Source organism: Epinephelus lanceolatus, chromosome 20 (assembly GCF_041903045.1).
Source record: "Epinephelus lanceolatus isolate andai-2023 chromosome 20, ASM4190304v1, whole genome shotgun sequence".
Classification (NCBI taxonomy): Eukaryota; Metazoa; Chordata; class Actinopteri; order Perciformes; family Serranidae; genus Epinephelus; species Epinephelus lanceolatus.
Window position 1 is genome coordinate 14,782,248 of NC_135753.1, and position 71,818 is coordinate 14,854,065.

Genomic DNA, 71,818 nt, shown 5'->3' on the forward strand with positions numbered 1-71,818 from the left:
GAGCATAGCATTAGTTCAGACAGGACATGATGTCAAGCTCAGCTCACATCCCAGCTACATCAGCTGATCTCAAACAGCCCAATCAACTGATAGAGCAGCTGATTGATGGAAGGGAGTCAGCTGATAGATCACATGATTCCTTTCTATGCAACCAATTGGCGAATCTCATTCAGGGCGCTCTATTTAAACTGCTCTGGCCTGCCTACTGTTGCTGCTTCCTCTACAAGCCACTTTGCAACCTGCCTCCACCCCAGCTCCTCCTTTTCACGTTGTGTCTGACTTATCAACGTCATATCTGTTTGTCATTGATGCTGCTCTGTTCTGTTCCCGGGGGGTCTTTACTGCTGCTTTTTCTGCCTTAGGCTTTCCATGTAGGCGCATGGAAGGGCAGAGAGGTGTGCTCTCCAGGCATGGAAGAGGTTTTCTGCATAGGCCCAAGAAAAGGCAGAGGGGCCCCAGAACAGAGCCATACTGCCAAATATAATACTGCAAATGGAAATAAAGTTTTCTTTGACTAAGGTGTTCCTGACTGAAATTATGTTATTGGTACATTTTTTATTTTCTTATGTTCTATGCCTGTCTGCCAACTCATTGCTGGTCAGGCAGCATCTCTCATATGGGACAGTTTGTATTTTTCATGGCCATTATCATACAATATCGGCTGGTTAAACATGACAACAATCAGTGTTTCCTCCACACATAGTCCTTTGCTGTTGGTTGAGGCTGCGACTTTACAGGCCAAAGTTCACCAAAGTTGAAGTCCAGGCAATGTGAAGATGCAAATTTGCTTTGTCAGCAGAAGTGAATGTCTTATTCAGCCCTTCGCTCACACTGAATGAAAGTGAATGATGTTAATTCAAAATGTTAATTTTAGCAATGTGTGACCATGCTCTCAGGCCTCAAGTAATGTGTTTGTGTCAGCCAATCAGCATCCTGTGAGGAGCTAATGTCAACTACAGGTGTGATTTAGGTGTGTGTGTGTGATGACAAGGAGGAGGAAGCGACTGTTAATTTGCCTTTTCTGGCCCGTTATAGACAATGATAAAAAGTTGGTTCATCCAGTCACCTGCAAAGTATGTTTTGAAAGCGCCTTCCCATTTCCAAACAGTTTATAATGACAGCTTTTCAGATGGTTCTGTGTAATAACCAATCAGGTGCGTCAGGTTACATTTCACCCTCTGTAATTTAAAATAAATTAGCATAATCTACTGGACAGTAAAGCAAAAGCTTATGGCTTCAGAAGCAGATACATTTTGCACTCTGAGAGGCTGTGCTCTAATCTGCTAATGAAATGGCATCAATGAAAAGTATAGACTATCAAGAAAAGACTCTGCTTTAATTCAGGAAATGTTTTGAGCAGCAATTTTAATTTTATCCAACTTCAAATGACAATATCAGAACACATGCTGAATCTGTGGGTGATTCAGTTAAATGTGAGGCTCTTTCTGTGTGAGGTTTTTGTTTGCACATGTTTGGCAGGAGGACTGTTCAGGGTTCTGGATACACTGAAGGATCATCAGGGTCCTGTGGACAAATATTAGATATGTTACTCCAGGGCACGTTCATCAGGAAGTTCAATCATGAATCCAGAAACAACATCTGTATCTGTATCACATCTTGTCTATCTCTCTGTCCGTTTAAATCAGAACAGCAAACGCTTCTATGGTTTGTTCAACCCCCCCAAAAAAAATGTTCCTATCATACATTTTTGCAAACCATAGATGTGTTATATTTGTACATTATTTTTAGCAGATACGTTGTAACTTAACCTTTCTCAACAACGCTATGGTAAAGGTATGCTTCTTTGTTTTTTGTTTTTTTTTTTGGCTTAAAACGCTAAGGTTTGGTGGCACAAAGGCCGCTGGGAAAGGGTGCGATCTGTGGGTATAAAACACCCAGGTTCAATGCCATAAACACTGCCACAGAGGGTAGCCAAAAACAACCAGTGTTGTTGGTTTTTAATAGTGTTCTGGAGCTTAGCAGGCATCTTACTTAGGTTACATGCCATCATTCATCCCCTCCACCTCCCATTGTCAACTATCAGCTATGTATTACATCGCTTTAGAAACGCTGATATGATTCATGTGAAAAGTTGAAATGTAACATATTTGTGGTTTGTAGAAATGTGTAACGCCAACATTTTCTTGGGATTTTGTCATTTAGTTTAAAAGACTTGTTGGATGTCACTTACTGGTCGTTGTCTGTGCAGGTCCAGCGGAAACCTCTGGACTGGAGGATCTGGATCAGGTCCATAATAGATCCTTCACTGCATGATTCTCTGCAAAAGAGGAACACAAAGGGAATTATTCCATCTTCTGATAAATAAGCTGTAACTAATGGCAATATCAATGGTTGATAATAATGCTTTATAGATCTTATAAACCATTAATGAGAATAGGGGAAAAGTACTGTATGGGGAGCAGATCAGTGCAAAATTACTGTATATTAAGCATTCAATAGGTGAAGAATTGAGGTGACATTTGGGGGACAGTGGAGCTCAGACTATGAGTGCTATATAGAGGAAGAGCACCCATTCAGTCTGGCAAGAATTGGCCTTGAATCAGAGCATGACAAATTATCACAGAGTACTCCAAAACCCAGAGATGTATTAGAGCCAAGAGCTAGCAATATTTCACATTCAAACCTTGAGGATGCAGTGACCCCAATCCCTGAAGACGCAGTGACCTTTCAGTCTTATGACATAACAACTCCGAAATCAAATGAATCAGTAATGCCAGAACTGCTGTCAAAAAAAAAGAAAGAAGCTATACTACGTCTGAAAAAATGAGAAAATATTTCCACCTCAAAACCTAACAGATAATGTGACTCACAGAGTAATTACCTTTAGGGATGATACAGTTGTTGATTTTTGGGATTCTGTATTGTGTGACTGGAGATACTATTATTTGGGGGGTGTAACAACAAAGTAACCTGAAGAATATGATGTGGACATGTATGCAATAGGCATGTGGATTTTTAGAAATAAACACAGCAGTGATAAACAAAGAATATGACCCTGAGTTTATAAGTGTAACCAAGACAGGAAGAAGTACAAGAACTTCAATACCCTGGAGCGCTCTTAAAACAGTGGATGACAATAATGTCTTTGAATTTGAAATTTAAGAAATAACTAGGACCATTGTTACAGACACTAACATACTTCACGTAAATACAGCCATCACAAGCCCAACCCTTATAAGCAAGGACAGCATAGTAATTCCATGCATAATTAGCAACAGTGCATTCATTTTCAAAGCAGACAACTCCAGGGATTTAGAGATAACTTCCAGGAACTGTTCAAAGCACAGTTCTGCCTACAGACAGGAGGAGCTTCAAAACCATACAAGACAGTGACTGGGAGCCAGCCAATCAGAATGGGTGGTATAATGGCTGTGGTATACTGTAAAAGAGATGATACCTAATATAGTCTGTGTGGGAGCCCCAACTACATTGCCAACGGTCATCCCAAAAAAAACCTCATTTTGAAGTTTGCCAAAGTGCAGCAAAGGGAGTGCAAAGAAAAAATCTCACTCCCATATCAGGGGGATTCAGAATTTTTACCAACATGTGGCACACAATGTAGACTGCTCTATGGCTCGCAAAGAAGTCATAATTTGCTAAAACCATTTTATATGTTTCATGACTTATGTGCTGAATTCTAGATTTCAACATCCTAAAAAGAGCAAAAAGCAAGTAATGAAATGAAGGCTGGTATATACAGTAGTCCATGTTTCTTTGGGTAACAGCAAACAAAAAATGTTGCTTGGATTAACAGATTACATTCCAGTGGTTCATTAACTATCCTAATGAAGCCCTTAGAGTGCTGGGAGAACAGAAATAAGTAGGGTGGCTTGGCAAAACACACAAGCCTTAGACTGGATGTTAGCTTAATAGAGGTGGGTTATGTCAAATGTTTGAAGAAAAATGTTGCACTTCTATAACCCATAACACTGCACCTGATGGAACCTTCTCTATAGTCATGTCCAAACTTATAGATCTGAAGTGGTAAAAGGCAAAGATGGATCATGATTGGATTGGTTGGAATTGAAACTCGGACAGTGGAGAGCAAGTTTGGCAAAGATAAGAATAACCGCACTAATAGTCCTAGTTCTAATAGAATCCTAGTTCTAGTTATTTCTAGCTGCATCATACCCAATCTTAGAAATGTTTGCAGTATGAATGAAAGATGAATGTTGTGACAACCACTAAAATGGCAGAGTTTCAACTCACTGACATGGTAATTGGACAGTCAGATTTGTTCCCTATTCCGGATTATATGGAAGATATAGAAAACAGCTCAGCAGAGTCAGGAGTGGTGAGTTTTGAACCCTGAAATTCAGGTGAACTTAGAAATGTTTTAAAGAGGATATGATTGAAATCGCCATGCTTCAAAGTTCTGGAATCTCTCACCATGGTGATGGCTCAGAATATGTTAAACAATACATGGAGCTTCAGAAAGGTGACCAATGAGGATGACGGTTATGGCAGTGTGCAAGGATGGCAAGTATGATTGCCCATGAATTCTCTACCTCTTGTAAATGAATTTAATACAATGTAATATGATATGATAAGGGATTATATTCTGTATGACATTTCATTGTGGGTTTCTGGTGTCATCATTTGATCAGTTAGCGCAAAATAACAAGCATTCCTTATAACCATGTACCATGAAGTATCTACTGATTTCCTGTACAGCAGTTGTGGTGTTTTATGTATCCAATCAATTTTCAACCCTAACTGTAACCCAATTACCCAACAACCACACAGATGTTAACTGAAGAGGGTGACAGACTGTTGGGTTTTTGCCTGCACTTGCATTAACTGATGTTTTAATTTTAATTTTTTTTTTAATTGTTTAAATGACTGTTTAATTGATAGGTGGGGGAGGAATATGTCGCGCAGATGACCTGAAGTGACTTTGACCAAAACTGGGTGTGTAAGGAGACGCAAATGTTCCCAGAACTGATTATCTAGATAACAGTAAGCAGCAGCTTAAGTGACAGGAAGCCCCTCTAGGAGGAGTGTAGGAGTGTTTCATATTTGTGAGCTAATATTGCTTGTTTGTTAGATACTATAAATTGTCATGATGTATCAATGCTGCGGCTTTCTTGCGAGTAAAGCCTCATATGCCCAGTCCTATGTGTTTTGAGCCTCTTTATTCCACAACACCAGAAGAACATGTTGGCATTTTAAGTTTCTGCAAACTATGGATATGTTACATTAATATGTTTCATACATATCTTTTAACTTTTCTATATGATGTAGTATATGAGATGACTTTGACTTTGTTTGAGAGCTGGAGGGGATAGTGGATAGTGTGACATTGAAGTAAAATGTTCCCAAGCTGCACTTCAGACCACTGTTTGAGACCAACAAATAACAAAACTGGTTCAATCTTTGCGCATCATCTGTACAATTTCAGCTGCATTTTAGCCACCAAACCTGGGTGTTTAATAGGAACCAATCGCTTTGTTTTGTAGAAGAGGGAGTCTTTTGACAAAGGATCAATCTTGCAGCCTTTACAGGGTTTTACTGAAGACACAAATACAAACTTCACATACAGCAAACTTCACATGCAGCAACAACGTAGTCTCTATATACAGACTCTACATTCAGTGTATGTAGAGTCTGTAGATCTTGCCTCCGGAAGAAGAGCGGAAGAGACCTGGTTTCCGGTTGTAGGCTGTTTGTAGTCCGCATGATGTTGACTAATCACGTTTGAGTCGGCTGCAGTTGTTGCCAGGTTAAACGGTCCATGCGGTGAACCAATGAGGTGGAACATAATTGGCGTGACTGCAAATTATGAATCCATCGCAATGATTCAGCATATTTACTTATATATCAACGGAAGTTGGAAACGGAAATTCGCCTCCTCCGCCCAAATCAAACCGGAATGCCAAAAAATCGGGGGTCTGCCCCCAGAGGCTGTATCGCCGTCTACCGGAAGTCAGACGCCGAATACAGCCGATGGGTTCTGAGAATGGCAACAATGAGACAGCCCCGTAGAGCAGCTCACCGAACATTCCTATACTCCTCCTCAGATAAACATCATACCTAACTTTCCGTGTGTGTATGTGTGTGTGGGTGTGATTTTCTGACATTTCCAGAACTCGGGCATATCTTCATCTTACTTGGCATTCTACCACACTTTGTTCTGCCAACGACATCTATTTCCCCACCACAATGTTTCTCCATCACAATGTTTGCCAGGCCACTCTGTTCAGTGGGAATAGTGCCATGAAACGCAGCTGAAATTTATCAAAACATCACTGCATTTCCTGCCAGAATGGTGGCACCAACAGCAGGTTCAATGTATCGGCTACGTAATGTATAACTATAACATATCCATGGTTTGCAGAACACACAATGCCAACATTTATTCTGCCGATTGAGTTGCTTGTTCACTGCTTAAAATTGATCCATAAAGCACTGGCATGAAATGATAGATAACACGTTAGTTACCACTTAAAAAAAACATACTTGACGTGTGACTTATTGGAAAGAGGTACTGTTTTTGTGTGAAAGTAACATTTTACTAAATCAAAGAATGAGCTGTTTTTATTCTCACATAGAAGGTCCCTCCAGGTTGGTCACCACCTTTATGTTGACATAATTCACTCTGCGTGGGTTCAGACCGTCCAGTTCAACACTTCCAAACATGCTGTGAGATAAAAAAAGAAAAGATTATTTTATACATATCTAACAAACACCACTGCTAAAATCTTTCATCAGTTCCTTTTTACCTTCTCCTATTGAAGGCGTTGACAATAGACCCATTCAGTAACACAGTGATGTTGCCACATGCCATTTCTGCAAACTAACAAAGAGGTGAGGAAAATCACGCGAGAATAATTATTCCACTGCTGGTCTTGGAGCAGTATGTTGCATTTAGATGACAGCTGTGTGTGTTGGACATTAAACTCACATTTTGTGAGGCTTGCCTCCACAAAGAATGCACTGGATGATTCCTACAGGCCGACCACTCCGGACAAGAACTGAAATCAAAACCTGTGTGTTAAATTCAGAGCAATTAGTTAAAAGAAGTGTCACCACCTTGATATTGTTCACATTAGACATATAGTGAGAAGAGCAAGTTAAGGTGTTGTGATAACATGCAGCGACATTACTACTGTAATAAATGAAAAGAAAAACCTGCAGGCACACAGAAACATTTGGGAGAACAGCTGCAGCTGCCTGAGCAATGATGTTGTGATCTGTTCTACATGTTTCTCATTGTAAAAACATGAATGAAAGAAAAATGTGTTCATCATTGGATACACTTCCTTTTAAGATTGTAAAGATGCTGTGAAGAGGCCTTAACTGATTTCATTTTGGCCAAAAACCACCAAGACTTTTTCTTCATTACACAACCAGCTGTTGGATTACTAAACAGGCCTACTGAGCACAGGCCCGAGGGTACAAACTGTTAGACCCCTCGGGCCTATGTGAAATGTCATACAAATTAACACTTACTGACCAAGGAGATATTTAAAATGACCACAAAGAGACACAAAAAGACCACAAAGAGATAAAAGGAACTGCAAAGAGACACAAAATAACTACTATAAGGGACAAAATGACCAAAAAATACCCACCCCAAAGTCTGTGAAATAGAGGTGATGGGGCCTTTTGCATATCTGTACCCAAGGGCCCATTATGAAATAATCCACCCGTGAGCAGAGATGGATTATTTATTTGGAGTTATGTTTCTATCCACTATAGTGCAAATAAGTCTTCACTCTCTTGTGAAAGTTTTATTTTTTTGCTCTGTTTTTGGTCTCTACCAACTCCTGAGGGAAATGCGTGGCTCGTTAGCTGCTAAATCCCTCACTGTGTTCCAGCTAGTTGCTACCTTTGTCTGTGTGCTGTTTGGTGCTGGACAGGTAGCGTATAGTGTCAATGTTTTAAGCTTTTTAACTGGAAATATCTGCCTGCTGCTGCTGCTGTTGATAACAACAGTAAATTTGCAAGCTGTAAAACCAAAAGAATATGCTAAAAGACGCTAAAATGCTCTGTAGAGCTGAGTGGAGCAGTCTGTCCTTATGACTGACCTCTTTCATGTCACAGGGGTCATTTGATCCATTGTCAATATAGAAATATTGATTAGCTTTAAAGAGATAGTTAGCATTTTTGAAGCAGGGTTGTATGAAGTACTATTATATGGTCAGTGTATTACCCACAGTAGATGGTGGTCAGCATGCCCCCAGTTTGGAGAAGCAGGCAGGAGTACCACCATGGAAGCTAGGGAATGCACTGCTGTGGACGGGATCAACAGCAAAATGTATTTTAGCCACCTATAGAAATCAATCTTAATCAAAGTCTACACCATATTTAGGATATTTTTACCACTTCACCCTGCTGTCAGACAGCCATTATGTAACACAGAAATGAAGCCATGATATTGCTCTCTTAAAACCAGACTCTATTGAGAAAGAGTAATTGTCTAACACAGCTGAACACAGATGCTGCTGATTGACTGCAGCCTCAATCAGTCACTTTGTTTGTGTTAGTGTGTGACTCTGGCATTTCAAAGTGGTAATTTCAGATACACAAAAGTCCACAACACAAACAAACTAACCGATTGAGGCAGTGGTTGGCCAGCAGCCCCACAAAAACTGTTATTTAAGCTTGTTGAACAAGCTTAAATAACAGTTTTTGTATATGAGGTCAGGCGGCTTTAAAGAGTGCGTAGATGGGGAACTGAAGCTGTTAATGGTTTCTCTGTCAAAACAGGATGTCTGATGGCAAGGTAAATAGGTGAAAAATTACACTTACAAAATATATATTACATGATAACTGTTAGCGAAGGTTGTCAGTGATATTTTAAAGGAGCCGAAAATAACAAATTAAAATTGAATTGAATTAAAATTCTATTAAATTGGAATTAAATGTTGTTTAGTTTCATGTATTTTATCCCAATAACTACATGCGATTGTATCCTTTTTGGTACTTCATGTCATTAAACAACAAACTGAGTTCCAGGAAATGTTATATCATGATTGGGTCACTGAAGTGCTTCCCAGCCTGAGGGTCAGGACCACTTCAACTGCTCAAATGATAAATGGGAGGCTTTGTGTGGCAATTAATTGCACAGGAAAGACGATAATTGTTGCTCAGACTTTGTGTTCAGACTGTCCAGACGTTTTTCTAATCTTTGCTTGCTTTCTTGTGAATGTTTTTGAGGAACGAGACTCTCTTTGGTGAAGCTGCTCCCAGACTATAGATAAATTGAACCTGTGATGAGGGGTCACAAGGAGTTGCTTTCCTCAGCTAGTACAAGCATATACGTTTTAGTCATCTGGGTCGTGATAAACCAGAAAACATCTACCAGAGTCTTCGTCTTGTCCACACCAGATGAGGTCGTTGAACATGTAGCCAACCAGCGTGTCCTCCAGGGTCCAGAGGTGACGTAAAACAGCTGCGTAGCTGTGCATCAGCGTCCTGGTTTTACTCCAGAAGAGGAACTAAACAGACGGAAAGGGAAATATAAAGCAGCTTACCTCAAAAGATTTTCCCTCCAATGAATAATGATGAATGTGTATCTAATTCCAGAGCTCTTCCTCACCCTATCACAGGGCCAGGTTTGTGGCATTGCATAAAACATGTGATAATAATCCTCCACTGTCACATTACAAGAGGACTGATGGACAACCGCCTCCTCAAACTGTCTCCAGATCTCCTCACAGTCGTACCTGCACAGGAAGATTAGTCAATAATGACAGAAAATTATCCTGCAACATTTCTGATAATTGATTAACTGTTACACACAAAAATGGCTTCTCAAATGTGAAGATTTTCTGTGTCTCTGATTTTGTTTCTATCAGAATAAATAGAATATCTTTGAGTTTTTAGGTGCTGGTCGGCTAAAAACAAGCCAATCCATCCATCCATCCATTTCTCTCTGCTTATTTGGGTGCTCCTTCGTGTCTAAAGGGGTCAGTTGAGGTAGTTCGGGCATCTGATCTGGATGCTTCCTGGGCACCTCCTTTTAGAGGTGTTCTGGGCACGCCCCACTGGTAGGAGGCTTTGCTTCGGACATCCGGAGGGAGCTCCGAGTAGAGCCAGTGCTCCTTCGCATCTAAAGGGGTTAGTTGCCTGCAGCAGGTGAAGCAAAGTGCCCCAGACGTCCCTCTCCCCAGCAACACTTTCCAGCTCCTCCTGGGGGACCCCAAGGCGTTCCCAGGCCAGATGAGATATGTAATCCCTCCAGTGTTCGGGGTCTACCCCGGGGCCTCCTACCAGTTGGATGTGCCCGGAACACCTCCAACGCGAGGCGCCCAGAAGGCATCCTGATCAGATGCCTGAACCACCTCAAATGACCCCTTTCGACATGAAGGAGCAGCAGCTCTACTCTGAGCTCTATCCAGATGTCCAAACTCCTTACCCTATGTCTAAGGCTGAGCTCAGCCACCACACAGAGGAAACTCATTTCAGTTGCTTGTATCCGTGATCTCATTCTTTTGGTCACTACCCAAAGCTCATGACCGTAGGTGAGGTTTGGGACGTAGACAATTGCAACAAGCCAATCACCAGAGGAAATACTGGCATTGTACGTTCCTGCAAACCACGGATACTTTACATTTGCACAATATTATGTAGCAAATGCACTAAAACTTTACTTTTCAACACTACTGTGGTTAAGGTGTGGTTAGATTTAGACATCATTAGGAAAACGTGCTTTGGCCTAAAATATCCAGTTTGTGGGGGCATGATCCTCGCTGGAAAAGCAGAGATGTCTCCGTAAAAAAAAAATCTTTTTTTCATACCACTATCCTTGCTGAAATAAAAGTCAACGGGTTGTTAAAAAACGCAAGGTTGGAGGTAGCAAAGCTGCTGGGAGCACAGCATGACAGATTTTCGAAGTGATGTCTAACTAAAAAATGGTTGCTTTTTGTGGCACAAACAGCAACAAGTCGCTAAAACACAGACATTTTGTGTCCAAAAAGCCACTGTAAATAGCAATTACTTGCTGAAAAACAACCAAGTTTGCTGTTTGTTGGTGTTGAACAGTGGTCTGCAGCTTGGCATCTCGCCTATAGGTGGCGCACCATCCACTATCCCCTCCACCTCCTGATGACAAAGTTAGCTCATATACTATGTCACTACAGAAACATTGATATGAGACCTATGAAGCGAGCAAATGTATCCTCAAGTTTACTCTTTGTCACTGTGTAACAAGCTGTGAGTGCTTTACTTGATGTCCAGTGACATGACTAAATAAGTTGGCCCAAACTGCTTTGTCACCCCCTCTGGTGATGCTAGTTAAAGATCCCTGACCTCAACAGCTGTCAGTGAGTATTAGTATTTGACATCTCATGTGTTCAGGGCTCACTCTTTGCACTCAGCTCATTCTTGACTGTTTGTTTTGAGTTAATCTGCGGACCCTGAGTTGAACTTACAGAAAGACAAGTTTCTGACTTGATGTGTTTTGTCCAGTAGAAAATGCCACCACAATATATATATCTGTAAGACGAGGACAGGATATATTGGACTGTTGGTGTGACAAAACAAGACACTGAAAGTCATTGCCTTGGGCTCTGGGATAGACATTTTTCAAAACCAGGAAATTAATCCATGGATTAATCAATGATGAAAATAATCCTTGGTCATTTGCCCTAGTGTTTCTGCTACATGTGTGCCAGAGGGCTGGTGCTGGATATAATTCCCACTTCAAGCAAATGGTACCAAACTTAACATTTATAAATAGAGTTGTGTAAACATGCAGACAGAATTTACCATGAAATTAAACTCTTTTTATATAAAAGCGTATCACTACATGCCCTCTTTCCACAGTTCCCACATCTGTCTCAGTTTCTATCTTTCGACAGAAGCACAGAGAAGAAAAAACTCATTCAACGTCACATCATAACAAGCCATGCCCTTCATGTGGGCTACAGCACTGCCCTGATGATTTGCTCTGCGGCTGCCAAAATTCGTCCTCTCTGGGAGGAAATCAAGTCTTTTAAGTTTTGAGGCTCAAGTCATGGGTGCTAAAGCTCATGGAATTTAAGTCCTGCTCAAGATTGGACATGTTATAACAGGAGTAAAAGTCACTCAGTGAGTTACCTTAAGCTGGGGTTAACCAGTGTGATGTAACTGTAACACCTTCCAACCACAATGTGTTTAATGTTGGGGGTAGTCCCCAGCTGTGCTCTCAGTTGACGGGGGCAGAACAGGAAGATAATAAACCCTTTGAAAATGGACACAAAGACGGAAGAAAGAATACATTGTCTATCACATTTGGGAGGGACGCATCAAAAGAAAGAGGGAGAAAGAAAGATGTGGGAAAGATACTTACATATTGTCACGCTGATCAGCACAAAGGACACAGATGTTTTATGGAAGCTCATGATAGTTGGACCCCGGATTGCCTTGTGTTTGTACACGCCTTACTGTAAATAAGCAACAAAACATCTTCCTGGGAACTCACAAGGTGCATGATTGACTAATATTAAATTCTGGAATTACATGAGCAAACTTCATCCCACGTTTTGCTTTAATATTTTCCTGGGAACTTTCCTGGGAACTCACAAGGTGCGTGATTGACTAATATTAAATTCTAGAATGAATGAGCAAAACTTCCTCCCACGTTTTGCTTTCAGGCTAGAGGTCTCAAACCTGGCAGCTTTTCACACACCCTGCAGGAGAGCTTAACACATAATGATGGCTGACCTTTAGGACACAATAAACCTCCCAGCATATCATGGAAATACAAAAACATTTTTTATTTAAATTACAGTGGTTAGCACATGCAGTAATAAAATATCATGTGAATAAACAGGTGCCCTGTTCTGCAATCCAGTGAGAAACCATAGAAGTAAAAGCTCACCTTTTGTCCATGCAGAAGGATTTAAGCGCAATAAATGGCTTCAGGGTTGTGATGTTTTTGCTCGAGTCAGACTTCTGATCAAAATTGAGTCCGGTTGTGGTGTGCTGTCGCTCCTCTTTGGAATAATGGCTGACATGCTCGAGAGCCTCGTCTTTATAGGTTGACAAACTCCTCATCGGCGCACAGAGACGTTCTATAAGGACCGAAGACATGCTTTTTTTCACCAGCGTCCTGTTGCAAAGAGTGAATCCGCATGACTCCCATTATGGTACTAAATAGAATCTCGCCACACAAAGTGTTTGCTGTTCTCCGGGACATGGTGTGGCCTGGGCCCATTTGTTGTTGTTTGCATCATTAGACGCACTGAGTTATGAAATGACGTGAAATGAAGTAATTTGTGCAGTATGACAGTGATAAGCAGTAGTTCGGTTTTGGTTTTACTGGAAAACATTTAATGAGATCATGAGATTGTTGATTTAGGGTCATGTAAAATTAAGAGTCCTTCATTCCCCACAGCTTGTACTACTACTTGCAATGCTTAAGTGCTGAGTATTGTTCCACTGTGGTGCTGATTTGTATACTTTTCTCCCTTTTCCAGCAATGGAAGTTGTTAAGTAACAAATCTAACCCTCCCTTAAATGATGAAGTAGGCCTAACTTTACCTTCTTGGCTTGGTTTTGTATCAGAATTTTGTTCCTTCTATTAAATTTGTAAGCAGACTTTGTGTTCTCCTTTATTACTTTATTCTTTTGTGCATCTGCTGCAGTGTGTCTTATGACTTGGGCAGCCCAGTCGCCAGAAGGAAATGTTGGCGGTGTACATTTCTGCAAACCACAAATCTGTACGTTTCATTTGTACATTTCATCATAGCACTACTTCTAAAATGACACATTACATGAGGTGACATTGTCATGGGGCGGTTGGAAGGCATGGTGAATGCCATGACACCTATAGTGGAGACATCTGCCAAATGTTTTTCCAGTGACTTTTCAGTCCCCTATTGCAGGTGTTTTCAAGGCAGTGGTTCCCAACTGGTCCAGCCACGGAATCCAGATTTCTCCTCAGTCATTAGCTCAAGGGCCACACAGTTTAATACATTCAGCATCACACTTGCGTTCAGCCATGTCGTCGAGCTAGTTTGCTGTCTCTGTCAAGTAGCTGTTCATTAGTCACTCACTCTGCAGCAGGAAACAGCACTTCAAGATAAAAGCTCTGTGGTGGAAGTTCACTGTACTTAAAAATAAAGTGTGTTTTTACAAACTTGTTCGCAAGTCACTCATGGACTATTCAGAATGGTCCCGTGACCCACTTTTGGACAACAACCCACCTGTTGGGAACCACTGTTTTAAGGGACCCATGGCTGTTTTTCCAGCAGCTTTTTAGCCGCCCAAATGTGGATGCTCAGTAGGGGGCCCATGGTTGTTTTTCCAATAGGTTTTTAGCCCCAGTCACAGGCATTTTCTAGGCACCCATGGCTTTTCAGCCCTCAAACATGTATGTTTCTGAGGGACCCATAGCTGTGTTTTCTGCAGCTATTCAGCTCCCTAATGTGGGTGTTTTTTTTAGCAAACCACATACAGTGAGTATTACAGCCGGGATAATGCCACAAAAATGACACTTTTTTTTTTTTAAACTGAGACATCTCTGTGTTTTCTGCCAGGATAGTGCCACAAAAAGTGGTTTGTTTCACAGAAATATTGCCACTTACGCTCCCAAACCAGGTATTTCCGAAACCTGATAATTTCCTATCCATGACCAAATGGTTTTCATGCCTAAAACTACCTACAGATTAACCAAAACATATCCACTGCATAATAATGTGCTAATGTAACGTATCTGCCAATGCCAATTCTTTTTTCTGGCAAATGGGTTGACTTGGGAGGATGAATGCATCTACAGGTTGTCCACCACTTTGCTCTAAACTGAAACATTGTTACAAACACTGGATATATTGGCGTAAAATTTGGCACGGATGTTTATGATCACCAGAGGATAATATTGATCCACTGACTTTTCATGTTGCGCCATCACCAAGTCAACATTACAGCTTGTCCAATACTTGCAAATGACAAGACCCTAGGAAGAATAGCTGCTGCAATGCAAAAGCTAATGAGATCCTAATAAACAAACAAACAAACGAACATTGTCATCATCCTCAGCTGCACTTCGTGTTTAGCGCCATCTGGCAAATGTTAGCCTGCTGACACAAATAAAATGTTAAACATTACACATGACAACATTAGCATGTTAGCATTGTCATTGTGAGCATGTTAGCATGCAGATGCAGCTCAAAACCTCACTGTGCCTGTTAGTGTAGCCTCACTGAGAAACTAAACTGTGGAGCTACTTATCAGGTTGTTACAGGAAATGAGGAAAGAAGCATTTCATCACTAACGTCTAACGTTTTCGAAATACCACAGATGTGGCCAACAGGCATGTTGCAGTTAACTGTCACAATCTGTGGTGGACTGTTACTAAGCACTTTCACTTGACCACTGTATGTAAGTACAGTTTTGAGCTGTGTTTCACTTGAGTATTTCCAGTTTATGCACCATCATACTTCTACTCCACTACATTTAGTTACTTTACAAATTCAGATTAATAATGCAAAATATAAATCAACAAAAATAATCATATATTCTTATAAACATAACTACCCAGTGGTATATAACGTAATTAAAATGAGCTCCATCTTTACCAACTGCAACATTAAAGTGACTTTAATGCATTAATAATTATAATCCATTGTATATTCCTCTGAAATGGGCCAAACTACATAATGAATACTTTAGTTTTTGTACTTCAAGCATATATTTTGATGCTGACACTTGATGATGTGCTTTTACTTAAGTAAAATATTGAATGCAGGAGTTTTACTTATAAGTATTTTTAAACTGTAGTACTGATACTTTTACTCAAGTCAAATATGGACATAATAACTCTTGTGCATATCGTACTCTTATTGTTACTCTATTAAGTACTGGTTTTTGCTTTTGCTCCTTGACAACACGTCTGATCTTGTATATTTTGCCAGATATTTGATACTTTATCGTTTCTAAAACTGGGCCCAGTGAGTGACCCTGGCCCCTGGAACCCACTGGTTGTTACTGGTTGTGAATGTTAAATTGTGATTACTATACTTATTGTTACTGTAATTTGAAGCACTCTCTGGCACAGGAATTTCCTTAGATGACATACAATATATGGCTGTGAGGGGCCTGCTTCCTGCATCTGATACCTTCATTTTTTTCTGCCAGGACACTATTGTAATCCTAGGTATTCTTCTTCTTCTTCATCTTCGTCTTCTTCTTCTTCTTCTTCTTTCTTCTTTCTTCTTCAGAGGAAATCATACTTCCCATGGGTGAAAACTCACCAAACTTTGCACAAAGGTCCAGTCTCATGCCAGATATCCTCAGCTGTAAACTCAAGCCAATAGTCCTGATGGTGGCGCTACAGCAAGCGTCTAAAGTTCAAAACTTTGAAAATTCATAACAAATCAACCATACATGCTACAACTTCACAACTTTCATCAAACTGTAGCCCCAATACTGAAGAAACTTAACACTTAAAATTATGAAGTTCATCAGTTTTCAAAAACTGTAAAACTTCTTAAACCTATCTCCTCCCACAATTTTTGCTCAACTGACACCAAACTTGCTACAGAGCATCTTCAGACTAGTTATTTACAGAGACACACGTGAAGTGGAGGAAGTAATTAGAATTGTCCCACGTATCATGATACTGCCACTGTCTATGTTTCCTGTTAAGACACAAAGACCAGTTGCTGTTGATACCATATCTCCTTTTTACCTTTCAATGTCAGTTTTGTACTGTCTTGATTCAAAGGGCTTTTATATCAGTTCTACACAGGAGATGTAGTCTAAAACTATTAAACAAGGGAAACCAATCAGCTTTGAGGCAGAGAGGAACCAACAAGTTGACATAAAGCACAATCAAAATGGCGATCTGTTGACTCTGTAAACTGTGCAACTACGCAAGGTGCTGAAGTCCCATTTGCTCTGTGCTGCATTGTTCTCAGACCTGAAAGGGGACCTATTATACAGCTTCTTATTTTCTGTCATATATATATCATGTTACAGTGTCAGGTGTTCATATTAAATGTGGCCAAAGTTTCAAATAATGAGGTGAACGTTTGTAAAAAATAATCCCATGTGAGCAAAAACCTCAGGTTTCAGACTGTTATAAAAACCCTTTTCCTAATGTTTTTTTCTACAGGTTGTGGTGGATTTCTCTACATGGTCATCTGCTCCTGGTACAGTACTGCTACATGTAGCTCATGGGTGTCAAACATATGGCCCGTGGGTCAGAACTGGCCAGCGTAAGGGTCCAATCCAGCCCACCGGACACTTAATATTGATGCACTGGCTAAGAGGTGTAAGTTTTCAGGAGCAACTTGAGCAGTGATTAGCTTACTTTATGTAAAATGCTGCTTCCAGGGCTTTTCCACCCTTTACAGAATATAGTTCTCTGGAAAAAACAAGGAGTACATGTGTTGTTAGTCAGCTGCTTCAGTACAAAAGAATCGTTATCAGACTTCTATCTTAAAACAATATTGTTGCAATACGATTGCTAAGTCACTGCCAAAACTTCAGATTTGTAAATGGTTTGTAAGGCCGCAGATAACTTCATCTGCTTCCTCAGTGGTTTCCACTTCAGTTTGGTGTGGTGATGACAGCATTACTGCACAGGAGTGGAAATTTATTGGAAAATGGACATGTAATGATGAGTAGTAGCTGACTGACTGTGTAACTGAGATGTATTATTGAAATTGCACAGGATGTTCCTGTATGTCTTCACACTATAGGAGAGATTTAAAAAAAATTGGAGGTGTTGTTATGTATAGGATATTAAGCAATGGTTTTACTGGTCCGGCCCACTTCGGATTAAATTGGGCTGTATGGGGCCCATGAACCGAAAATGATTTTGACACCAGTGATGTAGCTACATGCTGACGTCAGGGAAACGTGTAATCTTGGTTGCTGTAGTTGTTAATTTCCCCCTGATTTTGGATAATATTTCTGTTGGAACACATCCGGTTGTGAAGATTTTGTTTTAGAAGCTTTTATTTTTTTTTTATTATTCAAGTTTTTATTTCTTTTATCTTTGGTGTTTGACAGGACAACATTTTACATTGTGAGATATTTCTTGTTATACACACTACATGTACCATCGGTGGCATAGAAAAACAAAAATGAAATAAATGTGTTTCCCCATTCTTTCAGTTCAGGGGGTTTGTGTGTGTTCCACAGTTTAAGTATTGTCCTGGCAGCCGTTGTAATCCCTGCCATGATTACAGAGAATTCTCCGCTTGATATGTTGTGTATTTGGCTTCTGTCCCATAATCTGGGAGATAATGGTATATCACTTCTCAGCCAGTTGCTCAAATTGCCCACAACTGTCTTCCAGAAAGGTTGAATGACAGGGCACTCCCAGATGCAGTGTAACAGAGTACATATGTCTTTCTGACATTTCCAACACAGGTTATTATTTGTTAAACCTGCTCTGTTGAGTCTTTGTGGTATCCAGTAATACCTGTGTGTTATTTTGTATTGTGTAAATTTCCCTTTAGCTTCCCTAATGTATGTCCCATTATTAGATATAATTCTCAGCCATTCCTCGTCACTCATCAGGCATCCCAGGTCTTTCTCCCATATTGTTTTCAGGCTCTGACAGCCATTGCTGAGTAGTTGGTTGGTTGTTCTATAAAATATAGAGGCTTGGTGGCACTCAGCAGGTAACGTGAGATAGTCCATGATGTGGTTTCCATCCTTGTACTGAATCCTGGAGGTAATACAGTCCGTGATCTGCAGATATTTCCAAAAATGTTCCTTTCCCTCAAGATTGTATTTTCTTTTTATGTCAGACAATGACATGAAGACCCCTTCTTCATATAAGTCAGCAATATGACATAATCCATTAAGGAGCCATTCCTTCCAATATACTGATGTATTTCCAATGTTGATCATGGGGTTATGCCACAGAGAAGAATATTTGTTTACAATGTGATAATTTATGCATTTTATGTATTTTGGTCCAGATCTCTTTGGAGTGAGACATAATAGGATTCAATACATTATGTGAGGACTGGGACAATCTATCAATAGGAGTAAAAGAAGATGACATCTTATTTTCAATAGTAACCCACTCTAGCTGGTTATCTTTATTCCAGTGTTTGGCTAGTTTGGCCATTTCAAAGGAGACATAGTATAATCTCAGGTCTGGCAACTCCAGACCTCCTTTGTCCCTAGGAGAGCACATTTTACTGAATTTAATTCTGGGTCTTTTCCTGTCCCATAAAAATCCTTTAATTATTGTATCATACTGTTTAAAGATCTGAGGAGAACTGGCAACATCATGAGCACATAATTAAATTGCGGTGCAACCACCATTTTTATCATATTGATCTTCCCCCATAATGTAAGCTTATGTTTCCCCCATTTATCCAAATTAGTTTTAATTTTTTGCAGCAATGGTTCTAAATTTACTTGGTAAATGGTTCTACTTTACTTACTACTTAGTTTGATTCCCAAGTATGTTATCCCTTTTGATATCCATTTAAAGCTGAAATTTGTCAGTGAATTTGAATTGCATAATCCAGATATAGGCATAGCTTCCAACTTTGTCCAGTTAATTTTGTATCCTGATAGTTTGGAGTAAGATTGTATTGTGTTCATCAGGTGCGGTATCGAATTTAATGGGTCTTTTATCAGCATCAAAATATCGTCCGCATATAATAATAATTTGTGCTCTTTCCCTCCTCCTTCCACCCCCCTAATAGCTGCATTTGCTCTGATGGCAATAGCCAGTGGTTCCAGTACAATATTAAAAAGTAATGGCGACAGAGCGCAGCCCTGTCGAGTAGCTCTGGTGAGGTAAACAACAAGTATGAACCTGAAAAACAGCATAATAGGTCCTCTTTAATTAACTGAAATTCCCATCAGCCACAGAGCTGAAATACAGGAAAGCAAATGTTTTGGATTTTGTTTAACTGCTTTGAATTTGCGTATTAGGTTTTTTCAGGTCAATGGGAACAAGTTTGACATGGAATTCACCTTTAAATGTCAAATCAGTATCAAAACACCTGAAGTCGCCTGCAGCACTTAAAGTCTACACACATCATGTTTGACATTTAGTTACACGGCTGTGAGTTATCATTACATACAGTGTATCTGCTGCCACCTTCTGGCCTAAAGAGGGTTTGTACGTTTGTTATATCTATACTGGTAGTTCAGAAACTTTTAAAACCAAGGCATCCCATTTTATATCATCCCCTCTCACACAACAGACACATACATGCAAATTTTTAAAGCTGACATTAACACCATGGATAGAGTTTTAAAGCCTTAAAAACACAAGCAAGGTTGATGCAGAGTATGCGTCATACATGAACTTGCATAAAGTGGAATCTTGAGCAGTTTTAAGTGATGTTGCTGTGTGATTTGCAGATACATATTCACCTAAAGTAAACAATCAATAAAAAATAAGTATGCTAAATAGCTGTATTTGCTTGGTCATCTTAAACAGTGGTAAGATGTATCATCATTTCTTTTAGTTGTATTTACAATGGAAAATCTTTCCACAGTCAATATTTCTGAGAGTTGTACACCAGAAAAGTCTCCTGCTGGAGAAAAAAGATGAGCAAATTCTGTCTAAGAAACCTGTATTAAAGCCATTGATCATGTCTGATTTTTCAGATGACAAAGTTTAACATGGTCTCCATAATTATAAAATTCAAAGCCTGGGTAGAGAGGCTCTGTGAAGGTGGTCTGGACTCTGTGAATGAGAACTTCTGAGTCAGCGATGTTGTAAAAGGACAGAGTCCCTTCCTCATGGTCTAGGAATACTCCTATCCTCCACGATGGAGGTGCTTTTATGTCAGTACGTTCATTATTGTGCCAGAAAGAAAAACCAGAGTCAAAACAGTCCAAGCTCCAGGAGAGCTGATTCATTCCAAAGTGACTGTCGTTGCTCCCACCTTTCCTGCTGACACCTTTATACGACACCGCTACGCAGACCTGCTGCCCTCTCCACTCCAGCTCCCAGTAACAACGACCATCCAGGCCCTGGCTGCACAGCACCTCCTCCCAGTGGTCAAATCTCTCTGGGTGGCCGGGGACTGATGGAGGGTGCTCGATGTAAGTGGCTTCAGTGCAGTCTGCAGAGATGCTGAGCTCAGGTTGGGCGGTGTCTGGATCCAGAGTGAGATCTTTCCAGTCTGGAACAACAAGTAGAATAGAGACACAGTTCTGCCGAAAAGGGGGAAAGTTTTCCTTTTAAAAACGCCATCATATCATTACTTCACCTGTGCAGTCACATACGTATGCACAAGCCAGACACCTACCCTTACTGTACTCATCAGTTCATTCAATATAACTGATGCATAAATCACATTTCTTAGTATTTCTCCCTGTTAACATTTACTATATCTACTGACACTACTGTCTTTCTCCCATATATATGTTCACTTTATGTCTTGTTGTGTTCATATCAAAGAAAAAAGACTGTTAATTAAACATGGACGGAATATAAAACATAGGTGGAAGAAGTATTAAGTAAAAGTGCTGCATTCAAAATCATATTTACATAAATGTACAAAAGTATCAGCATGAAAATACTTAAAAGTACCCAAAGTATGAGTTGTTATTATGTAGAACAGACCTTTTCACAATAATGTATATCACATTACAGGATTATAATTACTGATGCATTAATGTGCACATTGCTTTAATGCTGCAACCGGTAAAGGTGGAGGTAATTTTACTTTCTTTAAACACTGCTCGGTAGTTTAACCTATACTAATACATCATATTCAGTTGTCAAATAAATGTAGTGGTCTTAAAACTTCAATATTTATCTCCAAAATGTATAGTTGAGTAAAATTAGCCTATAAAGCAACATTAAATGGGAATATTCAAGTAAAGTACAAGTACCTCAAAATTGTAATTTAGTCCAGTACTTGTGTAAATGTAGGCTGCTCAGGTACTTTCCACCACTGGATTTTAGTCCACTGTACAGAAAGGCTAAGATATAAAGCCTTAATGTGACAGATGAGCAGTGAAATATGCATCCACAGATTTAAGATAGACAAACTTTATTTACCCCTAAAGGAAAATTGTTGTGCAGCTGTTGCTGAGCAAAGTAGGAAAGAGTGGAAGTATAGTGCAAATACAGAATATAACATATTAATAAGCTGCAATAAACTATAACAATATAAAATACACGAGATATAAAAAACTCACGCTTGTGGAAATCATCCATTATTGCTGCCTCTTCTTTTGGCAACAAGGAAAAATTATCAGTTTCCTGTACAGAGAGAAATGACAGCCGTCTAGCCAATGAGAGCGGCGACTTCACATTTTTGACCAATGAGAGTGAGAGTCACCTTAAGTCCCGCCCTCTGCTAAGCTAGCTAAAAGTCAAAACTGTCAAGTCAATCTGTGTGGAGCTGGAGGTGGGTCATTTAGCTCGAGCTCATTGAAACTCTTTCTGTTGTATATTGCAACGTAAATTAGGAGTCATTACATACCTGCCTGGCTACACTGCTTATTCTGTGTGTGTAGCCGTCACTGTTTGTTTTCTTTATACTCTGCGAGTTTATTCGCGTAAAAGCTAACTAGCATAGAGAGCTAATTCAGCTAACCTCACAACGCTCTCACCGTTATTAACAGATTTACCTGCTGCTCATGTAGTTTTTTTAAGCCAGTAGCTCATGGTTTTATAGGTAGGTTAAATTCTAATTTTAATGTGAACGAAACTTCAGTGTCGCTTTTTCCCAACAGGAACTTAAACTGTAACTATCTGGGAATATAAGGTTAATAACTCCTCATCCACAATCAACATGAGTGATGCTTGGCAGGAGTGTATGGATCACTGTGTGGAGGTCACCAAAAAGGCTGGCAAGGTGAGAAAATACTGCTCTTATGGTCTGGAGGTCATTGTATTTTATATGGTACGGCATTGGTTAACTTTTGTGTCCACTTTTGTGTGCATCACAGCAGTAGTAACTTGCAGGTACATGATACAGTAATTAAAGTCAGTCTAATGATGTCAGTAGTCATGTCAAAGGAGTTATCTACAGCATGGGCCTAAAGGGCATTCATTAAGGGGAGTTTGACTGTTGATAACACTTGTTTTCCTCATGAAATATAATTTGCACATGGGTTTTGAATGCCTGGAATGAAGGCAGGTTTGCCTTTGTACAAAAATGCAAAACTGCATTTTTGTCAAGGTCAAAGCAGACTCAAACACTGAAGAAATTCATTTTGTTAATCACGTCAGAGAGCGGTTAGAAACAACATGTCACAGAGGCAGACAGGAACTTTATCAAAATGGTTTTAAAGATGAGAAGACTGAAGAAGACCTTTTTTCAGTTCCATCTGTGCTTGCTCTTTTGATAATAGGATTGCCATGTCACAGTAAAGAGCAGTCCACAGCAGCAGCTTTTTTAAAGCCTTCATAGAGCAGTTCAAATATGTTGCTCATCTGTCTCCTGGAAAATACATATTATATTTCTGTCAACACATCATGATGATTTTTATGTTATCCGCAAGGTGAAGTGTAATCTCTAATGGCAGCCATTCAAATCAAACAAATCTCCTGTTTTGTATATCAAGATTACTTAAACCTTTTTATTAAACGTTTGCACATTAATTTTACATGAGGTCAGGCATCCAGAAAAAGTTGTCCATAATAAAAACTACACACATTTAACAAGACAGCAAGGTGGCTTAACTTAGAGGGAGAAATGACACAGTTTCCCTCTGAACAGAGCCTTGAACTTGTCCACAAAAGGTGTGAGACACTAATCCAGGTGTTCAGTTTGTCGAGCAGCTGCATTATGAACACTGAAGTTTAGCTCTGGACTCCCATTTCTTTTTTTGTAGTTCTCTGTTGTCGTTTCAAATTTAATTTTCTTTGCAAACTCTGATAACATCTCGCTGCTAACGTTAGCGTCATATGCTGTACGCTGTGAGCATTATTAAAGAATCATGTCACTGCCAGAAAGATGGTCTTTTCATAAATCTGGGCTGTCTATGCAGCATGAAGATGCTAATACTTGTGAAATTGGTGCCATATGACCAGAGAAATCAGAGAAAAAGGGCTGTGGCAATCGCTTTTGCTCAAGAGGTAGGAAATCTAGAATTACTGGACCAATAAACACTCTCGCTGGTGGGTGACATAATGTGAGCTTGTCTGTTTTGACACAGGTAACAATATGGCAGCCAGCTGGTGACAAATCTCCAAAACAGAAACAGTTAGCTAAAATATGTTTCAGAAGAGATTTGAGGAGAGAAGTAGCAAAGAAGATGGAACTGTGATGTTTTCTACCTACAGTTTGTACAAAATGGGCATGATTTCAGAAGAAAGTCACAGTAACCTGTAATAAAAATATGTGAAAGAGTAGTAAAAGCAATAGGTCAACAGGTGTCAGCAAATCCACTTTGATGTCTGCTTGAAAATGTCCCTGACTCTGAAGTGGTTCAGTCACTTACAATTTTGACAAGGAAAGCCATCATGGTGAAGTGGGTCAGTTATGAACGTCCTTCTATTTCTATGTGTAAATCTCAGATCTCTGAGGTTGTGACTTATTGTATCGATGGAAGGACTCATCTTTTGCTGCGTAAATGGAACAAACCATTGGAATCTCTAGGACTTATTACAATCTGAACTTAAATGGATAATATTTTTTTGATTATTATTATGTAAGTACAGTGCCTCTATAAATGTCTTGTTTTTATCAATCTAACGCCCAAAGATATTCATTGTACAGTAATATGATAAACCCGAGAAAATCAGGAAATCTCCATATTTGAGAGTCTGAAAGCAGAATTTTTGTATATTTTTGCTTTAAAAAAATTACTTTAATTATTAATTAATTTTTATAATAGTTGCTAAATACTCTTTCATCGCTTGACTAATTGATCAGTGGACTAATTATTGAAGCTCAAAAACAAACAAACAAACAAAAAAAAAAACAGTAAAGACTCTGGATCTTACACCTTATCCTCTCTGACCCATCACTGCCACCAGTACGTAACCATAACACATAACATGTTAGGCTTAATTAAAGCAGCAGATGTAGTCAGTCATCCAAAAAATCCCCTCGCTGAGTTTGTCATTGTGTCTCTGCCAGATGATCCGCGAGGCGCTCCAGAAGGACATCGCCGTCATGCAGAAGAGCTCGCCAGTTGACCTGGTGACCGAGACGGACCAGAAAGTGGAACAGCTCATTATATCCGCCATCAAGGAAAAGTACCCCACTCACAGGTATTTGACCGAAGACACGTGAGAGGTGCTTTATGAGCTGCTTGAAAACACTGAAGGACATGTGACAGTGTATTTTTATGCAGTCTCTCCAAGTTTGATCCTTATTTTCATATTAGTTTAATTGTTAATTGCTTCTTTGTATTTAATGCTGCGCTTAACTCACTTCACTTTGCTTATTTTGTTTGTGATAGTGACAGTAGTTTTCTATACTTTGTGTTATGAAGCAGGTTCACACTCGTGAACTGTCCTGTCACTAATATTGGCTGAATTTGGAAATACTGATGTCATGAGCCACAAAAAACAGACAAAAATAAATGTTTAGACTCCAAAAATGTTAATATTATATTCATTTGGATTAAAAAAAATTGTAAATTCAGTTAACTGTAAGTATGAAGGTATTAAAGCTGTTGCAAAGCCTTCTCTACACTACCTGAAATACATTCTGATGGGGAAAAACCAAACCCTGTATTTGTTTGTTCATGACTAAAGATAATCAGATTTAAAGTCCCCCTTCACTCAAAAATGTCTGACCTTGACTATACTGATTTTTATCAATGCAAAGTTTGTCACTAGCGAGGTATTTCCACATCATGTATGTCACTAATACGAAGCCATGTGTAACATGGGAAACACATATATGAGCTAACATTAGCATAGTGAAAGTTTTGACAGCAAACACAGTTGCGTGTGCAGTTTCGGATGAAAACAGCTTCCTTTCACTATCTACCAAAAACTCTGTCGTAGTAGTTATTATTTTATGTCTCACCACATGACCGCTGTGTCAGCCAGTAGCTAACAAGCTAGGCAACAAAATAAACAAATAAAAGATGCTAACTACACTTGCCATTGGCTGCAGCCAACTCAGAATTATGTCAGTCGAATCAGGTGTGGTTGTTCTTTTAAATAGGGTTTAGGAGATTGAATGGAGTTTGACAGTGATGTACATGTAATATAGTAAACAAGCCAAGTTAGCCCTCCAAGCTAATACATGCTAACTAAGATAATGATAGGACAAAAATGTGCAACATTTTCTGCCGACACGAGATATCAAACAAAAGCCAGAGACTGTATCGTATTAGGTTGCTGTGAGCTGTAAATTCACCACTTCTAAGCAGAAGGCCGAGGACAACACTATCTTAAAGCCTGACTGGTCAAAGCTTGTCTTTCTCTGGTTCATTGCCTCCATTTCAGTCAGACTCACTCTGGGTGATGGGGTCTGCCTGTATCGGAGAGCATCGTGAAAGGGAGGAGCGCTCACTCTGCAGCTATATCAGGGGACTGAAACATCTACAGAAGTGCCCTGCACACTGACTAAAGAATCTAAAGCTGACTAAAGAATCTAAAGCCCAGTTCAGACCAAAGATTTGCAACAAGATAAACTGAAACATGCAACTACTTGCAATGCACTGTTCTGCAACGTTCTAAAAACCTGCCAGTTCACACCAATGCAACTAGATGAGACAGCGTATCGTCTCTATGCAACAACTCTCTGTATCTCTGTTCTGATTCCAGTTTTTCAGGTTTATTTTGTGGCTGAATATAATTTGTAGCTTCTTAAAATATGAATGGGATGGTGAGGATAGTGATAGTGAGATACTGGCTACAGTTGCATTTGTAGTAGTGATGAAAAGGGCAAAAAACAGAAACAAAACGAGCATCAGATGGACTGTATTCAAAATAAATATGCCACAATAATATACGCAAGCAGTATCAATTAGTTAGTCAATGAGAATGTGTGTGTTTTGACTTGATGAGTGGACGTCACTACTTTACTTAGTAGCTGAGGTAACAGTCGTATGATACAATAATAAATGTTTATTTTCTGTTTTCTCTCTGAAGCTTCATAGGTGAGGAGTCAGTGGCAGCAGGTGCTCCCAGCGTACTAACCGACAATCCCACTTGGATCATCGACCCGATTGATGGTACCACCAACTTTGTTCACAGGTGCTGCGTGTGCTTTAATACTGTATGAAACCATTGAGAAGCCTGATCCGGCATTGGATTTGTTTTGTCTTTGTCGCTCCTTATCTATTTTTATCTTTTAATTAGCTTCTCTCCTGGGTTGTCCTCTCTATCAGGGATAATTAGACGACGTAGATGAAACTGAACTGATAATAGAAATTGATTCCTCTGAGCTTAAACCTAAGGGGAGTTCATTAAAGGAATGTTTTTTATATCGTAAATGTCTTTTGTGCAGGTTCCCATTCGTGTCTGTATCAATTGGCTTCACCGTGAAGAAAGAGGTAGGCTTTATTGTTTAAGAACCACGTTTTCTGACACTGTAACATCTTAATTATAAGAAACATTAAGATAATAATTGCCCCCATAACCCGGTGAATTTCTGATGAGTAGTGCTGTAGATTGCTCTTTTCACACAGCTGGTCTATTCTTAGCCCTCCTCACACTCCACTTTCATCACCGCTGTTTTCTGTGCTGCTTCTTGGTGTCAGATAGAGTTTGGGATTGTCTACAGCTGCATCGAGGACAAAATGTACACAGCACGGAAAGGGAAGGGCGCGTTCTGCAACGGAGAGCCCATCAAAGTGTCTGGACAAGAAGGTAAATATTGATCATCACATATGGCTTCAGTGTTGCAGTTTTCAACAAATCCACCAGGTGGAAGCAACATCACAGCAGATTCTCTGCTTGTAACAGCTCAACACAGAAACCTAAAACCTCAGACACAGCAGCTGTACGTTACTACCTGTGATTCTGTGTTTTCACAGGAGTAAACAGGCTGTTATCTATTTAATGTATTTTGATTTTGTGTTTTCATCCAAGATATTAGCCAGTCTCTGGTCCTGACAGAAATGGGCTTCAAGAAGGATCCTGAGCAGTTCAAAACAATGCTGGCCAACATCAGGACCATCCTCACCATCCCTGTACATGGGTAAATATACACTTGTACACCAGTTGTAATCCTTAACCATTTCACTCCTGTTTGATTTGGTGACCCCCATGATTAGTGTCTTAGCAAACACTCCTTGCACAGCTACTTAATCGGGAATACAACAGAAAAGCAACCTGAATATCTGTTGTTTAGATAAAGAAGTCAGTCAGAAATACTCGCAGCTGCAATCTGATTTCATGTCACACACAATGTAAGTAGTTTTCCTTTAAATTGAGGTTAAAGGTGTGCGGCCTGTGGCTTTGAGCTCTCTGAGGCTGCTCCTTCTTCTTCCATTATTCCCTTTTTAAAAAAAATTACAAATTATCCACTACTGAAAAGTGCTGACACTTTTCTTGATGAGTGACTGTGGTCGGCGATACCCTCGGTGACCGATCCATTGTGTTTCCTATGACGGCTTCACAATAAATGTTTCACCAGGTGAACATGCTTTTAATATGAAGCAGCAGTAGGATTTTTTTATTTTCTATTTTTGGGTTGCATTTGCAGTAACGTTACACAGCTCTCATGCAGCTGCAGGGTGTGAGTAGTAAACAGTGAGGCTGATATCAGTGAGGTGAAAGTATAGATAGTAACGCTGGTGTTTTTCCCTCGTGTGTGAAGGCAGTTTAAATCCAGTGTTGGAATGGCGGACCCCGCCATTAACAATGATAATTACTATGTTGAGGGCCGCACTGGTAGCCTAATGATTAAGGTGCATACCACATGACCTTTTGCCTGTCCTTTTGCTGTGCCATGTGTAAGAAACAATAGTATTTCTTTTAATAGAAGTACTAAAACTAGAGAGCTTATGGCAGAATGTAAACACCTTATACCATTAAAAAATGGCAACCATAAACACTTCATCATTAATGGTGTTTGATTCCATGTAAATCATAAGGATTATAAATCTCAACATTCACAAACACACTAGGCTTGGGCGGTGTCTATTTTTCATACCTTCCTGACATATCAATAGAGTACACAACATATGGCAGTGTTTGTTTAAGAAGAAAATGTAGAAGCTGAGCTGCTGGTGGCAGAAGTGGTGAATTTGCAGTGCTCGCTTTCCTTTTTTTAAGTATAATAAACTCACAAAATGTCAAGAAAGGAGCTATTCTTGCACCTGTTATTAAATTATTATGCAGAAAAATACAACGGTACACCTTCTGAATTCAAGTGTTTCTATTTCATCAAACAAAGATTAGCCTAATTATCTTGTTAACTCATTGTAGAGCGCACTTCATTCAAACTCGACAGAAACAAAATAAAACTCACCAAAACTATCTTGGTTTAATTTTTCACTGTTCTAACAATCACAACTCTGATTTGGTCGAAATAAACCCTTAATTCACTGAGTTAGACGTGAAAATATGCTGTTTTCTCCTGCTGTTGCTAGCTGTTTTTAGTAGTCCTGTAATGTTATCCCCACCACTCGCAGTCACTATCTGTCTATGCTCAGCTGTCTGTTCCACCAGTAGACTGACCTCTGGTGGCACGGGCTGTGCACTACAATACATTGCCTCAGTGCTGCATCTATGTATCAGTTTAATAGAAAGAGGAGTGTTTGTATTTTTGACGGGATTGAAAATCACAGCATTGGAATTCCTACATACCCTGGCATGACGTAACACCGTGATACCGCCCAAGCCTAAAACACACACTAAATATATACTTAACTCTGTTGAGGTTAACAGTGTGTCCCGTGCAGTCAAATACAGAGCAGACATCCCATTTCCATCCACAGTATCCGCTCCCCGGGCAGTGCAGCTGTCAACATGTGTCTGGTGGCGTGTGGATCAGCTGATGCTTACTACCACATGGGCATCCACTGCTGGGACATGGCTGGAGGAGCAGCGATTGTTACCGAAGCTGGAGGAGTTATCATGGACATCTCAGGTGAGTCACTGAGAAGACTTGAACTCTTTTTCTAAACTTTTTCAGAGGCTGCTGAGTCACTGGGTGAAATGAAGGAAACGCACAGCAGGGTGATTGACTCATGGAGAAGCTGCAGGATTGCTGACGGAGATTTCAAGAATAGGCTGCTGTTTTTTCAACAGAAACATAAGTTATTAATGTTGATGTGCTTTTTTTTTGTTTCTAATTCTCCTCATTAGTTTTTATCCCTCGTTCTACGCAGAAATTCCTGTAAAAACACAGTCAGAGGTGGAGAGCAGGGCATCTAGTGGTTGTATTTTTGAAACAGGAAGCAGCAGAGCTTGAGAAAGTTGGTGTTAGATTTGGGCAACACTGCCACTAACACAACAGGTGAGCTTCAGGATGCTGTTTGTCAAGTCAAATTTGCACAGTTAACAATGACAGTGCTAATGAAAATAAGCAGAATCTTAAATTCTTCTAACATGCTTCATTTTTAATATATGTAAGAAGTAATGAGTGGAGTAGTGCGGCTATGTGGTGGAGAAAACTTGGGTCATAACTCTGATCAGCTCTCCTGCTTTAAATCTGATCCCGCAGAGTGGTGAATTTTAAAATGAGTGGTATCATGATCTTGGAAATTCATCGCCCACGCCTTCACCCTCTGATTTATAACTGCTCTCCCCCTTCTGACGAGCCTAGTACTTAACAATTGTTCCTCCAAACACAAGCTTCTAAAAATGAATGCATTGTGCTTGTTTTATCGATTGGGTGGTGCAATAAGCCAGATCTATGGAGGATAACATTTCCACTGGCACATAGTTTGTGCTCAACTGTTGCCACAATGATTAGTATTGTTTTATTCTGTCTTTGACAAGTAATGAATGCAGTTGTGTTACTTGAGAGTGCAGGAACTCTTTGACTTAAATTACATATTTGCCCTTACATTACCTGGTCAGGCAGTGACATTGTCAGTAAGGTGAAACGACCTTCCAAATGCCACATCGTCATTACCTTTGCTGTGATTAGGCCTGTCACAATAATTTTGTTATCGACTTACTTGGGCCAGCAAAAATTGATCAAGGTCATGTCCAGTGTATCGTATGATAATGCTTTTGTGTTTACATGCAGAATAACAGGTAGGATTTGGCAGTATATTGCCTGTTTAGGAAAGATTCCTAATAGACCTGAAACAATTTGATCAATCGATAACTTGCTAAAGCGATTAGTTGATTGACAAAAAATTATTCGGCAACTATATTGATTACGGAATAAGCGTTTTAGCCATTTTTAAGCAAAAAGAAAAAGATTTGCTTGTTTTGTGTGTCTTAAATGTGAAAATTTGATGCTTTTCTTTGTTGCACATGACAATAAACTAGAGAGATTTTGATTTTTGGACTGTTGGTCAAATAAAACACACCATTTGAAGATGTCACCTTGGGCTCCGGGAGTTGTTCCAGGCATTTTTCACTATATTCTGATATTGTATGGACAAAACGATTAATCAAGGAAATAATTAGCAGATAAAACCATGATGAAAATAATTATTAGTTGCAGCTGTACTCTCTATACCCCCTTATTTATATTTTATTTATTTAGGGTATTTTATTTATTTGTTACACATTCCTATTCCAATGTCTGAATATTCTTAAGAATTTAAAGTTCATTGCTCTTATCATGCTGTAGTATTATCATTATATCAGTGGCATTAAGTGGCCTTAAATTGACAATATCTTAATCCCAATTATTTCTGGGACACTTGTATCGTCTACCAAAAGTAGTTATCGTGACAGGGATAGCTGTGTTTTAACAGTATGAATTCCTATGGATGTTTCAGATTTAAGTGTGCTTACTGTACAATGACATTTTGAGAAAACTAGAAAAACCCAACTCAATCAGTGCAATTCTTAAAAAAAATGTTACAGTGTCAGGAAATAAGAGAGGTCGTAACAAATCTCGTCTAGTCAGCAATATGATTCAACGAGGGACTCCGATTCTAAAGAAATGTGGATCCAACACTGAGAAATGACCTCATCAGGAGCAGTTACTCTGGGGGCATTCAGCTGGTTTATTCAGATTAACACAACACACATCAAATGTTAAGTTAACAGTCTTGCATCAACAAAATGTGAAGTTCAACTTACCTCTTTCATCCAGGTGGACCGTTTGATCTGATGTCACGGAGGCTGATCATCGCCAGCAGCAAAGCCATAGCAGAGCGCATCGCCAAGGAGATAACAGAGTTTCATGTTGGCAGGGACGACGCAGATGGCCAGTAAATTCTCTATCATCTCATCACCAACTTTACAGTTATTTAATCACAGACTGTTTTGTATTAACAAGTTACGATTCCGTCTTTGCCTTAAGAACCAAACGATAAAGTTACCTCTAAAGAACAATCTAAAGATTGTCAGCACTTGAGACTTTTAGCCCTCTCTCTGCTTTCTTTATAAGTCACTGTTGTATTTCTGCACTTAGTCATTCACAGATTTAGACTTTTTATTCTGTTGTAACTTGGAAAGAAATGATGTGATTGTGTTGAAGGAATTATGCCTGTGTCCAAATACACACTTGTTTTACTGTATTGTTGTTTAATAATTAGCCAGTTTTTATTTGGATTTTTGTTTGTATTTATTTGTGTGGACAATGCAGTCAGAACATGATCACTGACAAAGTACCTCCTTACAGCACCATTGGAATATTTTTAGGACAAATGTGTTCAGGTTTTGATTAATAATGTTTTTCCACAAAGGATTTCATCATAGGTTATTGTATTTATTAAAGACACATTTGTTTACTCGGTTAGAAAGTTAGTTTCAGTGCCATCACTAGATAGTTAAAGGGAACCTATTATGCTCCACTGTATTTTCTGTCATATATATATAATGTTACAATTTCGGATGTTCATAGTAAACATGGCAAAAGTTTCAAATAATTAGGTAAATGTATGTAAGTAATCCCTGTGAGCAGAAACCTCAGGCTTCAACCTGTTCTGAATATTTGGTTTCCAATGATTTTTCTAGTTTGGCAACAAGATAACGCCAGCTCATGACAGACTACTTTTTATGGTCATCTGCTTCAGGCTCGCTACTGCAAGTGTTTACATTACAGACACTGCTACATGTAGCTACATGCTAACGTCAGGGAAGCATAATCTTGGTTGCTGATTTTGTTTGTTTCTCCCAGATTTTAGATCGTACTCCTGTTGGAACATGTCCGGTTGTTAAGATTTTGGTTTAAAAGCTTTTATTGGTAATTTTTAATGGGAGAATGTGCTACATGCTAACATCAGGGAAACATGAAATCTTGGTTGATATTGATGTTATTTTTTCACCTGTTTTGGATTTATACTTGTGCGGCAGACCCTATGCCATAGCCTACGCACGTGACCTACGCTGTTGTTAGCATTTATACTTGTGCAGTGATGTGTCTGGGTCGCTCTGCAGTTACACCTCCAAAACACTAGTCGGCGACTGAGATTTCATGTTAAGTGCTGTAAAGTTTAGTTGATTCAAAACACACCCAAAACACATTAAACATGGCTTCATAGAGACAGTTTCAAACACAAGTACACAAATTGGCTTCACAATAACTCGCAGCATTCACAGACAAAGCACTTGTCTTTATCTGGACACATTTCCCCCACCAATACAACATGCTAATGTTATTAACATAGGCCTATGGCATTTTACATTATATAAATTAGCCTAGCAGCTATCAGACTTTTCCTCTTCTCATATGAAACCAGGGACAACAGCAACATTTAACAAAGGTAAAGTTACAAAATTCGGCTCCATTACAACTCACAAGGTTCACTGACAAAACAACTGTCTTACACTAAACACTTGTTCCAAACAAATATAACATGCTAACATTATTAGCACAAGCCTATGGCATTTTACGTTGTATAAATTAGCCTAGCGCTGAGCAGAGATTTTTTCTGCCTGTATGAACCCAGGATAAATCCCTAAGTATACATCACACGCAAGACTTCAAATTATATTTTTGTGGAGGCTCTATTGTCTTCACAATTGATTGTTTCTTAATTGTGATAAAAGCTTCCTTTCTACTGAGGGAAATGGTTTCAGCTTACAAAAATAGACAGAAGGTCTGCGTCGCCGCAAGATGTAGTTACATTTCTGAGGAGGTGCATGTCAGGCTACGGCATAGGCTCTGCGCCAACGTAGAGTCTATGTTATAGGTATAGCGTTGATTCAACACATAAGTATAAATTCCGCCTTCTTCCTACTGGAACATGTACGACAGCTTTTATTGGTAATTTTTCACTGTAGAAAATGTGGCTTTACTCTGTTGCAACCATTCCCTGGCTGCTGTTGTGAAAAAGAGATGTTGATACACCTGGAAATGCTGACCTATCAGAGCAGACTGGGCTTTTTTGGGAGGGGGATTTAAAGAGATGGGCCCCAAAAGGGAAATTTTAGACAGAGAGTGAATACAGGTGCTCCAGCACAGACAGTATAGGAAACAAAATCTTTTTTGACCATTAAAGCCTGTAAACATGTTCTAGTAGAAATACAAGCATGACCCTGAAAATGAGCATAATAGGTCCCCTTAAATACAAGAATATGGACACCAAACAGTGTTTACGCATACCTACTGTACTGTATAACTGCATCTTTATCAAGTCTGAAATAAAATAATGGAGTTCTTGAAAATGTGCTTTAATGTTTTTTAAATGGGTGATCTGTAAGGATGTAATAACAGGGAAAGAGCCCTATAAATAACTGCTCACACCCAGCTTCTTTCTGACACACCACAGATGGATAAAATTACGTCATTAGAGCCCTGCAGAGACAGGTGTCAGCATGCATACTCGTGTTGGCTATACTCTAAACTGAAGACTGTCCAAGGCAGCAGAAGTAAAAACCTGAGTGTGAACATTTTTGTAGAAAAATGCTGAATTTCTTTGACTAAATATGGAAGTCTCAGTGTCGTGGCTCGTTCCCACTGAAATTTGTAAATAAACCATCCAAATACCAAAGACAAGAAAAAAACATTATGCAATAAAATCTGCCAAGGCTGCTCCCATGCTCCCTTCTCTTTGAGAAAATAAAAGCTGCCACGCCATCTTCTATCTCCAGAAATCTGATATTATCTGGAACTACACTGGAGACTGGAAAACCCTTTGTATTCAATCTCCAGCAAGGCTCCTAAACACCTTCCTGACAGTGTCCTGAATCAACCGTGTGTTCAAAACATAAATGTCCTTTCTTGCTCTGACCTAGAAAAATGATAAACTCTCTTTTCTCTTTATAAAATCTATAAAGTAGGAAATATGAAGAAAGAAAAGTGTCTCTTGTGGCAAGCAGGCAACCAAATAAACAGAAAAAAGGCCTCTGACACTCCATAAAACACTGGAAAAAAACCACACTGACTGCTACCGATGTGATTTAGTAGAGAGATAAAAGCATTCACAGCCATTACACCATGTAAAATTCTCTGCTGCATTTCCCCTGCCCTTTCAGTCACTGCTGCAGATACTGCACATGCAGAGCGGCGGACTACTCCCCTCCCACCTCCGGGCGGATGTGCTGTATGAAATAGCCTAGAGTTTTGCTCTCCATGGACCGTTGTCTCTGTTTTTTCCAGCTTGTGTTTGCTGATGACTAACAAATGGTTTTAAAACATTTTACTTGAGCAAACCCAGGTCTTCTACTGCTGCGGCCTCCTCCTCAGAAATCAATGGTCCATGTTAGTTTCCAGCAGGGGGTTCAAATGTAATCATCAGTGTAGGGAATGATTTCCAGAGTCAGCCAGCTGAAAGCCAAGTCCTCCTCTGTCAACTCCACCTTTACACCAACAGCTGCTCATGTTGTCGGTTCCCCGTCTTTTGATTTTGAATGTTTCTCACTTGTTTACTGAGTTTTAGTCATCAAGTTCTCCTACTTTTATGTCCTCGCTGCTTTTAGGAAGTACCAACCATTGTTCTTTGAAAAGCTGGCAAGACTGTTTTCCTGCTACATCACAAAAATGTTCCCCAGGAGATTTGAGAGTCAGGCTCTGTAGACATTTTTGAACAATGTTAGCTTTCTATCAGTTTTGCTTCTATACCCCAATACGCCTTCTTGTGCTCAGGAATTGACTTCATCTGCAGTCATATTGTCATGCATTTCCTTTATTCGTTTTAGCTACACAAGCAGTGTGGTTAGATCAGTGTCAGTTAAATGGGCTGCCCACCTCTTTGGTCCAAACTGAAATATCTCAGCCACTATAAGATAGTTTGCCATAAATTGGCACTCACATTTATTCACGTTCCTCAGAGGATAAAGCCTACTGGCTTTGATGACCCTCTGACTTTTCCAGTAGCGCCACCATGAGGTTTTTTTGGGGGGGTGAAATGCTCAGTCAGTCATTCAGTTGATTGCCATATAATTTTGTTCGGACAGTCATGGTCCACAGAGGAGGAGGCTTAAAGACTTTGGTGATCCTATTAGCTATCCTCTATTACCACAAGCAATTTGACATTTTTTGTTTTTATGCTTGGGGCCTTATGTCCAACAATTTTGGGCATTCACGGTCCCCAGCGGATGAATTGGAAAAATTTTGTGATCTCCTGACTTTACATCTAGCACCATAATCAGTTTGCTCCATGCTTTTTTGACCAAATACCAATTAACGTTGGTGATCCTCTTACTTTTTCTATATTGTTGCCATGACGGTGATGTGTTTTTTTGTTTTTGTTTTTTTTTTGGTGAAATGCCCAAAAAACTATTAACTTGACTGTCATATAATTTGGTAGAGACAATCATAGTCCACAGAGGATGAGGCCTACAGACTTTGGTAATCCCATGGACTATCCTCTACCACCACAGGCAGGTTGACATTTTTTGTTTTTTATTAAATTCCCTCAACACCTACTTGATAGAGTCACATAAAAGTTGGTACAGACATTCATGGTCCTCAGAGGATGAGTCCTACATACGTTGGTGATTCCTTGGGTTATGATCTTGCCCCACTAGCAATTTGACATTTTTGTTTTTTAGTGAATTCCCTCAAAAACTATTGGATAGATATGCATTAAATTTGGTTTAGACATTCATGGTCCCCAGTGGAAGAACTGGAATATTGTGATCTACTGCCTTTTCATCTATTGCCATCATCAGGCCAGAATTACAGTTTGTCAAGTACTTAAACTTATGGCATCCCCTGGGTAATCCTCTCGTGCCAGCAGCAGGTTGACATATTTAGTTTTTAGTGAAATGTTTCAACTATTAGCTAGACTGACATTAAACTTGGTTCAGACATTCATGGTCCCCAGTGGATGAATTGTAATAACCTTGGTGATCTCCTGACTTTTTATCTGGCGCCATCATCCACACCTAAACTTTAGTTTGTTCAATACTTTAGGACTAAATACTTTCAAAACTAATGGCATTCCCATGCTGGAATTATCATGCTGGCATTAGCAGTGAGCTCAAAGCCCCAGTGTGTCTTTATAAATAACTCTATAAGACTTTTAAGGACTCTAGACAGGAAACAACATGTCGGAAGCTCCCTGATCATCTTTCAGGGTGCACCATTGACCTTCAGCAACTCCAGCATCATGGCAGGCCTCAGTTACAGCTGTAATTCCAGGGAACCAAACATCCAAAACATCCGTCATCCTGAATAAATTATTCATAACAGACCTGCCAGGGAGACAGCAGGACTGATGTATTTGTTTTGCTTGTCCTATCACTTCCCTCTGCCTGTCTCTCAACATTTTATAGACTGCCTTATATTTAGTGCACAACAGGGACATCAGGGTGACAACTGCTCTCCTGCTGCTCCTAGTCAAACAAAAACTTTCAACAAACTGCCTCTTCATGGTACCACATGCTGATCTGTTAAGCTCAACAGAGGTCGGTTTGTTTTAGTGGTCGTGTATCAGGATTTCTAGTGAATCCAGGATGTTGCAAAGATGACAATTTCCTACTGTTATCACAAAGTGATCGATATCAGATGACTAAGTTGTCTGAAGAGAATCATGTAGTATTTCAACATATCGGCATACAATGGTTCATATGATATCTTGCAAATTACCGTCCCTACCAGTACTGTTAGATTTAGGAGGAGATTGTGGTTGGGCGTCTTAACATGGTGTGACAGTGTGACAATGTAACGTGACAATGTGATGTCACCTTCTGAGCTTCAGTATTAAAATAACTCAATGGTAAAATTTGGTTTGACATGGCACACGAACTTCAGTCTCCTGGGTGAAAGTCCTGTGTTTGTTTGACCCATCCAACACCCTGACTTTCGTCCCTATGTGGACTTTGTCGCTTGTCATCATGGATGTATAAAGAGAACTGGATACAGCATTGGAGGCGGGGCCTGGTTCATTCCTATAAAAGTTGCTCAGTGGTGCATAAAGCCAAAAAAGTTTGACTCTCCAAATATAAAAGTAATCAGCCCAGAGAACAAGTGCTTTAGAGACTTTCACTGGTCAAGCTGCTAACTGCCATCAGCCCAGCGACTGACTTTCAGTTAAGCCCTCCTCTAACTTGAATAGAGATAAAATGATTAAATTGTGCAGCTCTTATAGACTTTTGAAATGTTATTGGACCAAACTGAACAATTCCTGATAGGGAAACGCAACACATTCTCACTCCCAACTCGTCAAATTCCGACGATCAGACAGTGGCCTGTAGAATAGAATAGAATAGAATAGAAACAACTTTATTGATCCCACGAGGGGCAAATTGTTTGTAGCTTCCCCATCCCACAATGTACAAACAACAAACAACAGCAACAAAAACAACACACTAATCCATGCCAAGCACAGTCCAGTAAAACAGACAAGCACGTCACTGATTGGGCGCATAAGCTACAGTAGGTGTAGATTACTTAATTGGATGAGATTAACTCTCTTTTTCCCCTTATATTATTTTTTATTCATTTTTATTTATTATATTATTTATGTATTTATTTTATTTTGTTTATTTTTCTTTTATATTTATTTTTTCTTTCTTTTTTTATTTGTTATTATTTTCTGTGTATAGTTGTGTTTTTTATACATTTGTGTATGTTCTGCTTACATACACAGGTCATTGTGATTTGGGAGTCAGGCCTCTACTCCTCAGAGTTGATCTCTTACGAACACCCAAGATAAACTTTTTGTTGCCCTAAGTAGGCACAGTTTCATAGCAGCCCCAAGACTTTAGGTATAGAAAAAAGCAGTATGGTTGGCTTAAAATAACCATGGTTGTTACTAACATAATGTAACGTCACGTGCCATATGTCACTAGTTCAGTATACATACTAACACACTATGCTGTTATTTAAATAACTGTAGACTTTGGTTTTACGTGGGACGGGAACAGCAGGTTCTCAGGTGAAAGTCCAGAGTTTGTTTGACCCATTTACCTCCCCTCCCTTCTGCCCTGTGTGGACTTTCTCGCTCTTTATACTACAGCATTTGCTACAGTGTCAACAAATGCCACTGCCCTTCGCATAGCATACTGCCGCTAAGGGGTGCCTCTGTGCAACGGTGTCTGACGCTGACGGGCCACTGACCAAACCTCTGTATTTGACGAGCTGGGAGTGAGACAGGGTTGTGACACGAGTCTCAAATGTATCCACTGATTTACAGAGTTCTCTTTCCCCATGTAAGTGGAAGGGAAAAAGTCTTTTTGGGCCCAGTGTCATCACGCAATGGACTCATAAGTTGTAGTTACATGGTTTGACTACTATGTGAAATTGGCTTTAAAGCCCAGTGCTGTTCCTGGCTCCTGGATCACAATCATGTCAGTTATAAACAAATGTAAGTGATTTGTTTTCATTTTGTAAGTATATGTATGAATAGTGAAAGAGGACAGCGTTAGCATTTATGCATTGTCACCTATCCTGTCTTCACTGGTGCAATAGCAAACAGTCAAAACAGGTTTAGGGTATTTCAGCACACATAAACTTGAGTTATGCAAGGTGTGGCAGTGATGAACATCATGTCTGAACGGCCCCCGCAAAAAGAAAAAAACCCTCTGTTTCTGCTTTTTTACAAACACAGACAAGACTGAAGGCCAAAACACACCGGCGGCGTCACTGACGCGAGTCAAGTGCCGCCTCCAACACACACAAAAAGCGTCGCACTGCAGGGCGTCAACCGGATTTCTGTTGCACACTCCAGTTTGCTAGGCTGGGAAGTACAAAATAGCGCTTTTTCAAGGGTGGCGACGCTGGAAAAATAGGACAATAGCGTAAAGTGCCACAGGTCGAGCCGCCGCAGGTGTGGGTTTGTAAATAGAAAATAATGGGGGCGGCTGTTTTGACGCGCGTCGTACTGCGCCGGTGTGTTTTGGACTTCAGACAATGAAGAAAATAATACATGTTTTGGTGTGAACCTGTAATTAACTGTGTTAAATCTTTACAGTAGCACAAATAATCACTTACAGTTCACCTTGTTTAAGTGCTGCTGACCTTTTTCAAACACTAAAATGAACCACGTATCAAAGTTATCGTCACACTTCATGTTGTAAGCAGGTGAAGAGGCATCGTGTTTTTGAGACATGCGGCGTTTACCACAAATTGAACAATCAGACTTGCAGCAAGGTATGACTTCGTGCGAGGCAACTCTTGGTGTTTTAAGAGAAGTAGCTTGAAGACTTTAGAGCATAGTATTTTGTGCATAATGCATTTGAATGAGAAAGAGAACCAAAGTATGTCACCCTGGGGCCAAAGCATTGCACATATGCTGTAAAACTCATAGTGCTGTGATATCCTAGACTCAAGTCAACTTTATTGTACTGTTACAATGGCTACTTTTAACCACTACTATTGTCATTTGATATTTGTACCCTGCAGTAGCTCCTGATACTCTCACAGAGGAGGAGAATTTATTAGCATTTAAGTTACCTCACCTAACAGTGAAGAGTTTGACATATAAACATAGAAACAGACACATCTAGATCTGTGTATCTGCATTGTAGACTTTCACTCACTTCATGAGGATATTGCCAAGACTTGCACAGTGAGAAACAGGCATGCAAACACTCATAATCTCTGCTGACTCACCAGAGGACCTTTCAAAGTATTTTCCACAAGTGGAATACAATAAAAGGACATAAAGGGAAAGCTCTATAGATGTGAAACTGTCAGGAAATATAAAACTGACAGGGGCTTTTGTTTGTCATGCCAAATCCCCATGTTAAAACTAAGTCAGGAGCTGGAATGCACACTAATTTCTCAAAAAGACTTTTACCTCAGAAAATCTGATTTATGGGATTTTCCATTACACAGTACAGCCTTTAATAACTCGTCATATCAACTGTTGCACATACACCAAACTGTAGCAGGGTGTATCTTCCTGGATTACAAAGACACTTGAAAATATTCCTGCTTACATTAATGCACTCTGTGCACAGCATAGGTGGCATCATGTCATTGCATGTCTGCCTTCATCAATAGAATGTTGTTTTTTTATGGGTTGCTATGAGGAAACTCATGAGGGTGGAGCTAGTACTTTTCCTACTCTGTCATGCCAGCTTTTGTAGTTGCTTCATCTCTCCAATGAGGGAACTTAAAGCTTGAAGTTTTGCAAAAGAAGGTGCACTGGTATCTCGGAGTCACCTTTGACAGCCTGCCCACCTGACTTCACAAGGTAAGATTTTCTTTCATTTTATAGCCGTGCATAGGTGATACATGTGTGTATAAAATGTCTACAGGTGATTATCATTTGATGGGTAATTATGTAATTACAAACTCCTCTGTGTAAATTATCACAAAAAACTCCTCCTGAGGGTAGATTTGTCACAAAGCAACCACTGCTGTGACACATAATGTGCAATAGCAAAAATATTCCACACTATGTGTAGTATGAAGAGCTAAAGTACAGTATGTTCTTCAGTAATAAAAAGATTCACACAGAGTTTATCAAGTATCAACAAACACTAAATGTCATTTAAAGAAAAAGCAGGAAGTTGCATTCACATGCATTTCATTTTTATTGCAAAACTTCTGATTTTCTGTGCTCTATGCACTTCTGAAACCAAACCCACACCCTCACTGGCACCAGCTACTCAGTAATGGAAAGTAACTAAGTATATTGCCCAAGTATTTTACCTAAATACACTTAAATATACTTGTATTTGTATATTTCGATTTTATGCCACTTTATACTTTTACTCCACTACATTTCAGTTGCAATTATTTGTACTTTTTACTCCATTTATTAGATAACTTAAGTTACTTTGCAGAACACATTTTAACACAAACTATCCATCAGTATATAAAGTAATTAAAATTAGCTCCACATTTACCAGCTGCGGCATTAAAGAGATGAACACAATGTATCACTTACACTCAGCAATATAATACACTTAAACAGGCCATTCCACAAAGATAGTACTTGGACTTTTAGTCCTTGAAATATATATCAATGCCAATACTTGATACTGTATGCAAACCTTTTGCTTGTAACAGACTATCTCTACACTGTAGTATTGCTGCTTTTAATCAAGTTAAAGATCTGAATGCTTCCTCCACCTCTGCTGTTTCATAACTGCACTGATGTCTAAGTTTAAAACCTGTGGCATCTGGCGGTGATTAAATACAACGCAGGACAGACAGACGCGGAAGTGTTGCGTAACTCACTCTGTTGTAGGAGGAGTGTGCTAAGCATGCAGGATTAGAAAGAAGTATTGTTTTGTGCTGCTGCAGAGACAGGGCGGCACCTTTACACCAGGCACTCTGCTACCTTTTTTTTTTTTTAAATAAAAGCTTTTAATTGTTTTGCATTTATTAAGGTTTATTACATTTCATATAAATTCTCATGAATAACACTTTTATGCATTTATGAGTCATTGCTGCACTTTACAAGCTTGCTTTGTTTTACAGGCTCCCCTCTGTAAGCCCTCCATACAAACATAATGGCAGACCCATGGCAAAATGCATATGATTTTGCTGTTCAAGTGGCAAGAGCAGCTGGAGCAGTACGTATAAGAGCCATCTTTGAATGTATTTCTCCCCTCATGGTTGCAACATTGGCTTGAATATTTTGGAAGATATTGTGATAATCCATCTATATGATACACCCTGTTTTATCCTCATGATCTCTAAGCATGTACCAATGATATACCATTTGTTTAGGTAATCAGGAAAGCCGCGGATGATGAAATAAAGGTTTCAACAAAGAGCACCACCGTAGACCTCGTCACTCAGACTGACGAGAGGGTGGAGAAAATCATCATCGGCTCTCTTAAAGAAGAATTTGGAGATGCACACTGGTGAGACATACCCCCATGCACACTCACCTGTTTATGAACCTTTGCGCTGTTTGTGTCATATCTTGATGTTTGTCTTTTGTCCTTTCTTCTTCTGTGCTGCAGCTTCATCGGTGAGGAGTCTGTGGCAAAGGGGGAGCCTTGTATCTTAACTGATAAACCAACATGGATCATAGACCCTGTGGACGGCACCACAAACTTTGTGCATGGGTAAGATGTCAGTGTTGCTAAAGGACAGCTAGTTGTGTTAATGGATTTTCTTTAACCTGATCAAACCAAACAGAACAAACTCAACGGTTGCGCTATAACAAGAAGCATTCGAAGTGTAACTTTCTTCCCTAAAGGTCCAGTGTGTAGGGTTTAAGGGAATAATTTGGCAGAAATGGAATAAAATATTCATAACTTTTATAAGTTAAATCACCTGAAACCAACAATTATTGTGTATTTGTTGCTTCAAAATGAGACGTTTCTGTCTACATATGGAATGGATCATGAATTTGTGTTTCCTAGGATGGCAAAGGCATGGCTGGCACTACTCTCCCTCTGATTGGCTAGTTTCTGTTGCCTTCATTGGTTGGATTGGTTACGTTTAGGCAAGAGGGGTTAGATTGGTGAGGGCTAGGGCAAGTATGTCAGGGTAAGCCAATCAGAAGCAGAGTAAGGCAGAGTAGGGCGGTCATGACATTGCTATCTTAAGAAAAACCCAAATTCATGAGCCGGTTGTCTTCCACAGAGTCTGCCATGTTTCTGCACAAAGGCTCGGCAAAAGAAGCCAAATTAGTGCAGTAACTGGACATGAATGTTAGCAAAGGAAGAGGATCCAAAGAGCAAGTGAGAGAAGGAAAGAAGGGGCTCGGTGTATTATAGGAGGTCCCCCAGCAGACTAGGCCTATGTCAGCCTAACTAGGGGCTGGTCCAAAACAAGCCTGAGCCAGCCCTAACTATAAGCTTTATCAAAAAGGAAAGTCTTAAGTCTAGTCTTAAATGTGGAGACGGTGTCTGCTTCCCGGATTGAAACAGGAAGATGATTCCACAGGAGTGGAGCCTGATAGCTGAAGGCTCTGGCTCCCGTTCTACTAGTGGAGACTTTAGGGACCACGAGTAACCCTGCATTCTCAGAGCACAGTGTGCTGGTAGGATAATATGGCACTATGAGCTCTCTAAGACATGACAGAGCTTGACCATTTAGAGCTTTGTAAGTTAGGAGAGGGATTTTAAATATTCTGGATTTTACAGGGAGCCAGTGCAGAGGAGCTAAAACAGGAGAGATATGATCACTTTTCTTAGTTCCTTAGTGCCACTGAATTCTAGACTAGTTAAGGAATTGCAGTAATCTAGCCTAGATGTAATTTTGTGCTCACACTGGGTGCAAATAAAACAATTCATGCGAGTGAATTACATGTAAAGTCAATGTAAATACACGGTTAGACACAAAGTCCTGCAGGGTGGCACACTGGATGCGATGGACACCATGCGAAATATGCAAATTAAGCAGCGTAAATTCAGGGAGTAGTGCGATTTCATGTCATACGTTTATGCGCGAGAGTTGAAAAATCTGAACTTCAGTGACCAATTTGCGCTGCAATAGCCAATCAGCACTGAGGTACACAGAGGACATACCAGTGGAAGTTCATTCATCAATTCAGCGATTTCACATGCGTATGACGGAAGTTATTCGTGTGTATGAAGCGAGTCAACACAAAACATTCCAGCGTCCAAACTCACGCGAGTACAGCATCGCGAAAAACTTGGTGTGAACAAACATAACAAATGCCAATTAGGATATGCCTAATTTTTGTAGTATTACACAGGTGAAAGAAAGCAGTCCTTGAAATGTGTTTTATATTGGACATAAAAGACAATTTTCTATTGACAAAAAGTACCTTTTCTGGCTATGTTATAATGCTTATTTAATGTATATGAAACTGCTTATTCACAGATTCCCCTTCGTGGCTGTGTCTATTGCCTTTGCTGTCAAAAAAAAGGTATGTCAGATTAAACAAGAGAAAATGTTACAGTTTTTAAAATTAGTTTGTCCACACTTTGCTCAGTAAGTAAAAGCTAAAATAATGACGTCTGGTTGCAGTTGGAGTTTGGTGTGATCTACAGCTGCTTGGAGGACAAGATGTATAAAGCAAGGAAGGGGCAGGGAGCTTTCTGCGATGATGAGCCGATTCAGGTGTCTGATGTAAAAGGTAATGCGGTCATCTGTGAAAACGGTTGGACATACTATTTTGCATATTTGAACATGAAAGAAAGAATGAACTAACATAGATTGAGCCTTGCATTGACCAAAAACGTTTTTGAAATAGAATATCTGAAAAGGTATCCACACACAGTCATCACTTTCACATTAAGGACCTCAAGGTTACCCTCTTTTCTTAAACCAAATTAATAAAGCATTCAAGCAGAATCCTCAAGATGGAAAATGTTACATTTAATCTGAAGGACACTTGACTGTTATTGTGAATGTGAGTGTTTGTCTATGTGCCTTTACAGTCACTGTCAAACTTGTAATCAAATATAGCAGTAACCCCTTTGGCATGCTGTCATTGCAGATATCCACAAGTCCATTATCATCTCTGAGCATGGGACTGACAGGAGCAAAGAAAAAGTAACCAAGATCTTCAACACCATGCAGAAGATTCTCTGCATCCCAGTGCATGGGTGAGTTGTCTCCACGTACACTGATCATTATTATGTTGTGTGTTACCCTACAAAGCCAAAAATGAACAACCATTTTATTGTTGTTGTTGAACTTGAGAATGGACTGGAATCTGATTTTTTTGGCATTTGTTTTATATTAAATGTGATAATGCCTTGGAGATGTGTAATTTCTTGTCAAACGCATGTAAAATATGCAGTGAAAGCAAAAGGCTGATAAAACCAAGCCAAACCACAGTAACTCTCCCGAGGTTTTATAGTCTCCTGCCTCTTGAAGACATTGTGTCTTCTAGAGAGAAACAGCCAACCACACAGCTAAAGCAAGAGAGCTGCAGCCTGTGAAGTGAAAGCTAGCTGCAGAGACAGACACGGCTAGCTGTAGCTAAAGCTAAAAATTAAATGTGCTTATTGCTTTTTCCCTAATTATCTGTACTCAAAAACATCCATTTTGATAAATCTTGTTGGTAATTGAGTTTTATATAAAATGAATAAGGCTACAGCCAGTCATGATAGACATAAAAAACCAAGCTGCACTCCCGCTTAAGCTAACTATCATAGTATCAAGACATCTCGGCTATCGACAACAGGAGAATAAATGCAAATGTGTGTGGTTAGATACCTTTAAATCATGTGTTTAATTCACTTTGTAATTGGTTTTTATTCTTTAATTATAAATGAATTTATTATATTGATTTAAATATGATAAAGCCAGACAGAGATACCTAGCAAAACAGGCTATGTTTATTTAGTGACACAAACTATGGTCTGTTAATGATCAAAATAGAGTTTATGTTCTAATACTGTTAAATGCTGAGTTTGTTGTTCCACATAATTAAATGAGCGTAACTTAATCGATTCGCAAAAGAGGAAAAAAATCCTGCTAGCCAAACACCTGCTAAAGCTAACTACTGTATCTTAGCAGACTATCAAGCCATCTTTGGAATTGACACCAGTAGAATAAATGCAATCCGGTGTGGATAAGCTACCTTGAAATCACATTTTCTGTATGGGACATTGTAAATTAATTTATTATATTTATTAAAATATGAATATTTGCCAAATAGAGATACCTAGAAAAACAGGCTTCATTTATTTCCTATGGCCTGTTGATAAAAATGCTAATTTTCTAATATTGATATCTGTTTCCCTAGCTGTAAGTGTAAAAATCTGTTCTAATAAATGGATTCTTGGTAATTAGGTTTGTTGTTCCACATTATTAAATGAGGCTTTAGCGTAACTACATCCATTCGCAACAGAGACCTATACTAAAGCTAACTTAGCAGGGTGGCATTAACTACAGAATTTGTGCAATTTTGTGTTGTTATTACTTATTAACACGAATTTCATTATATTGATTTAAATATAAATACTAGACACAGCTACATTGCTACATACTGCAAATAGAGACTGTGAAGCTGATGTCATGCCATGGACAAACTAGTTATGAGAAACAACATACCTTAACATTACAACTGTCGTTTTTCAGCCCTTTATCATTCCAAACTCATCAGATACCATTGCTTTATCAGTGATCTGGGCATGAGATACCAACAAGCGGCACCTTTTGCAGCAGTATCAGATGCACTGGGATGTGGCGTTGTTAATGTTGGTCGTCACAGGCTTTCTCTGGATTGCCAGCCAGTGGCAGTTTGTAACACCACCAGTAACAATGTAATATAAGCAGCTGAAAAGTCTCTATAGGGTGAGTGGGAGGGGAGTTGGATGCATCCCACAAACACTGGACTTTCACTCAGGAGCTTGCTGTTTGCTTCCTGTGTGAATGTTGAGCCAAACCATGGTGTTTTTTTTCTAAACTTAACCACGTGATTTTGTTGAACAAGGAAATGAACGTAAATACGAGCTGTTTTGCCTATGTTGCAAGTTTATTTTCAAAAGACTGCATGCATCTTACAAGCTGAAACTGTACATTTCCTTGTGTGCTGCATGTACAAGCAATGTATGTAACAAGCGTTAATTGACAATGGGGTCCCAAAACGTCAGCAACAGATATATTAGGATACCTAGTGTGTCATAGGTAGATGTTGAAGTCCACAGGCAGAGCGTCAATATTTAATGAGTTGGGATGAGAACGTGTTGCATTTTTGGACTGAGTGAATACTCTTTGGTAATAGAGATGACAGAGCGAGTACTTCACGAGATGGCGCCCCCATCCCACATGGCTTGGCATGCCTTCACTAAATATTAAAACATTTCCTTTGATACTACATTTTTCCTGCTTTATCAAAAGTCAGAGAGCTGCATTTTGAATTTTTGTATTGGCATTTTAAAGACTTTTTTTCCTTACTACCCCACATCTTTAATGTTTGCAGCCTTTATAGGGCAGTGTAGCGTACTTGTATACTTGTATTCATTCATCTCCAACTGTGTCCTGCCAGGCTCCGTGGGTCAGGGACAGCTGCCACCAACATGTGTCTGGTGGCGATCGGAGCAGTGGAGGCCTTCTTTGAGATTGGGATCCACTGCTGGGACATCGCTGCTGGAGCGGTTATAGTCAAAGAAGCTGGAGGAATACTACTGGATGTCGATGGTGTGTACACTTTCAAATCTGGTCACAGAGCATCAAGTCATTATGTAGCATTGAACTGAATGCAAAGTCTTACAAATTAAAATAAATGAATGAGAAGGTAATAAGTAATAAAAGCAGGATTTGTAATTTGTTTAAACCCCTCTTAATAAAGGCTTTGTTTGACAATTCAGGGGGAGAGTTCGATTTGATGTCTCGAAGGATGGTTTCAGCAAACAACGAAGTTATTGCGAAGCGGATCATCAAGGAAATTGAAATATTCCCAGCGGAGAGGGACGACGCTCCAGTGCAGAAGAAATGAGAATATCCAAGTGCATTTCAAAATGAGTGCAAGAGGAACAAGTTCCAGTCTTTCACTGTATGTCATGAATAAAGTTGCTGTGCTGTAATCACCACTGATTGTCTTTTAATTTAAACTATGGGTGGGCTTCATTGTTTCATTCTTTTCAGCCAGAGAAAATTGTTTTAATTCAGTCGCCAATTTAAGTGACCTCCAGGTCACATTTGATTAACACGCATGTCTTTTGTCTGTAGCTGCCTATGTATGCGTTCCATCTTACATTACGCATGAAATATTCATTTTGAGGACCCACAGCCACATATTTATTCTGGTTTTATTTTACTTTATTTTGAACTCTACCACAATACTGTAGATCTCAGGAGGCGCTGGTCTGAGACTGATGGTTATTTTGACTGGATTTCCAATCACTGAATTTATCTCTCCGCCCTCATTCTCATGTGACTCTAATGTGTAATTATCTGATGGAAATGAGTGGAATTCTGCTGAGGTGATTACCCTCATTAGAAGCAACAGTCCTTAGCACTGAGTTAAGTCAATGTTGAAGTGACTTTATAAACACTGGCCTTGTCGAGTGTCATATAATTTACTTACAGTGAGCATCACCATATTGCCTGAGAGCCTCTATTTCAGCATTATTACTGTTTACTCAATTTATTACACTCATATTACTGTTCACCACTAGAGGCCAGTAATGCATCAGCAATTAGATGAGGTCCTCAAGATGCTCTCATTTTACATTGGTGGTTGAACTTAGTATTTCTTATGATTTTTATAAGTTTGCATGGTGGACTTTAGTAGAGATTGACAGTATGCTCTGAGGATGCTTTATGCCTCATCAGCACCTTTTCAAACCTCACAACGAGAGGAAAAAATGACCCCACCCAAGAGATTAGGTAATATTTCACTCCTGCTCTTGTTTTTCCGATCTGTAAATTAACAGCTGGCTGTGAATTTGGTCGCAAATGAAGAACGCAAAGGTGCAGGAGCAAGCTGAGAACCAGAACTAACAGCGACGGTGAATGGAGCAGCAGCAGCAGCAGCAACACAAACAGCAGGAACAACAACAGCAGCAGCAATAACAGCAGGAGGTTGTGGGGGGATGACGAGTGTTTGAACTGGTGCCTTTGAAACATAAATAACTGCAATTTCTTTGTATAATTATGCTTCTATACATCTGCCACTGCTGTAGTGTATGATGATGTGTGTGATGTTTCAGTAGAGATGTTGTTTGTCTGTCTTTCAAATGACATAAATGTAATTCCGCAGCACTTTGAGCATGAGACGTGACATATGAAGCTCTTTTTTTTTGTTGTCATGTCAGGGGAATAGGGTGAAATTATGTGTTGCAGTAGAGCAGAGGGCAGATAATAGTTGCAAATACGGTGCATCTTAACATTTGCTTGAACTTGCCCGGAGTACCAGATGGCTGGAATTTGCCTTGTAGGACAATACAGTAAATGCCACGGAGGTCAGAGAACCACACACAAGTTCATAAAAGTCAATTTAGCATATTTACTCAAAACTATCAGTGTTGTCCTCCTCCTAAAACCTCAATATTTTATAATCCAAGGACATTTGAACATTGATATTTAAACAGTTGATTCACTAATATTTGATGCATTGTGTTGGCTGAGTTTACTTTTCTTTTTTTAAATTAAAGCATGTATGTAGTAAATAGGTAAATCAATTAATCTACTAGCTCTCAATCATTTTATTGTAGGGATGCAAGGGGAAATGAATTGAGACTTGCATTCTGAAAACATTAAATGGCTTCTTAAAATAGATCAAAACATATCATATCCTACTAAATCATATTTTATTGGAAGAATTTAAATATTTCAATCGGGCATGAAATTGTAACAAGTCATTTTAAACCCGGATTATTTATTCATTAGCATATGTATGTGTGTAAAGAATTAATCAGTGGTTTAAGGTACACAGTAATCACCATAATGTAGTTAGAAGCATATTATTGATATTTTCAGGTGTTTATTAATACATTTTTCTCTCTGTGAAGCATCTGTAACTGATGGATAGACAAATATTTTCATGACAACAGAGCAAACTCACTCTGCTGGCGAAGGCAGTGACGTGTCTGAAAGCTCCAGAAGAACTGCAGTAAGTGATCCTTGAGTTAAATTTTTTTTAAAAAACTATTTCAGAAGTCACGTGTGAAGCTTCCAGCTTTATTTCAGTGAATTCTAAACCATAGTTTAAACACATTTTTTTTTTACACATTTTCACACATTTTTTATAACACATTGTAGGGGAGACCAGGTTTTGTTGGCACACAGCTATTTTCTGGTCCCTAGAAGGTCACAGAACAATTTATGTAACATCGAAATGTTTGCTTTCTTCACCTGCACTCACTACGCCATATTAAACCATCTGAAAGTCACTGACTTTTTCAGTGAGGGTAACATTTCAGTTTTAGTATCAAAAGTCAGAAAATGGTAAACGTATTACAAAACTGTGTTAGGTAATTCATTCATTCATTCATTTTCTGTAACCACTTATCTTGTTGGGGGTGACAGGGGTGCTGGAGCCTATCCCAGCTGACACTGGGACAGAGGCATGGTACACCCTGGACAGGGTGCAGACTTTTAAAAATTGACCGATATTCTATTAAATATTCACGTTTTCTGGTTTGTCTTTAAATAAATGTTCGAATTGTTTTTATTGATTGCTTCATTGTTTTTGTAACCATAGCATTTCAACAATGTGCCAATTAACTCTGCGATGAAGCGGGTTGGCACAAGTGCAGAAGATGACTAAATACATATCATCTAATTTTAGAAAACAATTGCGCATATTGAAACTTATTTATTTACAGCCGAGACTTTACTTTCATTTGCTGCCTGTTAGAATATTCTGATGTAAATTATGCCAGAGAAATATGTAAGAGATAAAAGTTTGCCAACCAACCCCAGTCTCCCCTATCTAAAATGATTATGTGCTGTCAATCACTCATTAACTGTTTATACACTAGTTATAGGTGCCTCATTGACAAAGTTATACCCTAATCATTGAATATATAGTGATAAACACTTGGTGCTAAATGGCTGAATTTCAAGGAGGCTATGTCATCAAATACCACCGTACTGGTCCAATGTCAAGGATCCTTCGAATGTGAGGACAGAGTCCTTTCTTCAGAGAATTTTCAAGCATTCATGTGTGGATCAAAAGACGTAGGCTACTCACAATTTTTTGTGCACAATTTGCTGTCTTCATCTTCTGTTACAATGTGTGTTCACTGAATGCTAGGAAGGAGTCTTACCTAGCCTCTGTAGGACCAGACTTGGAAGAAGCCATCCTACCGAGGAAGCATCCTTGACTTTGAGAAGCACCCATTGTGTATCCATTCTTGTCGGCATAGCTCCACCTGGTGGCAGTAGAAAACACGTGTGGTTTACAGCTACTGAGTAATATAGAAATTGATATAATCCTGAAATACAGCATGATATTAAAAAGTCCGCGGTTGCTGGTTTGAATGAGAGTCCTCTCCCATGGTGGACATTTCATTTGGTCGCAGCCGCAACGTCAAATGCCGGGAGTGTGGAATACCAATGCGCATGCGCATGTAGCTGTCCGTTGTCTTCACTTGTTCGTAGCTGTCAAAAGTTCGTATTTCATTTAAATAAGACGGAAAGTGCGGTTTAAATCAACTTTATCCTCCGTAGCATTAAATTAAATGTGCTTAAAATGCTTCAGTCGCGGGAATTTTGTTATAAACCAAGCCTCTGCTAAAAATAGTCAGCTTTAACGTGGAGTGGTTCTCCGGGAACAAAATGGCTAACTGCTAGCATGGTGGAGAAGTCGCTTTTTTTGTTTCCCGTGTGCTTTATTACTCGGAGAGGATGGTGCCTGGTCAAGAACAGACTTTCGGGATCCCAAGCATCTTTCTGAGTGGATTACCAAACATGAAAGCAGCAGGACAAAACTGTCAAATGAAGTCGTCAGAGCTAACACAGCTAAGTTACCCAATCTGACAGCGCACATAAACGGGCGATTGAGCAGTGAAACACCGGTTGAGGAGAACAGGTATGCGCTCAGTCTTATTATCACCTATGTTAAACTGTGTGGGAAATGTGAAATAGCGCATCATCTGTGTGTCAAATTGTGTAACGTTAACGTAATTTTCTGGTTTTACATCTGCCGAAAGTAGATGTTGCCCATGTCTTTCCACCTCAAAACGCCTCTGATTATACATTATATACTGCATGTAGTAAGTTAAATGATAGATGGAGGGGTTTAAGTGTTACCAAGGAGGGTGATAAACATGTGCATGGTATCTTTGCAACTATCAAATAACCAATAGAAGAAATATCAGAGGGTCAGCCAACTTCAACAAGTACCACTTGAAAGAGTAAATATGGAAACATGCAAATCAACGCTTTATGGCTCTACAGAAACCATCAAAACTGTCTTAACAGTATTTACATCTGGTGTGAGATTAATTATTCGCAGAGCATCTGGTTTCCAATGGCTAATTAAGAACAGCATTAGCACAGAAATAAAACAGCAGGTATAAGGCAACTAAAGAGTAGTCAAAATGAGCAACTGACCCCAAGGTCCTATCTAACACCAATTCACGATGCTTAAAAATGCACACAGAAATATTTGAACACATTTCATAGAAACTAGACACATGCAGACAGACTTTGGAAAATCATGTCAGACAAAGTTGATAACAGCGGTCAGGTAATTGGCTCTTAAGGGTTACATTTAAAACTCCCTTTTAAAGTTTGCTTTATTATTTGATTGTATTTTCATTCACAGGAACTTGGTCTACAGAGTCTGGCTATAAACCCAATCGCAGGAGAACAGATATTATTTTCATTGTTGGTTATTCTCTTGAATAATTGATTAGTTGTTTGGTCTATAAAATGTCAGAAAAGATGATGTCCTCAAATGTTTTGTTCTGTCCACACCCCTAAGATATTCAGTTTACTGCCATGGAGGAGTAAAGAAACCAGAAAATATTCATATTTAAGAAGCAAGTGAAAGAGAATTCTGACATTGTTTTCTTAATAAAAAATAAAACTACTTAAACTAATCAACTAAAGTAAAACCAAATTTAAAGTTTTTGTTAATCATGTAGCCAACTCGAACAGCAAACTTGTGATGAATAAAGTTGAAAATGAGAGAGTATCGGAAATTTCAGGGCGTTGTAATAGATAATAAACTACAAAATTTCAAAATCATCTGTAAATAAAGTTAAAGATCTTCTAAATCAAGTCTCATTATACACCTTATACTGTTCATTGATTCTGTCATACATCACTTATTGTGTGGAAGTGTGGGGAAATACATACAGTATAAAACAAATACAAATACAGGTTTCATACTTCAAAAGAGAGCCATAAGAATTATGAACAAAACCTCATACAGACAACCAATGAACTCAGTATTTATTAAACTAAATACTCTTAAATTTGAAGATTTAGTCAACTTTAAAACAGCTCAAATTATGTGCAGAGCAAAAAAACAAATATTACCTGAAAATATCCAGAAGTTGTTTGAAAAGAGGAAAAGTCAACATGCTTTGAGAGGTGTTTTTATGTTCAAAAAACCATTGGTCCATTGGTCCATTGGTGTCTCAGTGAAAGGAGTGAGTTTATGGATCATTTGTAGTGAGGCATTGAAAACATGTTGAACATTAAGTAGGTTTAAACAAATGTTTAAAAAGAATATATTGATCAAATATGAAAATGGATGATCAGACTGTTATACTGATGTAGAAGAGCAAGGTACGGGGTGTGTAAGTTGCCTTTTGTCAGTTGTTTTTTGTGTGTTGTATTTTGTCTTTGCTGTTATTTTTTTTGCCTTGTTTGCATGTTTTGTTTTGTTTTGTTGTTGACTGCTAGATATGATGTGCTATTAACAGGGTGGGTGTTATAAGCTGTAGCTTCAGCCTATGCCTTTTTCAGACAGCAGAAGTGCCTAAGTTATGTTAAATTACTTTACTGTAATGCTTTGCACTGTGCTGTTTAAGTATCTGCCATTTTCTCTGAGAGGCTGTGATTTTATGTACATTAATTTGTAGATTAATACACAATGTTCTTATTTCTATTTGCAGAACAAAATAAATTCTAATTCTAATCCATTATCAAATTAGTTTGCGATCAATTTAGTAGTTGCGCCTAAGTGATTAATCAGTTGATTGTTGCAGCTCTAATCAGTAAGCAGCATGTCTGTCTCATTGATGACATACTGTAACAGGTACAATCTCTACCAAGATTAAGCCGAGTGAGTTATTTAGCTGTATTTTGATTGCCTGACTGAATGTGCAGTTTGTGTGCCCCGTGTTATCAGGTGATTTTCAGGTCCTTTCAGGTCCTGTCGGATTCAATCAAAATCTTGCACATGCTGCAGACCTGTAGCAGTTTAGGTTGCACCAGGCAAAGATCAGAGGAACACAGAGGTGGTAGTGTGGAGCTAATATTAAGTAGAGCTGGTTCTTGAAGTTTTGAGGATGCTGCATCAGCCTGAATGCTTCTGTGACAGAGGCTAAAGTACGCAGAGCACTTGAGCTGCCTGTACATAACTCTGAAATGTGCCTTTCTATTGGGGCCTCAAATGAAGCTCTTTCTCATTGTTGATTCTTTAACTGTTTGGCATCTGAAACATCAGCAAAGAATGTTAGATGCCCAACTTCTGAGAGTCCTTGAGTTACATATTTTATAGTACTAAATTGCTTTTCAAAGTGAATGAAAAATACTGTACCACACTGGAGTCATAGGGATCTTACTGGGTGGATGGCGGATGTAAAAAGCCCATGACTGTGAGACCTAAATCCAGGGTTTCCTGTCTGTGGTCAGGTTTAGGCAACAAAAGCACTTTGGTTAAGGTAAGGGAAATATTATGGTTTGGTCAAATTTAAATAAACACCTTATGTCACTGCAGACTTTTTCTGTCTTAAATCAGACCTTAACTCTTCCCTAACCTTAACCAAGTGTTGCCAGTGCCTCACAAAAATTAAAGTTTAATAGGGTTGTAGTCACTATGAGCAGATATTGTGATGAAAGATCAAATTATTTTGTGGAAAACCAATGAAATACATTGTTGGTATATGTTTTTCATTTTTCCTTTCCTTCATCATGTTAATGGAAAATGTTATCCAATCTGTTTCCTTAAAAATGTTTTTGCTGTTGTTTTGTCCAACCAAGAGTCACAAATCGACAGATATTCATTTTAATGATAATTCAAGATAATATCATAGCAAGAAATTGTAAAATTCAGAGGCTGGAAGGGTCAAAAGAGTAGCATTTTGCAACTTAAATCAACTGTAGGGATGCACTGATTGTGAAATTCTGGGTCAGTACCAACGTTTAAAATAACAATTTGGCAAATAGCTGAAAGGGATGTTTTTGGTGTTGTTTCTTCCCCCTTTTGTGCCAGGGAAACAAAGAAATAACAGTTTGAAAGCCATTCAGTCCTTCACTACAATGTCTTTGAACAAGCACAAATTAGTTGTACACATTTATGAAACAACTGTTTACATAACCTTCTTTCATAAAAAAATGTGTTTTGATAACTGCTTCAAAAGTCTTTTTTTACTGTATATATCATAATTCCCTCTCCAGTCTGTTATATTGCTGTGAAAACATCGACATGTTTTCCTACAAATACCTATTTATCAAAGTTTCTCTCCAAAAACTAAATTCTACAAGGTTACATTGAACACCTCATGAGAACTTTAAAGTTTACCCTGGCCCCGTCCTCATTTTTACTGAATAGAGCTTGATTGCATCATAATGTAACTCAGTGCAACCTCAGTCAGCATCCGTTTCAGCCAGCACCTACTAACAGCTAATGTTAACTAGTTCTCCTCCTGTTTAAACCAACACAGATGAATTGTTTGCAATGTGGCATTATCAGGGAAATGATAGGGTGCATCCCCTGATGCCCTGCTAGTGAGTTTACTGTGTTGTCTTCGTCCTGACGGTGTCCCTGGGAAGATCTCTGTTGGTCCTAGACATGCTTTATATTGTCCGAGATGAAGGGATACCATTATGTTCCAGCTCTGCCTTTTAGCCTGTGCAAAATTAATGCGGCACTACAGAAAACAATATCGGCCACTGCCATTAGAGTGTCACCATATTTGCAGATAGGCCGATAGCAGGCAACAAAGCGAATATCGGCCGATAGCAGTGTGTCGCTGATAAATTGATGCATCCCTACTTATTTTACTATTTAAGTAGTTGCTGAATAATTTTCTGTCAATCAACTTATTGATAAAGGGACTACACATTTGAACTTTGTAGGGCTGTAGTCAACCAAAGAAAATCTTGGTCGACTAAAGTCACACATAATCTTCAACTAATCGATTAGTCGTGGGGAAAAAAAAATCTGCACATTATTTTTACTTCTTCGGTGGTGTGTCTGTGTCACTCTGCAGTTACACCTCCAAAACACTAGTCGGTGGTGGAGGACTGTGTTAAATGCTGTAAAGTTTAGTTCAAATCAAACTTTATTTATAGTTGATTCAAAACACACATTAAATATGGCTTAATAGAGACAATTTCAAACACAAGTATGCTAATTGGCTTCACTATAAATCACAGACAGCACTTTCCCCCACCAATACAACATGCTAACGTTATTAGCACAAGTCTATGGCATTTTACATTGTATAAACTAGCAATATAAAACCAGGGACAACGGCAACATGTAACAAAGGTAACAGCACTCAATTTGGCTCCATTGCAACTCACAAGATTCACCAACAAAACAACTGTCTTATACTAAACACATTTCCAAGCAAATACAACATGCTAACATTATTAGCGCCAGCCTATGGCATTTTACACTGTATAAATTAGCCTAGCGACGAGTGGAGATTTCCTCTGCTCATATGAAGCCAGGATAAATCCTGAAGTATAAATCCCTGAAGGATAGATCACACACAAGACTTAAAATGCTATTTAAGTGGAGGCTTTACTGTCTTCACAATTTATTTCTTATCTGTGAAATACAAGTAAATACAAGCTTCATTTTCACTGAGGGAAATTGTGTCAGAAACTGACAGGAGGTCTGCGTCACTGCGATGCTGAGCGTGAAGGTGGGCGAGTCCAACTTTCTGTCAACAAAGGGGGTGTTTTGAAAACACCCCCATTTTCACAGGTAACTTAGCCTATCCCCCCGCCGCAGGAAATAATGGATTAATCCTGGAAAGCTGTTGATGTAGCACTTTTCTCTTTATGAAAGTAACATGGCGATTATTCAACTAATGAGAATGTGGTCGGATGAAAGCATAGCGACCAAATAATCGACTAGTCGACCAGGAGACTACAGCCCTAGAACTTTGCTCTTCTTCATGCACCAGTGTTGCGGTTACCATAGCATGCATCACCATGACAAGCAAAGAGGGGCAGGGTTGACAGATCCTCCATCATTTTTGTAGTGAGGGCCCCGTCTTAACAAAGGGAACTGTGTAGAGCAGGGATTGAGAAACAGTGGCTGGAGCAAGACCAAGAAGTTACTGTTAAAACTTAGAGGGCTGAAACCTGGAAATGACAACATGCTTGCATGTCGAGAAAGAGTATTACAATCAAATCAGTTTTAAGATGAGTGCAGCAGCGATTCCAGGCTCGAGATTTTTGTCAGTCAAATAATTCAGAGCTTGTCTTTCTTGTTCGCAGAAAGGAGGATGCCATTATCTAATCTGTAGAAATGATATATGATACAACAGTCAGGTTATTGTGCATACTTTGCAGTCAGTAGTGCTTGGAGTTTAAGAGAGCAAAGCAATGGTCTGAGATAGCATTGCTGCCTGATTGCCTGCTTTCCTGATTTCATACAGTTAATGTCTGGAAGTGTGTCACTAAGTGTGTAATGAAATTGAACACACAGACTATCACAAGCAGAAAAGCCCCCAGATATCCACTAAGAGTCCATCTTTTCTGGTTCAATAGAGCCAGAAACAAAGCTGGCTGCAGGAGATTGAGTCTGCAGATCCTGTGGGTCCACCATATAAAACCACAGTAAACAACAATAACCATAATGAAAATGGAAAAGGCAGGAACCCTTTAATTTGTGCTTGTTACCATTAGCTGTCATCATTAGGGCCTGTGGTCGCCATAAGTGCACGACAAACTAATACACATCACTGTACATCCAGTAATACACAGCACAGTCATGTCTCCTTTTGGCGATTAGTACACATAGTAAGCTCTCCTTCCATCTCTGCGTCTATCTGCATTTTCTTTCCTTCTACTTTTTGTCAGTCAGTTCAAGTCATGTTATGCAAAACATCTGAAGCAAAGCCAAAGAAATTAGCTTGTCCTGGCCAGCAGCCATATTGACTTGGGGGCTCCCAGTCCCACTTGTTTTTGATGCACTATTACGCTAATAAAAAAAAAAAAAAAGTTGAGACACATTTCATCAAGGCATGCGCTGAACTTATGCTTTCTATCTGGAGCAGATCGATGATCATAACCCTCCTTGAGGAAATGAGAGAACGGTCTGGACATTGTAATGAAATCTAAAACCCAGTGTTTTATGAGATGCAGCGTGTGAGTGGTGTCTATCAAAAGCTGCTCAAAAGTGGTGAATCAATAGAGATATTAACATCACACTAACACAGATATAGACAAAATCAATGATGATAATCCTAAGTAATAGCCCTTGAAGCCTTTCTTACATTTATTATAGCAGATTTTTTGTCCCTGGGAGGATTCCTTGACATATTAATTGCTTGCCTAAGTGCTCTATTTTCTGAGCACTCTGATTCATCTTCTTTGTCTTGTCTGTCCATCATTATTGATCCACTAAACACACACTTAATCTTTGCTTTTTTAATACCAAAGATTTAATCACATCTGCTGATGCTGTACTTCTTGTCCAAGTGTGCACATTTCTTCCCCACTAACTACTTGTCACCTGTCCTCAGGTGTTACAGTCTAAGGAGTTTTTAAGTGTGAGTGCAGCAGAATGTACATGTATGTACACATTCCCAGTATATTACCCTCCTCCGGCAGCATGATGTTCTATAATGTGCCGGTCTGTCGCCACTGGTTTCTCAGTGTCAGTCAACATGTTTGCAGGGTGTCCGCGGGGCCTTTAAAAGTATTAACAGCTGATAAATCAAATGTTGGAAAGTTAAGGCCCTTAATACGTATTAAAAAGTCTTAATTGCGATTTTATGAAGTATTCAATTTTCTTGGCATTCAAGCTTTGACAAAAAGTATCCATGAATGTATAATTTATTTTCCTCCTCGCGACTATTACAAACAACAATGTGTAGGTAGGCACACTCTGACAGCCACTCGGGGCCGTGCGCGTACCTGTGCGACATTACGCGACGGCACACATCCAGGCGCCAAACAGAGGAGGAAAAGACAATAAAAAAATCCTTCTCATCTTATCTGAGTTCTGTTGTATGTTTGTGCTCCATAGATTTAATTGCAAACTACAACCGTTTAGTAAGTTAAAGATGCGTTGCTGCTAATGACAGCTTGAAGTGGCGATGAGGTCTTAAGATTTTTTTGGAAGGACTTAAAAAGTCTTAAAAAGGTATTGAAATTAACCTCAGGATTCCTGCATATACCCTGGTTTGCAATGTGAGGATGAGGAATCAATATCCCTGCCTGGTGCTTGTGTAGGCGTTAGCAATTAGCAGTTACAGCCTCAGACCGGTGGCAGATGGATCAACCTGCAGTGGGGGGAAGGTTTCCCATTAGTCACTAATTTGACAAATAATCATGTGAAATGTACCAGCCTCACCTTGCACTTTGGCACTTTTAATTGATAGTTTGTAGAATGGTGGATCTCACTAAAGTTAGTTGGTTTTGTTAATTGTGGAGTTAAAGAAGACATCTGCTGGTATTCTGTATTTACCATATTGTAAAGCTAAAAATAAATTCATCTAACTACTAACTATTGTCTGTGTAGCCAAAGCCTGATAAAGCTTATCAGAAAAAAAACAAGCAATAATTGTGATTGAGACTGTATGAAAACTAGTTTGCAAATGAACACAGAAGTCTAAAGAATTGCTGTGACGAATGTCTAATGTATAAAACAATTTCCACTTAGACTCAGACATAGTGCGTTCTGCACATTGCGAATTGCAAAGCGCTCCATACTGACTTTTTGTTGGAGCTGGCCCCAAGCAGAGAGGGTGCTTTTTGGTAGAAGCCTTAGGTGGCTTCTGATTATGGTGTTCAGTGACAATAAAGCTTTTCACTTGCTGCTGTTGTGTTGCTGAAAGTTATTTCCACATCCATCTGCTTTCCCTCAACAACACAGAGTAAAATGATGTTAGCAAATGAATCAATATTACTGTACACTCAAGGGTGTGCGTTAATGTCAATGATGCGTACAAACCTCATTGCAAGCGCCTCGGTCCTTACTGCATCACTGTCGTGTCACAAATGACGTTAAAGCACACCCTAAAATGTAATATTGCGATTATACAACTATTACCAACAAAATAAAATTTTAGTTGAAGGCAATTAGAACAGTAGACTCCATATGTAAAGAAACCTAGTTTACTCCTCCAGCAAGTAGGTTGAACCATAGTAATGACCTAGCAACGGACCCGTTTTCTAGTCCCTGTTGAGTCCGCTGTCAAACGAGCAGAATCGTTGGGTTTCCCGAACTGAATAAATACCCCCTATATAAACACCAAACTTTTTTGCTAGCTCAGTCTTGGTATGACTAAGATATCTGCCCCATTTTTTTTTTTTTGTTCCTACATCCACAAACTTCACATGTATTTTTAAGCTAGTAGCACTGTGTCACCAGCACAGCTGATGGAGGACACCAGAGGATGCCAAACATTTCCAATGACTCAAGAGCATTCTAAAGTCCAAAAGTCAAAATTAATTGGAAAGAAAATAGATGTCATTATTTCCAAAATCCACAACATGTTTTATCTAATGAAATATTCAGCCTGTCAAAAACAACTTTTTCACTGCAGGAAGACACACACCTGCACTAACAGGGCGGTAGAGCAGCAAACAGCACCATAAATTATATGAATTAAAGAAAAAAATAAGAATAAATAAATACGACTAACTCATGTAATCTGATGAATCACTTAGACTCCATAAGGCTAAACAATAATTTTAGGATTGTAAGTTTTTCTATAGATTGTAGCCCATAAATGCATAAAGAGCATGTGTTTGTCCATTATGTACCAAAGAAACAGCAGCAGCACCCTCATCTTCTTCCAACCATTCATCAAACTAAGTCCACTGTGTAGATTAAAGTTGACAACAAAACCATCCATTTTGTAGCAGTTTTGTAGCCTTATGGTATTTGCTCTGGCAGTTACAATGTTGCCATGGAAATGGCGGAGTATAAGGCAGAGTAGGGCAGATCATGCCTTCACGGTCCCAGGAAAAATACATTTGCAAGGAGGATGCTGAAAGCAGGTTAACGTTAGCTTACCACAAACTATGAACTGTACACTACCATTTGTTGCCATCACTTCATTTGACAATGGGTGAAAGAGTTTTTCTGTCGTGAGCTGGTTTTCTCATCTTGAGGTGTTAAGAATGCTCCTGCAAAAACGCAACATGCATTGAGTGTGTGTTTCACTCTCACTGAGAACAACTACAAAAAGGTGCTCGAGTTGCCAAAACGCATTCTGCTTGATTGGAGCCTGAAAGTGTCAAAATCAATTCAAGTCAACAGATTTGAACCTGTGGAGACTCCAGGAGGTTACTGGTCCTGACCTAGAAATAGTCAAGCACGTAATTTTCCTTGAAGTGAGTTGTCATCCCCCTCCTTTTTTCCCCCTTTAGGTTAGAGCATGGCTATTTCCCCCTTATTCCTTTTTTTATGCTAAGCTAAGCTAACAGCTGCTGACCAGCTACATACACACCATACAGACATGAGAGTGGTATCAATCCTCTCATTTGACTTTTGGTGAGAAAGCCAAGAAGCACATTTCCAAAAATGCTTAACTATTCCTTTAAAGCCACTCCGTGCTCCATTTTCCCAAGATAATTTCACTATCATGGGAATAATTAGCAACATGATGATGCATACGCAGGCTCTGCAGATGCTTTTTTAGCTTCATCATTCAAACCACTTCCTGGATTTTGCCTTTTCTGTTCTGACAAACCACATGCATGTGGTGACTATTCCAAAATGAGTACGAGTACATTTTATTTCCAAAAAGCTAGACGTCTTGTGAAATTCTCAAAAAAGGTTGTCAAGCAGCCATTCATCCATTCAGGTCTTGTGTGGGTGGCCTACGAGGCCACCGGCTAGACTGTGTCACCATGTGTCACCCATGCGTCTGAAAGCAGTCCCCACTCTCCCCCCTTCGACTCTGGGGAAAAGGGACTTATTACGTACGGAGAGTGACCACGGCTCGGCAGCAGGGCGACCCCAAAGGCGAAGCATCTATGCATTTGAATAATCTATTGCACCGACTCACACATTTGCATATCTGGGCACTTCCAAGTCACTGGGGCACTATGATTCACTTCCCTCTGCCAGACTGTGTTGTTACTAGTATGAAACAGGATGGATATTAAGCTTGTTTGAGTTCCCTCATGAATCTTTAAGGCCACTGTGTAATAAGAAAAAGAAAAACAGAACGGGACGCCATCAGACTGTAGAATTACTTTGCAGTTTGATTCTGAGACATCAGTGACTGCAGGGAAGTTTTGTCCACAAGGAGATACCTGACAGGGCTCTAAATTGTGAAGAAGACTGACACGAGTGTGAATTCAACAGTTGCCAGTTAGAGTGTAAAGAGAGGTTGTGTGGTGTGCAGTGAAGCAGCCCCTCCATGCTCTCTGCCTCTTACCCACCTCTCATGGATCCTGTAATGGATACAGCCTCTGAAGGATTTAAGGATGGCTGGGCTGCTCACCTGTTAAAATAGAGCTTGCGCGCGAGTCTATCCTCTGGCAAACTTTGACAAAGCATGACTTTCTGCTGCAAGCAAATGATCAGGGGGTTAGAGGGGATATTTGTTGGTACTGACTGCTATACACATGCGCGGAGCACAATAAAAAGTAATTAAATCTGTACTCTGACCTTTTGTGAGATTTTGACAGCTCTCTGCTGTGTGTTCAACACATTTTTTAAATGAATGTGGAGTGTTGAAGCGCTGATATCCACCAGTGCGCTGCACTGAATCAACAGAAAGCAACGGGGAACACTGTGTAGTCATGCACTCACCAGCGAGGTTATTGTGAGGATTGTCTAGGAAGAAAAAGAAGAGCACAGAGGAGCTACAGGAATGAAAGATGTTAGTCTGCCAGTTTGTCACAAAAGCGGTGTGCTCCTGTGTGATAGACTGGCAGACCGTGCTAGCTCAGTATCCTTGGGGACACACAGGCTACTGTTATAGAGTCGCATTTTTTGAGAAGCTCCTCTCATTTTCTGAAGCAGAGAGACAGAAAGAGAGGGAGAGAGAAGCCACTGGTTCGGCATCTTGGAGCATGCTTAAGTCTTGTTAGGCTGCTTGTGTCTGTGAAGGTTTATGGCCTGTGTCAAGGAGAAAGTCCACAATCAACTATCATGACATGGAGGATAAAAAAAAGAAAAGGTTACACTGGATGGATCCTTTCAGCAGCGTTTGAGTGTGTTTGAAGAGATGCCCAAAACTTTTGTATAACGACATCGAGCAAAGCATCAGGACAGTGCTGGAGGTGAGAATAAGAGCCAGGCGTCTGGATTTTCACTTGACACTGCAGGTAGTCAAATCAATTCTAGTCTACTCGAGTTTATTTTTATAGCTGGGACTCAAAACTTTGTCCCAAAGGGCTTTGCAGTCTGTGGAGAACACCCTCTATCCTTAGACCCTCGATTCGGATGAGGAAAAGCTCCCTGCCTACAATAGGTGTTGCATTATCAGAGTAAACAGAAATAGAAGTGGTAGAATTACAGTATAGATAAACACAATTATATAAGCAAGAGCAACAAAATGAACAGAAACTAGAATAACAAGGTTTAAATATGCAAGTGAATAAGTACAAAATGTCCTATACAGCCAGCTTCATGTGGACAACCAGATTACACCCATATTTATTTGTTGAACGTCTTATTCCAAATCCATGGGCATTTATCTGCTGCTGTAACAGACTCTACTTTCACCATTTTGAAACCTGGCTGCAGGGATTTTCGCCTATTCAGGCACAAGAACATAAGAATGATCGGCCACAGAGGTCGTATGTAGTCAATAAGGCCTGGCTATCCAGTTCATCCCAAACATGTTCGATAAGGTCAAGGTCAGTGCTCTGTGTAGGCCAGTCAAATTCTTCCATGCCAAATTTGGAAGACAGTCCTTTTATTAAAATAATACAGGGTTTCTTCAGCATGGAGAATTACCAGGCGGCCGCCTCTATCAAAGTTTGTCTCACCTCCAATTCTCAACAAAACTCTGATTGGCATCATAATGGAAAACACTATTTTCTAACAACCGTTGCACTTGGTGGATTTCTGTCATTTGTAACTGTAATTGCAGCATTACGCCAATGTGGTGGCGCTATCATAATTAGCACAGTGCTCCAAGGAAGGCACTGTCAAAACTGCCAAAAAGGAAGAAAAGAGCCGTTTGTTTTGGACAACAGCAAAACAAGGGTTAGCCTGGTGTACCACAGTGTTTGCACTGGTAACGTCTATGCCACAGCAGCAAAAAAAAAAAAAAAAAAATCACTACAGAAAACTAAACTTCTATCCCCCTGCCGTTCGATGATAGCTTTATATCACAACTTGGAGTTTAGAAATGCCGCTGGAAACGGCAGTTGATCTCACAGAGTTTGTGAATGCTACTCCATGCACCTCTACATGTTTGTCTGAACACTGTCTTGTACCGAGAATACAACATTTACACCAGTAAAATGTTAGAAAATAAACTTGTTTTTTTTTAAAGATTTTTTTTGGGGCATTTTGCCTTTAATGGACAGGACAGCAAATTGTGAAGGGGGAGAGAGAGGGGGGGAGACATGCAGCAAAGGGCCACAGGCTGGACTCGAACCTGGTCCACTGTGGCAACAGCCTTGTACATGGGGCACCTGCTCTATCCACTAAGCCACCGACGCCCCGACTGTTGTGTTTTTTCAATCAACTTTTCCCACTGTATCACTAAAAACATTCAAACAGACATTCGTACAAAGGGATATTAATTCATGAGCATTCATGAGACCATGAATGTCACATATATTGATAAAAGTATATCATCAAATTAAATTGGGAAGTAAAGGACAGGATATTCTAAAAAAAAAAAGAAGTGTTTTATATAAGTGTGTGTCCTGCCTGAACTAACGCTATGCTCAATTTATTTTTAAAATTACTTTTCAGTGTTTCAAAAATCAGTTCTAAAATAGGTTTACAAGATATCAGTATCAGTATCAGTATTTTTGGTCATATTCTTAGTGAGTCATATCTTAGCTATGCCATGTGATCTGCTGCTTCAGTAAGTTGTAGGAGCAATCATTACTGGGACCACTATAGAAAATTGCGGATGAATATTTAATATCCAGGAATTCACGTGATAGACAACTGATTATCCAGGTAACAATTTGGCCACAATTTATCAATCATTCTTATTTTTTCAATCATATTTATTAGAACTTCTAAAATATGTTGCTAATAAAAAAGTATTTCCTTGAACCAGTATAAGGCATGGCACACAGGCACGTGTGTGCACATGATCAGGATGGTACCACCTCTGCCTCATTTTGAGCCAGGAAAAACCCTACACCAAGAGCACCTGAAATTGCAGCTCAATGGAGAGATTTACCAGACATTTGTAGCTGACAAGAATTCTAACAAGTGTTATTGAAAGTATGTTTGAAAAGGTCTCTGAACGCTCAGGAGACTGGCTGCATTTCTAAGTTCTTCAGACGGAGCACTCACAAGTCGGGGGCACTGCAGCAGAGTTTTCAGGTTAGAGCGGGGCAGGTGGAGACTGGGTATGCTGCTAAAACGAAGTGGACAGGAGAGTATGTGGGTCTGGATGAGGTCGCAGATCTTTGAACAGCGTTGTAGGTTAGTGTTAGATTTTTATACTCAATGGAGGGAACAGGATGCTAGTGGAAGTTAAAGAGGCATGTCACTGCTGGAAAGATGGTATTTTCGTAAAGCTGGGCTGTCTGTGTAGTAGAAAGACACAAATACATTTGAAATTGTTGCTATGTGATCAGAGATAACAGAGAGAAAAAGGCTGTGGCAGTTCCTTTTGCTCTTGATGTAAAATGTGCCCCTAAATATTTTTTACAGTTCGCACACACCTATTTTTAGTCGCAAATGCGAGTGAAACGCTCGCACTGTCGAGCCCTGAAGATAAAATAATTTAATCTCTATTCAAATTGGAGCTTGGCTGGTATAAGTCTCTAACGTGCTTGTTCTATGGGCCTACTAATGCAGAGGAATTCTTGGCTTCATGCACCATTGAGAAACTTTTATAGGAATCAGTGTGGACGTACCTTCAACACTGTATCCAGGTTTCCCTACACATCCATGGTTTTGAAACAGGAAACAATATGGCGGCAGGCTGGTAACAAATGATCTCCAATTACAGTGAACAGTAAGCTAAAATATGTTTCTAAAACATTTGAGGTGAGAAATAGGCAATGCAGTCACAGATTCTTGGTTCATATTTGATCAGCACTGCTTAGTTTTACAGTTTGATCTCAGTATTTTCAGCCTTGTTTTTTACAATACAGGAAACAGTATGGTGCCCACTTCTTATTCACAAATTCTTGTATTACAGCCAAACAGTGCACTAAAATATGTTTCTGAAGACATTTTAGGAAAGAAATAGGCAATACAGTAACAGAATGATCAGAGTTTGGTCTGTGTTTGAGAGAGGGGGGGAGGGGCAGCTTTGTCTTGATCTGCTTCTATACTCTTTGTGTCCATGTGGCAGGTATATGAAAATGTGGAATTTTTTCAATCTGTAGTTCGAACGGCCCTGGAGCCAGCGAGAAGTCAGCTGAGAAATTGGGGCTGGGAGATGAGCAGGGAGATCTGGGCACTGGTAAGATGGAGGGAGGTTTACCACTGTTCATTTACACAAACTACCCACATTGTTATGATAAAAAGCTGTTTGAAAATCAGCCAAGTATCCCTTTAAGTAAAATTGTATTTGTTGATGTGGAGTGGTGTGTGTGAGAATATGAGCGGCACAATTTTGAACATATTGAAGTTTACTAGTCATAGGCCTAAATGGTGGGGGACCAAAGCATTACAGTAATCTAATCTGGAGACAACGAAAGCGTGAACCAATTTTTCAGCATCAGGTGGTGACAAGATCTCATTTTCACAATATTGGATATGTATTAAGTGTAATATGGAAAAATGAAGTTCTGGTAATATGGATGTCACATAATTGGATGGTTTCTGTTTCCTCTTTCTGCTTGAATTGTGTCGCTTGATCTGATCTCTCCTGCACAAGTTCAGATAACTCCATGTGACAAAGTTCTAGCATTTTAAATCCTTAGTTTTGCTTTTTCTTTAACATTGTTTTTCTTTTCTTGGCTCCGATATGTTTTGCCAGTTGTACTTCTTCTGCTGGGGGAAAAAAACTTGGAGAAACAAATAATTAAATAATAGTGTGAAAACAGAAAGAAAAAAACAAACACTGTTGTCATATCTTGTAAAGCTGTTCACACACATCGCCCACACAACGCATCTTGCTGTAACATCGTGGTTTCAGTAGCTGGCAGTAAAACATGATGGGTACGGAGTAAGTGTCCGGGCAGAGGTCAACTGGAGAGCCAACAAGAGCAGGATGGTGCCCCTCTAAATAGCTAATTTCACTCGGTGCCCTGTTACTGTTGCCTGGATACTGTGTGATTCTAATTAACAGTTTTGTGATTCACATGCTCTCCTGTTAACCTCCGTTTCCCACACTCTATTACAGTTTATGAGCCTCATTCGTTGTTGTGATGGACGCTGAATGAAAGATAAAATTCAATTTCTCAAATCATTGTCTAAATTGTAAAAACAGAACGTGCGTTGTCTTGTGGATAGAAGCTCAGTTTGTGGGTGGATCTGCCTTCAAGGGTCATGGACTAAAGACCTCTCTGTAGATACCTCTCCAGCTTGTTACTTTTCATATTATAACACCACATGATTATATAAAATCACCATAGTGCATTATTTCACCAGTTTTTTGCAAACAATAAAACTCCTTTATTTTTCCTGAAAGCTTGAATGGTACCCCTGGGACTGGAGCTCTTTTAGCGATTAGGATAGCTGAACTCTCACAGAGTCTGCTCTTTGAATTAAGTCCCCCTCCCCTCTCCGGCAGGCCTCTCACTAGGCTGATCTTGCAGGCTAATTGGCCTCGGGGTTGACATACAGTGTTTACCAGCGGTCCTGTGGGAGCTGGATGAACCGGTAGAGGGGAAGGGGTGCTGCGGCTCCCCTACCACCGCTAGTCCTTATAACTGTCCCCCGCAGCGCCAGGACCCAGGCTTTAGCCTTAAGTTAAAATAGAAATTTTTCTGAGTTCATATTAGGTGATTTGAACAACACAGTAGCAAGAAATGCAAGAAAAACAAGCTCTCAACCCCTGATTGCAGACATGAATTATGTAAAGATTGTATTTCTTTCTATATTGTGGTGTAAGATGTAGCATTAGTATGGAGGAGTGCAGAACTCAATGCTGATGTCAAGACTTGAAGAAAGCACATTTCACACACAAAGGCAGTCAAAGAGCTTCACATCATGCATTAAAAACAGGACACAGAATGTATAATATACCAGTCAATCACTGCTATTGGTTCAGTCCAGGACAACAAATTCCCATCGTCTGTTCAAGACATGTATTTGTACCGTTTACTCCATCAAAGCCATGCCTCTTTTGTAAAGCAGTTCACTCCGGTAGAGGGTTTTAACTGATTGTGCCTCCTCCATTTAGGACTAGGGCTGGGTATCGGTACTCGATACCTTTAAAGTATCGACCAAAATAACCAAGCATTATCAAAATGTCTCCAGTCAAATAGTACCTGCATCTGATCTTTTTTGTGTTGGGGGTCTGATCCCCTACACTTACGCAGCAGCAGCTACAACCACGCCAACTGAGACTGTGAAGTTGAGCATGGTGGATTTGACAAAGTTGGCAGTTCGGTGTGCCAAGATGTAACCAAAATGTTTGAAATAATGGCTGTATGACACGCCATTCCAATGAAGTAATTTGTCAGTATTGGTATTCCTTTAATGCCCTGTTCCCACTGAGCAGTATGGTATGGTACAGTTCAGTTCAGTATGCATTTTTTTCCGTTTCCACTATGAAAAGTTGTGGATGGTACCAATGGAACTGATCTGTACCGTGCCCATTTTTCGTCACCCTTCTGTCGGGGTACCTAGCACACAGATCTGGTACTAAAATGTGGAGCTGTGAACACTGCAGTCTGTTGATTGGTCAATAGCAGAGGGTCACTCTGCTCAGGGCTGAGTTGTGGCTGGCTTTGAGGCTTCTGTAACTACTGTTCATACTGTGGAGAGTTTGTCATATATGTGAACTGTAACTATGAAATAAAGGGTGTTTTGCTGCCTCTTGCAGCAGCTGTACTCGGAGAAAAAAATAACCGCATTCACTTGGCCGACTGCCGGCGACTTTTAAGGTGGAACGTTTACTTGTAATGTTAATGAGTTGACGAGGTGAATCCATCAACACACCTTAAATTTCATTATGATAACTTTGACCATTACTTTAAGATTTACTCTCACTCTTGGATGACATACACTTTTAGTAATGAGTGGGTTATGTGAACTGCATATATTATAATCCTCACTCAGAGAAAAAAAAAAAAGCGTCAGGGAGTGTTGGGCTACAGCAACACTAAACCCCAAAGCTTGCCTCGGAAGGACTAAATGCACAAACCCGCTCTTTTTAAATATCCCACGGAGAGAGATTCTCACTGCAGTCTGTTTTATTTTGTTCTGAAAATGTCAGCGGGCATCCTCATTGTGTGGGCAATAAACAAGGTGCAGACTGATAAAGAAGGAAATACAGTGAGTGACAACAACCCTGCCCACATTAAAGATTACTGTTTGCAGTTGAAACGCTAAGTGGACAAAGGGTCTAGGTACCGTTTCAGAAGGGTTACTTTTGGTTCCCAAGGTGCCATACAGAAAGTTTTTGGTAGCTTAAATACTGTAGCAATGTGTGTGCAGTCGATAGCTCCGATTACATTAGGAAAAACGTCTCTCACTGCAAATTGTGCTTCAATGTTGGCCTGTTCAGCTGCATTGTATGGGAATTTATACCTGGCTGACATGCGGATAATTCCGTCCGTCAGCACCTGTATGGATACAGGCAGCACATGGCTCCTCGCAGTGTCGCGCAACAAGGCAGGAGGATTGCCCTCGGGAACCTAAAGTGGCTGATGAGCCAGTTGTCATCATGTGCCAGTGCCATCTGTCTCGGAACACACTCTCTTCGTATTGCACCATTTACAATGTCTTAATACTGCTAAAGCAGCCATTATTGTTAACGGTATTTTCGGCACCACTTTGCGTATGCTTTTATATCCACTCATCTAATTGCAGACACGTGGGAGTGTTAATTGTTCATCAGTGTTAATTGTTCATGTGTCTCTGATGTGCGCATCACTCTGAGGACAAATTGCGATTGCGATTAGATTTATCATGCAGCACTAGTGGATTTTTTTCCCACGGTTTCACAGCACCTTTTAAAAAAATTGCAATAACAGTTGCAATGTTTGTAGGCTTTTTTAAAATTATTTTGCAAGGAATCTATTGGAGCAAGTAAAAATTGCAATAATAGTTGCAATTTTTGTGTGTTGTTTATTTAAAATCGAAGACAATGTGTTCCAGTGTGAATAAAATGGCATCCTTCTGATTTTGTGATTTATGCTACACTAACGTTACCACTAATGATGCATATTAAATTCAACTCATTTTAATACTTTGAGCACCTGCAATAGATGTGGATGCAGCAGCCTCTGTCATGGTGATTTGTCTTGTCTGTTGTCCATACCTTTCAGACATTCTCCAGGCGTGCTTTGCAGGAGAAAAGTATTTGTCAATTGATGTTGTTTCACGCTGTGCAAAACAGTTTACCCCTGCTTTCATGTTGAACATCAGAGAATTGCCTTGCATGGTCGTTAGGAGTAATTTATTTTTTTGTGAATGTGAGATATTTATGTCACACATATCTGCATCTTCACAGCCAGTAACAAGAAAGTGAGTTTGGTGGCGTTATATGCAAAGGGGACTGCTGTTATTGGTGAAACTCATGGGTAACTATGATGATTGGTCACTTGTGGAA

The 71,818-nt window shown here is 39.5% G+C and overlaps 4 protein-coding genes across 7 annotated transcripts; 2 read left to right on the forward strand and 2 right to left on the reverse strand.

The window, feature by feature from the left end:
• Positions 1-1,348: 1,348 nt before the first annotated feature.
• On the reverse strand, positions 1,349-13,056 carry LOC117265032 (ADP-ribosyl cyclase/cyclic ADP-ribose hydrolase 1-like). Of its 2 annotated transcripts, XM_033639415.2 has the most exons (10): positions 12,830-13,056; positions 12,299-12,392; positions 12,067-12,190; positions 9,566-9,692; positions 9,329-9,464; positions 6,926-7,008; positions 6,744-6,817; positions 6,569-6,661; positions 2,192-2,278; positions 1,349-1,524 (listed from the first exon to the last, which is right to left on the reverse strand). In XM_033639415.2, exons 2-10 carry the CDS (start codon positions 12,348-12,350, stop codon positions 1,428-1,430), a joined length of 873 nt encoding a protein of 290 aa, XP_033495306.1. In that variant the 5' UTR covers positions 12,351-12,392; positions 12,830-13,056; the 3' UTR covers positions 1,349-1,427. The 2 variants fall into 2 exon arrangements, with proteins under 2 accessions (XP_033495306.1, XP_033495307.1); XM_033639416.2 differs by lacking the exons at positions 12,067-12,190; positions 12,830-13,056.
• A 4,648-nt stretch (positions 13,057-17,704) lies between these two features.
• On the reverse strand, positions 17,705-22,157 carry LOC117265108 (tripartite motif-containing protein 16-like protein). Its single transcript, XM_033639503.2, has 2 exons — positions 22,090-22,157; positions 17,705-21,065 (listed from the first exon to the last, which is right to left on the reverse strand). Exons 1-2 carry the CDS (start codon positions 22,106-22,108, stop codon positions 20,527-20,529), a joined length of 558 nt encoding a protein of 185 aa, XP_033495394.1. The 5' UTR covers positions 22,109-22,157; the 3' UTR covers positions 17,705-20,526.
• Positions 22,158-22,248: 91 nt separating this feature from the next.
• On the forward strand, positions 22,249-34,555 carry LOC117264418 (inositol monophosphatase 1-like). Of its 3 annotated transcripts, none has more exons than XM_033638346.2 (9): positions 22,249-22,301; positions 22,630-22,751; positions 24,984-25,117; positions 26,957-27,061; positions 27,315-27,360; positions 27,568-27,676; positions 27,899-28,007; positions 29,752-29,903; positions 32,037-34,555. In XM_033638346.2, exons 2-9 carry the CDS (start codon positions 22,689-22,691, stop codon positions 32,156-32,158), a joined length of 840 nt encoding a protein of 279 aa, XP_033494237.1. In that variant the 5' UTR covers positions 22,249-22,301; positions 22,630-22,688; the 3' UTR covers positions 32,159-34,555. The 3 variants fall into 3 exon arrangements, with proteins under 3 accessions (XP_033494237.1, XP_078018747.1, XP_078018748.1); XM_078162621.1 differs by having other exon boundaries at positions 22,279-22,353; XM_078162622.1 differs by lacking the exon at positions 22,249-22,301 and adding an exon at positions 22,414-22,535.
• Positions 34,556-41,325: 6,770 nt separating this feature from the next.
• LOC117264479 (inositol monophosphatase 1-like) lies at positions 41,326-48,700 on the forward strand. Its single transcript, XM_033638438.2, has 9 exons — positions 41,326-41,475; positions 42,711-42,805; positions 42,963-43,099; positions 43,202-43,306; positions 45,036-45,081; positions 45,183-45,291; positions 45,655-45,763; positions 48,157-48,308; positions 48,479-48,700. Exons 2-9 carry the CDS (start codon positions 42,743-42,745, stop codon positions 48,604-48,606), a joined length of 849 nt encoding a protein of 282 aa, XP_033494329.1. The 5' UTR covers positions 41,326-41,475; positions 42,711-42,742; the 3' UTR covers positions 48,607-48,700.
• The last annotated feature ends 23,118 nt before the right edge of the window (positions 48,701-71,818 follow it).

Excerpts from the sequence above, each read along its gene's own strand:
- LOC117265032 (XM_033639415.2), bottom strand. The coding sequence starts at position 12,350 with ATGAGCTTCCATAAAACATCTGTGTCCTTTGTGCTGATCAGCGTGACA. Across the intron at positions 7,009-9,328 it reads TGGACAAGACGAAGACTCTG|GTTTTGATTTCAGTTCTTGT; the intron begins GTAGATGTTTTC and ends TTTAACACACAG. Across the intron at positions 6,662-6,743 it reads AACGCCTTCAATAGGAGAAG|CATGTTTGGAAGTGTTGAAC; the intron begins GTAAAAAGGAAC and ends TTTATCTCACAG.
- LOC117264418 (XM_033638346.2), top strand. The coding sequence starts at position 22,689 with ATGAGTGATGCTTGGCAGGAGTGTATGGATCACTGTGTGGAGGTCACC. Across the intron at positions 28,008-29,751 it reads CTCACCATCCCTGTACATGG|TATCCGCTCCCCGGGCAGTG; the intron begins GTAAATATACAC and ends TTCCATCCACAG. Across the intron at positions 29,904-32,036 it reads AGTTATCATGGACATCTCAG|GTGGACCGTTTGATCTGATG; the intron begins GTGAGTCACTGA and ends TCTTTCATCCAG.
- LOC117264479 (XM_033638438.2), top strand. The coding sequence starts at position 42,743 with ATGGCAGACCCATGGCAAAATGCATATGATTTTGCTGTTCAAGTGGCA. Across the intron at positions 45,082-45,182 it reads CCTTTGCTGTCAAAAAAAAG|TTGGAGTTTGGTGTGATCTA; the intron begins GTATGTCAGATT and ends GTCTGGTTGCAG. Across the intron at positions 45,292-45,654 it reads TCAGGTGTCTGATGTAAAAG|ATATCCACAAGTCCATTATC; the intron begins GTAATGCGGTCA and ends CTGTCATTGCAG.